Source organism: Coffea arabica, chromosome 7e (assembly GCF_036785885.1).
Source record: "Coffea arabica cultivar ET-39 chromosome 7e, Coffea Arabica ET-39 HiFi, whole genome shotgun sequence".
NCBI classification, from domain to species: Eukaryota; Viridiplantae; Streptophyta; class Magnoliopsida; order Gentianales; family Rubiaceae; genus Coffea; species Coffea arabica.
In genome coordinates, this window is record NC_092323.1 from 30,458,926 (window position 1) to 30,512,254 (window position 53,329).

A 53,329-nucleotide genomic window follows, 5' to 3' on the forward strand; every position below is an offset into this window, starting at 1 on the left:
ACGGTTGAAACCCTTCTGCTTTTGCTTTTCTTCAGCAGTCCACAACCCCTCCCCCCTAGCAATCTTCCTTTCTTTTCCTCTCTCAAGCTCAAGGCTTTTCCTAGCTTTTCTCTCCACCACCTTCCCTTAGCCGTTATTCCTTTTCTCTCCAGCCATCCTTCGTATCTTTCTCACGCTGTTCCCTTCTCTCCTTTCTTCCTGGTTTCCTCTCTCAAGCCGCCGCCCAAAGCCTCTCTCCTATTTTTCCTCCCTTTTTATTTTCTTCTCCTCTCCGTCCTCTATTTTTCTTTGTTTCTCCGTAGCTCGCTTCTTATCCCCTCCGAATTCTCTTTTTCCTTTTTCTGTCATCCCCCTTCTCTATCCCTCCCTTCTGTCTCTCTCCTTCGCTTTTCTTTCTTGTCAAACCCTAGCTACCCTTAGCTTTTTCGATCCGCCGTCACACCTGCCCAGCCGTTCCCTATCTGTTTTTCTCTCGTTCAGCCCCAAAAAACCCCCCTTCGGATCCCAGCTTCATGGCTTTATATAAGCATCAGCAATCCCTCAAACCTAGCATCTACGGTGCCTTTATTTTCTGCGTTTTTCTGTGATCCTCCGGGAGCCCTTAGATGGCTTTTGCTTCTCAAAACCTTGAGTTGTCGGATGAAGGCCAGATGGCCTTGTACTATGCCAATCTGATGGAGCAAAATAATGGGCAAAAATGACTGGAAAACAAACTGGAAAAATGGAGCTGCATTTTTGTTTTCTGTAATATCCGAAGCCATGCAAAAAATGAAGAAATGGAGTGAGTCCCTTTTTTTTCTTTTTCTCTCTTTTTTCTTTCAAAGAATTAATTAATACTAAAAATGTCCTAAAGGTAAAATTAATAGACTAAAATGCAAAAATAAATGGATAATAATAAATAGAATAGAATAGTAATAAATAACGTTAAATTTAAAAAAAATTACTATCTAAAATGCCAAAAATGAAAAAAAATAAAATCATGAGATTAATAAAATAAAAATAGATGATAATTATCAATAAAAATAAAAATGAAATAAATTAAAAATTTGGTGTCTACATCATGCATTCGATACATTCAATCATTCATTTCATTTCAATCAATTCAATCATGAGTTATTCATTTCAAATGAGAACGAGTGTGGTAAAGTAAACCCTCGACTCCATTTTCAAAATCTCCAATCATTAATAACAGTTAAGCATGTACCAAGTTCGCATACACTTGACACTCACCAAATAATTCAAGAAGTAAAGCACACTTGAGGGTTCAGGCGTCCACCGTGGGATCCTCTCGAAGGTCCCCTTGAGTGCCTGAGCAATTAATAATAACTATTACACACTATCGCTTAAAATCCCTAATTATCGAAGAAGATTGTACTAGTGTAAAATCTATGAAGATACCACGAAAATGAGTCTTAATTACTCGCAAATCGAGACTCAAAAGTGGGGTTTTAAAATACAAGAGAAATCTAATTTTCATCTTTGAAATCAAGTGTAAAACGGTCAAGTGGTATCGAAGGAATATGAAGAGTTCTAAAAGCACAATTTCCTTTAAGTTCGGAAATTTCAGATTTGATAAGTAATCTTTGAAAAATCATATCTCACTCTCTGAAGCTCCAAAATTGGAAAACTTGGTACCGTTGGAAACTACTTCCAAAGTACTTAAAGTTCCTAGAAGACACTTTTCCATGATTCAAAATGGATGATATTCAAAATCCGGCTCAAAGTTGCTGTTTTGGAATATCAAGACAGTTTTGAGGTTGGTTTTTGGCCAAATTTGGAAATTTGAAAAAATTCATAGAATGTGAACTAGTCTTTGAAATTTGAAAATAAATTAGAGTTACAATCAAAGTTTAAAACACAACAAGCTGAACAAGAATTGGAGTTTTGAGTACTAAGATATAGCAGCTCAAATTTGCTGAAATTCCTCACTAGACAAGGGTTTTCCAGATTTAAAACATGAACTTTAAGACTTTGGTTGAGCATCGAAATGGACTTGGAATGGCACCAAATTTGGTAGTATTACCCTACCATATAAGGGCTATTCGTCTGTCAAATTTCATATAAAAATTTGTACGGAAAGTCAGTTAACAAAGCCACTAAAGTTTCAAGAATTTCCAAGGTAAATTTGCCTTGTACTTCGTTTTCCCTTTTCTAACTTTTGGGTCAATGAAATCACCTCAAACATGGTTCATTTATGAAGACAAGGTCTAATAAACATCCAAGATACTTTTGGCAGATGGTTCACACCAAGAATTTCAAAATAACTAGTCCAATTCAAATTAAGGCATTCAACTAGCCAAAAGAGGGTTTTCCATTACTGAGACAGTTTCGCAATTCGGCCACAACTCACTCAATTCAACTTGGAATTGAGAGTGGTTGGTGGCGTTGGAAACTACATTCATAAAGCTACAATTCACAACTGGAATAAATTTAAAATTCTGTCCATAACTGCTCATTTTCAGGCAAAAAGTTGCAGCTCATAACAGGTTTTCTAACACAGCCGAGAAATGGGGCAGGTGAATTTGAAAGGCTGGTACGGTTCATTCAAGTGGAATCAGGGGATTCATTTTATACCGTTAGAAAATTGGAAGTGTCTAATTTCTAATACCGCAAACGGCACTCGATTTCGGCATCGGAGGAAAGAGTTATGGTCGATTCAAAATCGCTGCCAGAGCAACTCTGGACAGTTTTCCAGCCATGAACTTAATTCGAAATTTCAACTTTTGGACAACCAAATCAAGTAAGTTTTGGTGGAAACTTTCCGCACAACCTATACAACATATCCACATCAAAATTAAGTCAATTGGACGGCAAAAAATTGCACCAAGAGGCGCAGCAATGGACAGGGCAGATCTGGCCCCTTTCTCTATTTTGCTTCCTTTGAGTTTTCTTTCCACTTTTCAACTTATAATCACTAGTTTAACCCCTAAATCAACATAAAAAACACCAAACATCATCACATCAGTTCATCAAGTCCATTTTGGGATTTCATAGACCCACTCACAAGATTTTCAACAATATAGAGGTACCCACATGAACCTACAAGCTTCTAAGTGCAATTTAACCTACAAAAGCTAAGATTTGAAGAGTGGATGATCATATACCTTCTTAGATGGTAAGACCAGAAATTTTAGGCCACAAGAAGCTCAAGAAAACCGTGAGAATGAAGCTCTTCTCCTAGCCCAAGATGATCTCCAAGTTATTTGCAAGTTGTGGTATAATTTTGAAGTGATTTGGTGCAAGTTTGAGAGGTAAAATGATGAAGGTTTTTCTTCTTCTTCTCCTATGGAGTTTCAGCTGGTTGAGAGAGAAAAGAGAGAGTGTTTTGCTGATGGTAAAGCTTCCTTGAGAAGCTTATGAATTTGTGGCCAAAATTTCTCCAAAAAGTCAACTAAGAATAGTGCGCATATGCGCGCGTTTCGTGCTCGTTTCCTCTCGGGTTTGTTTCACTTGTGCACTAAACCTTTAATGCACTTCCATTGATACTATTATTATTCACCCTTGATGGTCTAAAAATAAAGGTCTAAAGTCTCTCGATTAATCGCGCGCGTGAAAACGCGTACTTCCAATTTGTGCCCGACAGAGCGAAATTTCTAAGAAATTCTTGTAACGATAGTATTACTAACTAATACTTGAGTACTTAAACATAAAAATAACTATTTTAAGACTAATATATGAGTCTTCAATCTCCAAGCTCATTGTACCCTCAAATCGATTATTGCCTCTAAACGAGTATTCACTATTCTCACTAAACGGCTTCCAAAAATTAAATTTTTGAAACAAGTCATTTTAAAAATATATGTAAGTCATAGTTCCATGTAATCGGGTCTAAAAGGTTGGAATAAAATATTCGGAGCAAACGGGCAATTAAATATTTAAATAAACTAGTAATAGGAATTTAAAATAAGTAAATTTGCGAGTCTTCACACCCAAGCTCTCCACCATTAGCAAACTTGCTACATTGGTGCAACTTCCACCATCGATGATGAGACTGCACATTTTGTCGCTTACTTTACACCGAATGTAAAACAAGTTTTCCCTTTGTAACTGTTCATCCTCCTTAATCGGGCGGTTAATGCTCTTCTTGCAACCAAACAACCAATCTCACCTTGAGTTGGTGAACATTCTTCCTCGGTCGAGTCAATTTCCAAGCTTTCTTCCTTGGTCAAGATCGGCATCTCCTCACAATCATCATTATCAGATACAACTTCTCCATTATGAGTTATAAGCATGACCCTTTGATTCGGACATTGAGATTGGATATGTCCGAATCCTTGACACTTGAAGCACTTAATGCCCCTACTCCTAGGCTTAGGAGTCTCTTGAGTATGTTTCGAAGTGGACCTAGATGGATAAACAACCTTGTTAGGGGTAGAATGAAAATTGTGATTAGGGAAGTTACCTTGGTTTCGGCTAGAAGTGGGTGGTGTAGCCGAATTTCCAGCTTCGTGGAGTGACCTTCTTGGCTGACCTCCTTTCCAAGGTTGCAAGTTCATGGTAGTATTGGATCGTCCACCACTCCGCAGTCTCTTTCCCCTCTAGGCCTTGATGGCTAACTGAAGTAGGTCGCTCATATCCAAGTAGTGTTGAATTTCTAAGGCCTCTTGAAGTTTAGAGTTTAAACCTCTAAGAAACTTTGTCATTGTGGCTTCACTATCTTCTTGGATATTAGCTCTCATCATAGCCATTTCTATCTCTTTGTAATAATCCTCCATACTCATGTTGCCTTGAGTGAGAGTTTGCAGCTTTGAGTGGAGATCTTAGTTGTAGTAGCTAGGAACAAACCTCTTGCGCATCATTGCCTTGAGTTCTTGCCAAGTTCGGACTTGCGGTTCACCATTTCTTCTTTGACCAGTCCTTACTTGATCCCACCAAATGAGTGCATATTCGGTGAACTCAACAGTGGCAACCTTGACCTTTTGTTCCTCCCTATAATCATAGCAATCGAAGACCATTTCGATTCGGCCTTCCCATTCCAAGTAAGTCTCAGGGTCACTTTTTCCTTAGAAAGTAGGAACTTTGATTTTAAGTCCCCGAAGCACCTCCTTAGAAGTGTCCCTCTTAAGCCTCTCGGCTCTCTCTTCATCCTCACTTGCGGAGTAGTCCTCAAAATTTGACCCTTTAGAGCCACCTTGATGTCGGTTATGGGACCTGGATTGAGAGCCTTTAGTGAAGCTCTTGGAAACCTCATCTTTCAAGAGCCTTTAGGCAGATTTCATAGCATTGAACATCATGGCATAGTCGGCAGTTGGATTAGCTTGCTCCATGTCTTTCGTTTTGCCCTGCCAAGCATTAGCAAACAAGAAAATGATACAAGAATATCCTCACTTCACTCCCTAAGTGTTTTACTTGCGCTCGTGTTTCACTCTAATGGTCTTACCACGATTCTTACCTTGCCGGTTTGACTAGTTTGAGAAATGCCGCACAAAACCCTCAAATTGTTCACCCAACTTTAGCGCTAGAGTAACCAAGAACAAAGACACAATTTGGACACGGTGGTGGATGGTTTTGACCATTTCCTAAGGCGGCCAGATTTGGAAGTTGTGAGAATGGAAAAAGGAAATAAGCAAAAGCAAGATTTGGAAGTTTTCTAATTTGAATGGACTTAGTCAAGTGGAAATAGGAGAGTTATCCAAGCTGTCCACTAGTTTCCTAATTGAATTTGGAAACAAGTTAGTTTTTGAAAACCTTTTGGAAAAACCTTTTCTTCTTGAAACAACTTTTAGAAAGTTCCAAATTCTACTCCAAGAAGGAGTGCGGATCAGATTTTGTTTCTTCCAACACAATTCGGTTGCTTCCTTTTTTTTTCTCTTTGTTTTGCTTTTGCCAACCGATTCTTCCTCCTTTTTTTTCTCTTTTGTTTTCTGTTTTGTTTCTTTTTTTTTTTTACTTATAACGAACAAAGACAACACAATGCTTGACCGATTGGAATATTTTCTAGATTTGTTTTGGCCAAATCACACGAACAAGAAACTTTCAAGAACTTCAAGATTCTTCAAGAATTTTCAAGAAGGTTGTCAAGAACTTCAAGAATTCCAAGTTTGTGGTCAAGAAATTTAAGAAACTCAAGATTCTTGTGGGTTATCTCAAGATTCACCAATTACCAACTAGTTTTCACAAAATCTAGATTTGAAAACAAGTCAACAAGTTGGATAACACCAGGACAATGAGACCAGAAATTTCAACAACAAGCGATACGCAACTTCAGGCAGCAAGACTAACGATGGAACACTAAAACAGAATTTTCAAGGCACTATGGACAGAAAATTGAAGACGCCAATGACGAAACAAACTTCGGACAGATTTGAACACTTACGGACAGAATTCAACAATGCAACAAGGCTACGGTCAGATTTTCAAGACGCAACAATTGAACACAATTTCAGATAGATTTCAACAAAGCAATAAATAGCAAGGTAGCGGAAACTATAAACCCTAGAACAAACTAGATGAAACAAGAAAAACGGATATAACGAATTGATACCTCAACTAGCTCTGAAGCCAACTCATACGCTCCTCGGTAAACTTGTTCCGAGACACGTAGCACGATTGCCCAAGGATCTAGATAGATGATCAATCATTTGGATTGCCGAACCTAAAATCAAGATGGACGACTCAACTCGATTAAAGGTGGTAGAACAGCGACTCTAATTGAGGTGGTTACTCAAGTAGATAGGCTGGATGAACAACCAAGGACGTCACGTGAGATTGCTCAAAGAACCTTTCATTGTAGAAACTACAGTACCGGTCACCAGGTCACTGTGCATAACTAAATTGGTGACCGGCTTACCAGGTCACCTGTCCTTGATTTACTGTTAGGCACTGTATATCATGTGTCTTCCACGTGACCCGGTTGATGTAGTGGATGATGGGTCCCATGTGTAATGAGAAAATCGCATGGTATTTTTGGCGGTATCTTTAATTTGAACGATTACACTATTCATTGATTTGTTGTATGATGTGATTTGGACATAATTATTGCAATTTTGAACGGATAGTTTGTTTTTAAAACTTTGTGAAGTTGTTATTGTTTCCCGCTTAATTGTTTAGCACGATTTATTGACAATTGCTGAATACGTTTGGTCTGGCTTGCTGAGAACGATTTATTAGAATTGCTGAGGACAATTTTGGTATTAGTGTATGTAAACCTTAAAATTGGTGAATTTTAATTGTTATGTTATATTATATGATAAATCGTGGATTATTAGCGGATTTGATATGTAATTGGTATTGTTTTAACATTTTTTAATAAATTTATATGTTGAATTATAAATTAATGTTTTTCATAATGGTATTTATTATGGACTTTATAATTGTAGTTGTTATTAGTTTTGGTGGTCGTACATTGTTAATTATATAGTGCATATTATTAAATTGTATATTGACACGTGTCGTATTCATTTTTATCGATGAATGGTAATTTTATTAATAACAATCATAAATAGGGCTTCGAACCCTATTATTACATTCCATTCGGATATTACATCGTCTATTGCTATATTAAATAATTTGACTAAAAAATATGGACTGAAATTATTCAATTTTCGAAAAATCATAATGTATAGCCTCCGGATAATACTTGGAAAATTGACTACACTGCTCTGTATCCAGATATGCTCTATACGCTTGTACGATGTGATGTGGAGAAGCCTCCTTGGTGTGTGATTTATCCGAAACATGACTATTAATGTGTTCCACGGTCTCAAAAAGGGTCTTATATGACCCTGACCCTGCAATTGGATGTGAAATTGTGTTGGTGTTGGAAGTAGGGGTATTGCATTTCTGTTGATGATCATATCCATCTTCCTCGGCGAGCAACTCGTGGAAAAGTGTCTTCGGAGTTGTTCGAGCTCGCTTGAGGTGTCTCCTGTGTCTGACTTTGACTTCCCTGATTTTCTGCTTCAGAGCTGGAGGCTCTGTTGTTTTCCTGATACAGTGGCTTGGAGATGAATACGAATTTTGCATTGTTTTCTGTCCAGTCCCTTAATGCTTGCTTATTGGCTCTGTCCAAATAATCCCTATATGATGAATCTGGACCTAGATTGCACACTATGATAGCTGGAATTCCTCCTCTAATCAGGACTGGTTTGCCGTATTTGTAGTTTGATACCCAGTCTGTTTTCCTAATCTGGATAGGCCTTCGACAATAATAGACATTGGTCTGTTGGGCCTCGATTCAATGGGCTTTATATTTGAATTAGCCCATTCCAATAATTCATATGGCACATTATCGGTAGAGCTGTTAATCGAACCGGGTAACTCGTGAGTCGAGCTCGACCCGGCTCGATAAGAGCTCGGCTCGGCTCATTTACAGAGAGAAACGATCTGAGCTCGAGCTCTAATCAGTACTCGTTTTATAAACGAGCCCAGCATAGCTCGGCTCGTTGAAGCTCGGGAGGCTCAAAGAGCAGGGTCATTAGTTTCATTTCATTGTGTATGTGGTATTGTAACCTAAGTGATTCTCCCATAGCCCTAAATTTTCTTTCCTCTTTTGGTCTTACCTTTCCAGTTCCACAGCCGTAGCCGCAGCCGCACGCCCGCACCCTCCATTCTCACCACCGTCACCGACTCACCATTCTCCAATTCATCCATCATCTCACCTCCATCAGGACCATCACCTATCCATCTCACCGCTAGGCGCCATCCCTAATTTTTTCTTTCATTTTTTGGTCTTTCCTTTCCACCTTCCACAGCCGTAGCCGCACCCTCCATTCCCACCACCGTCACCGGCTCACCAATCCATTCATCTCACCTCCATCTCCATTATCTTCTTGTTCACATCAGGGTTGAGTCCCCCAACAGAAACCAACTCACCGTAGGCAGTTGGCAGCTCAATCCCAATAGAAACCATCTCACCGCCATCATTGAATCCCCTTCTCGTGAATCCGTGAGCAGCGCCATACGGAGCCACCTCGGTAGAGCTAGGGGCCTCTACCATATCCCGATTCGCTACATTCTGGTAACCATTTCTTCTCAATTTTTGCAATTTATTTTGATTTTTAGAGGTTGTGTGGGTTTCCTTAGAATATTCTTTTGGTTTTTGCAATTTTTGCAATTCATTAGTAGATACTGCATTTGTTGGCCATTTGGGTAATTTCCTTAGAATCTTTTTACGCGACTTTTCTTCTAGAGCTTCATCCAACATATGAAAGCCCACCATGTGCGTTTTTGATGCTGAAGATGTACAAATTAAGCTGTTTTAAATCTCTTCAAGTTTAATTTAGGCCCTAATCTTTCTTTCTTTCCTTTTTTGTGCTAATTCCTTTTTTCTTTCTTGTGTTGTGTCACATTATGCTGAATATTGCAATGTAGATTTGAATGAGTATTGGGTGGAAAGAGATTATTTAAGCCGTAGAAACTAGGAAGTCATAGCAAGCATATATAGCTTCTTGTATTTTTTGGACATTCATGTGCGCATTGAAATTTATTCAAGGGTCTTGATGCAAATGCCAAAAATGGTCATCATGCGTTTAATGAAGTTGCAAATTACTACTAGTTGCTAGTCCTTTTGTTTTGTAACTAAAAAACTGACATGGGAAAAGCAAAAGCTTGATTAACCAATTTAATCTTAGCTTAGTGGGCTAAATGGAAACTATCAACTTTTGATGGACTGGGTCGAAACTGTGTATTGTTGTTTCCCAGCTTGGCTTTATAAAAAGAGCAAATCAAGAGTCGTTTAAATGCTGGAAGTTGGAAGTGCATATTTTGTTTCTTTCTTATAGCACTTATTTACATTTTTGGTCCTATTCCTATAGCACTTAACTTAGGATATAACATTTTAATCATAGGTTAGGTTCTGATATTCTAGCAATACTAGTTATACTTTTGGGTTCTATGCTAAAATAATGGTCACTTATGGTGTCGGTTGGGAATATAGTTAGCCTGCTACATCCATTTACTGAAACCAGCCAATGTAAAATAGAATTTTGATACTCAATGACAATAATTATTTGGAGATGCTGATCAGTCAGCTAAGTCCCACCCAAACAAAATCTGTGAGAACCCGTGGGTTTTCTTATTTTCTAGACTTTATTTTATTTAATTGCATGCCTTTTCTATATTTTGTTTCATAGAAAAATTTTTCTAGATAATTTTTATGAGTAAATATAGTTCTAAAATTATTTTTCTAGTTTTAATTAATTTTTCAGAAATTAAGAGCGTATACCGGTTGTGGGACCCACTAGTGTGGTAAGTTTGATAAAATGCGGCCAATTAGGTTATGTTATATAGACAGAGATTATATTACATGGTATTATGAGCCAATTAGAGGATGCATAGAGGGATTAACCTTGGAAGACAAAAGGATAAGCTCAAACAAAAAGGGGTGACAAGTGTCACCTTGTGACTTGAGGATGGTTTGACCAACTTTCTTACTTTACCATTTAACCAAAAAAAAAAAATTGACTAAAAACATCTTCATTTTTTCCTCCCTTTGGCTGAACTTCTTGAGCAAAGAAAGAGAAAAATCTCCAACTTCCTTCTTCTTAATCTTGCCCAATCTCACAACTTAACCGTTTATACTCCAAAACTCTCCATAAAATCCCTTTGCTAAGTGGTATTGAAATAGTTGGTGGAGTGATTTGGCAAGAGGAAGTGATTTGGCAAGAGGAAGTGCCAAGTTGCTATCTTTCTTAAGTTGTAAGGTGAGTTGTGAAGAAATCCTCTCTTTGTTCTTAATAGTGGTAAATTAGTAGCATTGGTGGCTAAATAAGATGATTTATGGTGTGTTTATGGTTGGAAGTGAATCTTTGATGAATTTTATATTTATTCTTGATTTTTCTATTTTTATATGTTTTATATTGTGTGGCCATGGATGATGGATTGGAATAATCTAGAATGAAGCTATAGTGCGTAAATTGTAGCTAAATGCGGAAAATTTTCATGTTATGCGGAAAATTCCAGATTAGGGTTTCAATTTTCCCTATTCTTCCCGGTACTATTACCCCTAGTTAGAGGCCAAATTGGCCTTAGTATAAAACATGAAAGTTGTATAGAATGATGTTTTATAGTTTTCTGCAAAATTTCAGCTCAATTGGAGCAACGTAGCATATGAAAAGACCGAAATACCCCTGCTGCCCTGTTTCTGTCCGAAACTGATAATCAGCTTCTGTAATTGGTTAGTTTCACCAGGAATACTACTGATTTGGTTGTCTATGTTTTCTTAAGAATTATAGCCTTGTATCTTAGCTTTCAAATGGATTTGGAATTACCTGAATCGAAGTTGTGTATGCTGAGATATGATTGAATGAATCAGGACTGCTAGTTCAATTTCACAGTGAGTTTCAAACTGGAAAATCTGGTATTGTTTTAGTAACTTTGACAGGTCACATTTGCTGTCTTCCAACTAGAGGGAGCAGCCCGTTCTTGGTGGAATATCATAACACTGAAATGGGAAAGAGAACAAACCCCAAGGACGTAGGTGAATTTCATGAGAGAGTTCAACACGAAGTATTTTCCACCTCTGATCCAGGAAAAGAAAGAAGATGAGTTCATTAGGCTCCGCCAGGGAACTCAAACCGTCGCCGAATATGAGAGCCAGTTCACCAGGTTGTCCAAGTTCGCTCCCAAGTTAATTGTGACTGAGCAAAGGAGGATAGGGCGTTTTGTCCAAGGATTAAACGTTGAGATTCAGAAGGATCTGGCCGTAGCCCAACTCAATACCTTTAGTGATGCGGTGGAGAAAGCTCAACGAGTTGAAAGCGCGAGATTTCAAGTTAGAAACTTTCAAGCTAAGAAAAGGGGATTTCCTGGAAGTAGCTCAGAGCAAGGGGATAAGGGTACGCCTCCTAAGATTGGAAGGGGAAACGGGGGAGTACAATTACCGAGGATGTCAAGTGGTGCCTCACAGAGAGGCTCAGTCTCGGCTTCCCGTGGTCCCTGCGGGTACTGTGGGAAGCCGAATCACACGGAGGATGTTTGCTAAAAGAAAGGAATAAAGTGTCTACATTGTGGGAGCGCAGATCATCAAATCGCAAGTTGCCCAACCCAATCTCGAGAAGGGAGTAGGAGCCAACAGCCAACCACGACCAACCCTGACAAGTCGAAGGGGGACAAGAATGGATCGAAAATGTCAACTCAGGTGTACTCCTTAGAACAACATCAAGTCTCTGACCCATTAGAGGACGTGGAAGGTAAGGTTCTGGTATTCCACCGTTTGCCCATTAGAATGGTGTATCAGAATTACAATTTGGGAAAGAAGAAGAAACTATACCAAAGAATTCCATGAGCCTGGCCAGTGAATGGGTACAGATTGGTTAGCTAAGTATGATGCTCAATTTGACTGTGAAAAGGAAGTATTCAAATTTTTGTATCCCGGAGAAGGCGATGATAAGGAATTTCGAGGACGAAATTCTTTTAAGGGAGAGAGAGTGTGAGAACCCGTGGATTTTCTTATTTTCTAGACTTTATTTTATTTAATTGCATGCCTTTTCTATATTTTCTTTCTTAGGAAAATTTTCTAAATAATTTTTATGAGTAAATATAGTTCTAAAATTATTTTTTTAGTATTAATTAGTTTTTGAGAAATTAAGAGCGTATACCGGTTGTGAGACCCACTAGTGCGGTAAGTTTGATAAAATGCGGCCAATTAGGTTATGTTATATAGACAGAGATTATATTACATGGTATTATGAGCCAATTAGAGGATGCATAGAGGGATTAACCTTGGAAGACAAACGGATAAGCTCAAACAAAAAGGGGTGACAAGTGTCACCTTGTGACTTGAGGATGGTTTGACCAACTTTCTTACTTTACCATTTAACCAAAAAAAAAAATTGACTAAAAACATCTTCATTTTTTCCTCCCTTTGGCTGAACTTCTTGAGCAAAGAAAGAGAAAAATCTCCAACTTCCTTCTTCTTAATCTTGCCCAATCTCACAACTTAACCGTTTATACTCCAAAACTCTCCATAAAATCCCTTTGCTAAGTGGTATTGAAATAGTTGGTGGAGTGATTTGGCAAGAGGAAGTGATTTGGCAAGAGAAAGTGCCAAGTTGCTATCTTTCTTAAGTTGTAAGGTGAGTTGTGAAGAAATCCTCTCTTTGTTCTTAATAGTGGTAAATTAGTAGCATTGGTGGCTAAATAAGATGATTTATGGTGTGTTTATGGTTGGAAGTGAATCTTTGATGAATTTTATATTTATTCTTGATTTTTCTATTTTTATATGTTTTATATTGTGTGGCCATGGATGATGGATTGGAATAATCTAGAATGAAGCTATAGTGCGTAAATTGTAGCTAAATGCGGAAAATTTTCATGTTATGCGGAAAATTCCAGATTAGGGTTTCAATTTTCCCTATTCTTCCCGGTACTATTACCCCTAGTTAGAGGCCAAATTGGCCTTAGTATAAAACATGAAAGTTGTATAGAATGATATTTTATAGTTTCCTGCAAAATTTCAGCTCAATTGGAGCAACGTAGCATATGAAAAGACCGAAATACCCCTGCTGCCCTGTTTTTGTCCGAAACAGATAATCAGCTTCTGTAATTGGTTAGTTTCACCAGGAATACTACTGATTTGGTTGTCTATGTTTTCTTAAGAATTATAGCCTTGTATCTTAGCTTTCAAATGGATTTGGAATTACCTGAATCGAAGTTGTGTATGCTGAGATATGATTGAATGAATCAGGACTGCTAGTTCAATTTCACAGTGAGTTTCAAACTAGAAAATCTGGTATTGTTTTAGTAACTTTGACAGCTCACATTTGCTGTCTTCCAACTAGAGGGAGCAGCCCGTCTTGGTGGAATATCATAAGACTGAAATGGGAAAGAGAACAAACCCCAAGGACGTAGGTGAATTTCATGAGAGAGTTCAACACGAAGTATTTTCCACCTCTGATCCAGGAAAAGAAAGAAGATGAGTTCATTAGGCTCCGCCAGGGAACTCAAACCGTCGCCGAATATGAGAGCCAGTTCACCAGGTTGTCCAAGTTCGCTCCCAAGTTAATTGTGACTGAGCAAAGGAGGATAAGGCGTTTTGTCCAAGGATTAAACGTTGAGATTCAGAAGGACCTGGCCGTAGCCCAACTCAATACCTTTAGTGATGCGGTGGAGAAAGCTCAACTAGTTGAAAGCGCGAGATTTCAAGTTAGAAACTTTCAAGCTAAGAAAAGGGGATTTCCTGGAAGTAGCTCAGAGCAAGGGGATAAGGGTACGCCTCCTAAGATTGGAAGGGAAAACGGGGGAGTACAATTACCGAGGATGTCAAGTGGTGCCTCACAGAGAGGCTCAGTCTCGGCTTCCCGTGGTCCCTGCGGGTACTGTGGGAAGCCGAATCACACGGAGGATGTTTGCTAAAAGAAAGGAAGAAAGTGTCTACATTGTGGGAGCGCAGATCATCAAATCGCAAGTTGCCCAAGCCAATCTCGAGAAGGGAGTAGGAGCCAACAGCCAACCACGACCAACCCTGACAAGTCGAAGGGGGACAAGAATGGATCGAAAATGTCAACTCAGGTGTACTCCTTAGAACAACATCAAGTCTCTGACCCATTAGAGGACGTGGAAGGTAAGGTTCTGGTATTCCACCGTTTGCCCATTAGAATGGTGTATCAGAATTACAATTTGGGAAAGAAGAAGAAACTATACCAAAGAATTCCATGAGCCTGGCCAGTGAATGGGTACAGATTGGTTAGCTAAGTATGATGCTCAATTTGACTGTGAGAAGAAAGTATTCAAATTTTTGTATCCCGGAGAAGGCGATGATAAGGAATTTCGAGGACGAAATTCTTTTAAGGGAGAGAGAGTGTGAGAACCCGTGGATTTTCTTATTTTCTAGACTTTATTTTATTTAATTGCATGCCTTTTCTATATTTTCTTTCTTAGGAAAATTTTCTAGATAATTTTTATGAGTAAATATAGTTCTAAAATTATTTTTTTAGTATTAATTAGTTTTTGAGAAATTAAGAGCGTATACCGGTTGTGAGACCCACTAGTGCGGTAAGTTTGATAAAATGCGGCCAATTAGGTTAAGTTATATAGACAGAGATTATATTACATGGTATTATGAGCCAATTAGAGGATGCATAGAGGGATTAACCTTGGAAGACAAAAGGATAAGCTCAAACAAAAAGGGGTGACAAGTGTCACCTTGTGACTTGAGGATGGTTTGACCAACTTTCTTACTTTACCATTTAACCAAAAAAAAATTGACTAAAAACATCTTCATGTTTTCCTCCCCTTGGCCGAACTTCTTGAGCAAAGAAAGAGAAAAAAAAATCTCCAACTTCCTTCTTCTTAATCTTGCCCAATCTCACAATTTAACCCTTTATACTCCAAAACTCTCAATAAAATCCCTTTGCTAAGTGGTATTGAAGTAGTTGGTGGAGTGATTTGGCAAGAGGAAGTGCTAAGTTGCTATCTTTCTTAAGTTGGAAGGTGAGTTGTGAAGAAATCCTCTCTTTGTTCTTAATAGTGGTAAATTAGTGGCATTGGTGGCTAAATAAGATGATTTATGGTGTGTTTATGGTTGGAAGTGAAGCTTTGATGAATTTTATATTTATTCTTGATTTTTCTATTTTTATATGTTTTATATTGTGTGGCCATGGATGATGGATTGGGATAGTCTAGAATGAAGCTATAGTGCGTAAATTGTAGCTAAATGCGGAAAATTTCCATGTTGTGCGGAAAATAACTGTTGATAATGCTTCATACATTGATGTATGTATTAGGAGACTTAGAGAGGATTTTGCTCTAACAAAGAGATTAAGTATTGGAGGAAAAATTTTTCATATTAGATGTTGTGCACATATACTTAATCTCTTAGTGCAAGATGGTCTTGGTCAACTTGGTGATGTAATTGATGTTGTAAGAGAAGGGATAAAGTACTTGAACAATTTTGAATCTAGGCTTCTTGAATTTGCCAAAATTAAAAAACAGCTTCAGTTGCCCTCTAGAAAGCTAATTCCAACAAGGTGGAATAGCACCTATTTGATGTTAGTTTCGGATTTAGAGTTCAAGGATGTCTTTCCAAGATATGCAGACATTGACTCCGGATTTCACTATGTTCCTACTGATTTTTGAGTGGATGAAAGTGGAAGAAGTGTGCAAATTTTTAGGAATATTTCATGAAATCACTGATATGATTTCCGGGTTCGAGTATCCAACCGCTAACATTTTTCTTGTGGAGCTCTATAGGATTAAAGAGCTTTTAAATGAAAAAGCTCTTAACCCTTTTGAGCATATTCGGGCTATGGTTGGAAGTATGTCTGCTAAATTTGATAAGTATTGGGGGGAAAGTAATGTGCTACTATCTTTGGGTGCAATTTTGGATTCGAGATACAAAATGTTTCTTATTAATCATGCTTTTCCGGTGATTTATGGTGAGGATGCAGCTCCTAGATTCGTAACTAAGATTAGAGACATTTTTTATGAGCTTTACAATGAACATGTTGATTGTCACATTGTTTCCCATTCTGAACAACAACAGAGGCAGGTTGTAAAAAAGAGACAAAATAAAGGTTCTAGTTGTTCTAGTAAGAAACAGAAAATGACTAGACCTGCTGTTTTAACTGGTAAAGAAAAGTTTCACATGCATGTGAGTGAAATTGACAGGGCTCTACCAAAAAAATCAGATTTAGATGTTTATTTAGAGGAAAGTAGGTATGCTTGTGATGCAAATGCAAATCTGGATGTTTTGGGTTGGTGGAAAGGGGAAAGATTGAGATTTCCTATCTTGTCGAGGATGGTTGCCGATATACTCTCCGTTCCTGTTACAATTGTGGCTTCAGAATCTACCTTCAGCACCGGAGGTAGAGTAATTGCTGATCGACGAGCTTCTATGTCAGTTGAGACGGTGCAAATGTTGCTTTGCGGCAACGATTGGATCCGCAATTTTCATGGCCTAAAGAATAAGTCTCGCGTAAGTTATTAATTGGATGTTTTTGTTGTTGTTACAGTTTCTTTATATCTGATTTTGAAGAATTTTATAACTTTCATACTTTTGTTTTGTAGGAATCACTTGATGCGGCCGAATCAATCTCATTTGAGGAAGTTGAACTTCTTGAATCATTCACAACCTGATTTGGTGGCTGTTGATGTTGCTTGGTGGCTGTTTATGTAATTTTTCATGTTGTAATCTGATCTGGTTTGGACATTTTGGTTTGGACATGTTGTAATCTGATCTAGTTTGGACATTTTGGTTTGGACATGTTGTTATTTGATCTGCTTTGGACATTTTGGTTTGGACATGTTGTAATCTGATCTGGTTTGGACATTGTAATCCAAGTTTGGATATTTTGTTCCTCCATTTGATGGTTTTTGCTGCAGTTTTAACTTCTTTTTAACTCCATAATTATTAGGTTCTAGCTTTTTATATTCGAGCTTGCTGTAGTATTAGACCCTGCCTTGTATTGTTATTTGGCATGACTTGTCAAATTGAAGATGATATATCAGGGAATGTGTATCTTCTTTGTTTAGGCTAAATATGAGTGTAACAAAAGCTGATATGCTGTCTCCCGTAAACGAGCTTGAGCTGGAGTTTCTATAACGCTTGTGTAGGTATCTCATGTGTAGGTATCTCTTCACTCGAATCATTTTCGTCCTCCTCTAGAGGTGGCATCCCAATGTACTCCTTTTCCTCATCTGATACAACCTCCCCATTCGGCAACAGTAACATAGTCCTTTGGTTGGCGCATTGAGATGCGATATGACCAAAGCCTTGACACTTAAAGCAGTTAGTGTCTCGGCCTCGCGGTTTGGAAGCTCCACTATTAGCCTTAAATTCAGGCTTGGCCATTGCTTTGGATGGAAAAGCAGTCGGCCTTGGAGGTTGAGAAGGAGCCGTGGGCTTCTCCTCCCTTTTCGATTGAGGGGTGCGCCAATTTCCAGCTTGGTACGTGGTGCTAGACCGTGTACTTCCCCTCCTCTTGAGGCGCCGTTCAACTGTAACCGTCTTCTCCAACATTTCATTCATGTCGAAGTAGTCGGCAATCTCGGGCCTCAAACCATGCAAAAATCGAGTCATAGTGGCTTCTCCATCCTCATGCAAGTCCGCCTTCATAATGGCCATCTTTATCTCTTTATAATAATCCTCAACGGACATAGATCCTTGGGTGAGAGCTTGTAGTCGACGGTGGAGGTCTCGGCTATAATAGCTCGGGACGAATCGTTTCCTCATTAGGCTCCTCATTTCTTCCCAAGTCTCCACGGGCCTCTCGCGGTTTCTCTTTCAGCTTAGTTTAAGTTGGTCTCACCAAATGGAGGCATAGTCTATGAACTCCACGGCTGCTTGCTTTACCTTTGGCTCCTCGGTATAAGTGTGGCATTCATAGACTAACTCAATTTTCCGTTCCCATTCCAAGTAAGCCTCGGGGTCCGACTTGCTTTGGAGGGAGGGAATCTTGAGTTTGACACCCTTAATGGTGTCATCTCCTCGCCTTGGAGCCCGTTGGTCAGATTGATACCGCCCCTCAAAGGGGTCCTCTTCGTCATTGGAGTATGCCAATTCTTTGCCCTTACTCGAGCTAGGTGGTTGTCTCGAGTTCTCCAACTGATCAATCCTGTCATGCAAAGGTTCAATGGAGTTCTTAAGCATTCGCTTGAACTTTCCCATCATGGCCTCCAAGTGTAGTTTAATGTCCATTGTTTGGTCACCAACTCCACTAGACATGTTTAGGTACACTTGCAAAAGAAAATTAAACAAAAATGACTTCCTCTTTTTTTTTATACAATGTATAGGTCACTCACTCTCGTGTTTCACTCAAATGTATCACTCTCTAATAATCTCACCAAGCAATTCCTTGGCTTGCTAGTTGCTCAGGTTGAACAAACTAGGAGTCACCGCAAGATTCGTCCTTGACTATTCAACAAGTGACACAAGATAGTAGCAATGAATGGAGGTGAATGAGGACCTAGATGCGACCTAAAACTCAAATTAGGACTAATGACTCAAAAAAAAAAGAAAGCAAGACAAATGACTTCAAGGCTGAATTTTTGAAAACCCTAGAAGTACTCTACCCGACAACCCAAAATTCTGGAATTTGCGGAGCTTGCTGGTCCTCAGCCTTTTGGTCAGGGTTTCGGTGGTATTTTGGTGCTGTTTTGGTGTATAGGGCAACCCTCAAATTGCAGCCCAATTGGATCACAAAGTGATGCTCAACATATTCAAAGTGCGGGCTGGTTTGGCGTGTTAAGGTGTAGCGGTTGGTGTTTGGCTTTTGGAAACTGGATTGGGTAGTGGATGGGCTGTTTTGGGTCGGTTAAGGTGGTTAAAGGATTTGAAGGGTGATTTGGCTTTGGCCGAAAAGGTTTCTAGGCAGCCGCTAATCCAAAGTGAGTTAGGATTAGTTGTAGTTTAAGGTAGGACTTTGATCACAATTAGAAAACTAGAGCCAAGGTCTTTCTTTCCTTTTTTTTCATTTCTTTCTTTCTCTTGTTTCTTTGTTTTTTTTTTTTTGGCTCAATCAGATTCCTTCAAGATGTAATTCCAATCCCAAGACTCCTTGAATTCGGATCCAACTTCAAGATTTGCAAAACAAGATGAAAGGCTCTTTCAAGTATCAAGAAACCCTTGGTTTTGTAATCAAGAACTACCAAATCATATTTGGTAGATCTAAGAACTTCAAGATTTCTGATCAAGAAGCTCAAGAACTTCCCAAATTATGTTTTGGTATCCAAGATTTGCAAGATACAACACAGAAAACCCAAGGTTCAATAGCAAACAGGTTCGGCCAACACCCAATAACAAATTCCAGCAGCGATACAAGGAGCAACAAGGTATACGGCACCTTTGAACCCCTTTTTTTTGCTGGGTTGTTGTGCAACCCCAACGACACAATATCCCACTAGAATAGACCACAATCAAGACAAACTAACAGCAAATAAAGGAGAAACAACCCTGGATAGATTACTACACACGACAATCCAACACAAGATGTGACAAGAAGGGAAGAAACCCTAGACGCCGCAAAAAATTTTTTTTTTTTTTGTTTTCCTTGATGGACAAGACACGGACAAGCAACACCCAAAACACGATGCACAAAGACAAATCTAGATAGAGAAGATACGGACAGCAACTAAACAACAAACACAACAACGAAGTCAAACAAAGAAAACAGTTTCGGACTTGACAAGAAACCAACGACCCAACACAAACCCTAATACGTAGCTACGACTATGGAAGATAAAAGACAGACTCGAAGACAATAAAAGGGATATACGTGATACCTCTAACCTTGCTCTGATACCAGATGGTGTGAGCGCAGAAGCAAACGTAGGATCTTAGAGGACACGTTGTGGAATTGACGGAGTTGAACCCAAACTTGGACTACTCAAGAACGAATTCAACGGTAGAGGACGCCACAATCAAGTGTGTTTGCTTGATTGATAAGTCAAGAAACAACCTAGGATCAACTCTAGAATGCTCAAACTAGTTTTCACAAGGTAAAGGAATTTTGCCTTAATGAAAGACAAAAATTCAAGAAATTTTATTATAATTCACCAAAAAACTGAATGTAACAATGACTTGGGGCTATTTATAGCCTTGACTAACCCTAATAAAGCTTGGAAAATATTAAGTGAATTTCGGCCAGCCCAACAAAACTTTGGGGGTGTTGCCCCTGAACCCCCACCGGGGGCATCGCTGCCCCCTGAGCCCCCCCAGCGAGGGCGCGTCGCCTCCTGGACCCCCGACTCGCTGACCGGGCAGCAAGACCCCTGAACAGCTCAGCGGAGGTCGAAGACCTGATTGACTAACTAATTAACTAACTAAAGTACTATTAGACCTAAGGCCCACATGGCCGATACTAGGCTCAACATGAGCGCCTTAATTGCGGCCCAATCCGCCGTTTGGAGCTTGAACACTTACATCTTCAGTTGTAAGCAAACACTTTAGTAGTCTTGCAAGGATCTTCTAGCCCAATCCCTTCAATGGGCGGTTTCTCTTGGGCTTGGATGGCATGAACCATGGCTTGAAACGACTCCTTAAATCTCTTAACTCGTGCTCGTGTCACTAGGCCTTGGGGCACCTTAACAGAGTCTACTTGAGCACCATGGGCCTCGTGCTCAACCGCATCAGAGATTTTCTTGCCAACCTTTCTAGCATTTAATCAATAAAGGGTATGGAAAATGGTCCTTTCAAGTTAATGCATTTTATTTTCTAAAATTTGTTCAAACTTACCACCCATTTTGAATGCGGGTGGGCATCAACTCACCATTTGGATTTTCAATAACCGTTATTTCTGTCTTTTTAGGAACTACTTGTATAGAACTTACCCACTTACTATCTGAAATTGGATAAATTATACCTGCATTATGAAGTTTTAGAACTTCTTTCTTTACTACCTCTACATTGGTGGGTTTAGTCTATGTTGAGCCTCTCTTGAAGGTTTAGCACCTTCTTCCAATAAGATTATGTGTATGCATGTGGCTGGGTTTAGTCCTTTGATGTCAGCTAAAGTCCATCCTATTGCCTCTTTCTGATCCTTCAGCACCCGAATTAGCTTTTCCTCTTCTAAAGTAGTCAGCTTGCAAGAAATAATCACTGGAAGTGTGTCTCCTTCTCCAAGAAATATGTACATCAGATGACTTGGTAATTGCTTCAATTCCAACTTTGAGACTTGCACAGTAGATGGTAAAAGCTTTGAATGAGACATAGGCAATTCAACATAGGACACATCATATATTATAGGTTTAAGAGAATCTAATTCAAAAATAGTTTCTTGTAATTCAAGGGAAAAATCTGTGACGACCCCACCTCTTTCTAGGGCGAACCCAAGGGTTTGGCGGACCGCTTGCCCAACTCTCGATGAGAGTCACTCACTAGCATTCTTCAAAATGGTAAGGTTCTCAAATCAACCATAATTCAACTTCATTTACAAGCCAAAAGTGAAACGTAGCTTTACATTGTCAAATATCTCAAATACATTCAATCCATAAAAGTACAAGTACAAGAAACTTATACACACTAGTTCACGCTTACTTACTCCAGCCTCCACTCCTGTAAGAAAAACAAACTAATGGAATGAGCTAAAAGCCCAGTGAGATTCCCAAACAAGCAATCAAGCAGGCAAAACCCAGAAACATTTACATTTAGCACTTTTGCACACTTGGCACAGTAATAAGCAGTCATTCAAGAATCAATCATTCATTCATTGAAAGGATACGTGCTCATTTGGAGCCATTCATTCAAGTCATTCATTCATTCATTTGTCAACCATTTTCCTTATCCCTCCAATATTAGAAAATATTTACAAGTGAAAACTCTCTCAGTGTTCTTGTCATTCATTCATTGATTTCATTGCAGTGAACTCGCTGGCCTGTTCTCCACCGGATTTCGTGGTAATATTCGAGTATACCAAACATTGTCCTAAGGTCACCAGCCGTCCGACCGAGTCCGCTTCTGACTCGAGTCAACTGGCAACGAAGAGCAAGGGTCCAATTTAGCCAAAAGGCTTACATTCATGTACAAGTAGCATTTAATCATTGAAAATTCACTTTTGCTTGGGTCGAGTGCGATAAAGTACATACTCACCTATCGAAAATCCATTTAGAAATCATTGGAAAGCATTTAACATTCCGGCAACATTCACAACATTTCACATAGTCATTTAAAGCACACATGTGCAAGGTACACTCACCGATATCAGTAGAGTAAATGTCAAAAGTTCGTCCCCGAGGTTATGCTCGTGCTCACCAACAAATCCTAAAAACAACCAACATAAAGACATTATGGTGCTACCATCCAAAGTTTAAGTGAACAAAATTAACATATTATGCTCAACTATGAGCCACAAGTCTATACAAGATGGCCTCTCAAACATGCAGGGTTCAAGGGCAAATTTGAAGGTGCAAATCAAAAAAAAATCTAAATGTATTCTAAAAGTGAGGAGAGCAATTTAAGCATCCAAAAATCTCACCAAAATAAGGTTTAAAATCCAGAAAATGTTTTCCAAAGTTTTCCAAGTACCACTCAATCCATTTGATAAAATTTCTAGCTTTGGTGATATTCTTTGAAAAAGTATAACTTGAGTTCCGTGAGTCAGAAAATCATAAATCTTATACCGTTAGAAAATAGATTCAAAAGTCTGCAACTCTCTAGAAGACACCTTCATAAAATTCAGCCCATAAATTAGTTAAATCTCAGCCTCAATTCACTGCTCAATTAAGTGCAAAAACAAGATAGTTTTGAATTTTCAGTCCACTTTGAAATTTTGCTAGTATTTATAAACAGTGAACCAAACCATGAGTTTTACACGATTAAAAGAGCTATGAGTCTAGTTTCAAACGCAAGAAACAGAACTCAATTCTGTGATGCAAACTCGATTCTCCAAGGACCACTCGAGAAGAAATCGAATCGATCAGACAGTGGAAGGATCTATCTTGATTAGATTATGGATAAATTGGATGGATTCTAGACAATCAAGGACCGCTCGAGATTGAATAGAAGGGTAGAATGACGCCACAATTCAACATGGTCCTGAATTGATAAGTCAAAACTTGAACAAAGGAGACATGACTCACTTTGTATCAAGGAACAAGAAAGAGAAAACTCTCAAATTTTATTTATAATTGCCTTCCTCTTGAAAATATTATAAGCTTGGCTATTTATAGCCTTACAACACTCAAAACCCTAATCTAAATTGGAAATAATACAAGTTTCCTTATTTGACTTGACTTCTAAACTTGACACAACTTCCTAAATAATTTTGGAAGCAATTAACTACTTTCCTAAAACTCTAATTCAACTAGAATAGGAAACTAACTCAAATAGGCTTAACTATGGTCAACATGACTTTAGCCTTTATTACTCTTATTAAGGACTCAAAAATAACTCAAGACTAACTCTAATTAACTAACAATATTTGCTGAAAACTTAATTAAATAAATAACAAGAAATAAGCATGACAAATCTTCAATGATTCTTGAGCCCGATTGCACCATCAACCCACAAGAATGAGACTATAATCTAGACAAAAACGAACAGCAAACAACGAAGGGAAATCTGGATAGATTGCAACACAAAAACCAACCAACTTAAGATGCGACAAAGAAACCGTAGTTGCCGCAATTGTCTCTTTTTTTTCGTTTTTCTTGCTGCTCAAGCGATGGCCAACTAACGAGACAGATTTGGGAACTCAAACCAGAATTTGGACACCACAAAGGCACACAACCCATGGACAGATTTGATGAACAACTAATGACTCAATAACAAGAACAAGTTGCGGACAGATTTGATGGACAACAACCACGCGCGATGGAAACACAAACGGCCAGCAACTTTGATGCAACCAAAAGATGACTAAACAGATAGAATATATTAGACAACAAGACACAACAACTACGGATAGATTGAGGGCACAACTATGACCAGAAATTGGACGCAACAAAGGACACAAAGGTGCAGGACAGAATTTTCAACAAGAAAGTAACACGACTTTGGACAGAATTATATATTTTTTTGTTAAACAATGCAGCGGAAAACACAAAACCCTAGACGACACAACAACGAAAACCACGGATATAACGAAAGATACCTCAACCTATGATCTGAAGCCAACTGATACGCTCCTCGATCAACATGTTTCGAGACATGTAGCACGTTTGCCCAAGGATCTAGCGAGGTTGTCCAATGTTTGGTTTGCGGAACCCAAAACCAAGACGGACGACACGACTTGATTGAAGGAGGTAGAACGACGACTCCAATCGAGATGAATACTCAAGTGGATAGGCCGGTAGAACAATCAAGGACAATCGCGAGATTGCTCAAGAACCCTTGCCAAGCAAGTAATGAAATTGTAACCCTTGAATGCAAGAGAAAACAATGCTGAATTTTATTATCAAAGTGTCTAACCTCAATCGTACATGAAGGAGCCTTTTTTATAGGCTAGAAACCTAGGAGCCTAATCCATTTGAGACAAGGATTTGCGTCCCATCTTCCTAACACTAGCAAGAGTAATTCAGTCAACACTTACATGAGTTGGGCCGACTTATTTAACTATACTAATTAACAAGACTAACGAATTAAAACATGACATCATAATAACCAATCCAACTAACAAAACCAGTGGCTAACATTACTAGTGCTCGGCCCAAGTAGCGAAGGCCAGATTAGCAACTTCCAAGCCTTCAATGTTCCTACAGACCCCTTGTTCATCATTTGGCCTCAAATCCGTGCACACATCATCCTGACTTTTCTATAGGAAGTTATAGCAAATTTTTCAAAGCTACGCAGGGCTTCCTGCAAAATTTTTCCAGCAAGCAACGACTTTGGAAAACTAGGTTTTTTTCCTTTCTTAAACCTCTTTGTTTTGGCTCAAAACTAACACACATGCAAAGAAATAGATTGTAACAAGTGTTTTGGGGCAAATCGTATGCAAGAGGAAAACAAAATTACTCTAAATTCACACCTCAACCATCATTCATATCATAAGAAAAAGAGAAACAAAATTTCAGCGGCATTTCCTCTTATTTTTCCCTAATTTCCAGCCATTTTCAAGGCTTCATTCTCACCACAAGACAGTCTCAAATCAAGCATATACATACCAGGCCACCAACCCACTAAATCAAGCATATACATAACATATAACCATCACATACTCAAGTTGGAAAAGTTAAACCTTAGGTTGGAAATTCACAACTAAAGCTGGAAAATTCTATTTTTAAGCTAAAATTTCAAACCAAAGCTAGAAATCTTCGTATCCAAACTTTCATATCCAAATCAAAGCCAGTGTCACACCCTAAACCCGCACGCTCCCATCACGTGACATTCGCCGTATTCTCAAGTCCCGCTCAAGAATACAACGCAACATTTAACCAGACTAAAGTTTAAAAGTACTAATTAATATAACTAAATAAAGTGCGGTACAAATATCATATAAAAGGTAGTCCACGATTATCCAATGAATTCGTACATTTATTCCCTGGTTGAAACAACGGAAACAAAGTAAATAAAATTAACAACTAGAAGTAGCTAGCCTGCTAACTTCTGTTGACTTAAAAACTAATAAAAGTCATCCTCAGGGTCTTCTACATAAATCAACTCATACTCTTCAGAATCTGCAAAGATGTTAAAAAGTGGGTTGAGCGACAAATCGCTCAGTAGGTAATATCTACCCCTCTGTTGGACCATGCACTCGTAACTTTATAGACACATATATAGATATAAATCAAATCATTTGCACATCGTTCACATCCATAATCTTGAAAGTGACGTTGTTTATAAAACAATCAGTAGTAACGAGTGATGAGCAATTTAAAAGCATCTTATTGACAACTATACATGAAAAATCATAAAGTGATAAATCATTTCATATCCATTCATATGTCTCTTCATATCAGTTCATAAATCATTTCATATCAGCTCATAACAAGTACATGTAATGACTGGCTACTGAGGACTCAGTCTAGAGATTAAACCCCTTCTAGGTGGGTGACTAATAGATTTAATGACTACCGATTGGTCTTATTACATATATGGATCAATCGTCCGGACTCTATACCAGGCTACCATGACCTTGTCAATCGGCCGGATTCTATACCGGGCTACCATGACCATTAGACAGGACTATAGCCCCTACCATCTATTCCACGACTGTTTTGAGCTTTACTTGTCATAAATTCATTTCACACATCACATACATAGTTCTTTGATTTCATAAAAGATACAGCTCGTTTGGTATATAATAACATATCAAAATATTTCAAATAAGTCACATGATCCATTTTCGTATAGTAAAAATATAACTTTCATAAATATCCAAGTAAAGCATTTAATCAAATACATTTCGAGTCAACACAACAAAATATGATTGACAACAAAAATTTCATTTTTGCACCTTTGAAATCTCAGAAGGGTAAGTACCACCTACCTTTGTCTGGCTGCTCGAGTGGGGCTACCTTAGGTCTTTTAGACTTGTGTCGTACCTATCAAATGCATAGGTTTTCTAATTAGTTGATATTTCTTATAGATGCATAAATATACAAACTCTAAGTGAGTCAAAAATTCATGTCTAAACCATTATATGAACCCTAGCAACATTTTCCTAAATTGGACAATTTCTATTTTTAGAAAGTTTCCTAAATTGGAAAGTTTCTATTTTTAGAAAGTTTCTTAATTTGGAAAGTTCTCCTTTTTGTAAATTTTTCTAATTTAAAAGAAAAAAATTATTCATAATCATATTTATTATCTTGATTATTATCTTACTATACATATTTATAATTTATTATTATTCATTATTATTATCATCATCCTCGTCGTTGCTACTTTATTTTATTACCATTTATCTATATATAATATATATATATTTGTTAATTAGTTACTATTATCTTGCGCTTTACTTCCACTTTTTGTGCATGTGTGGTGTTATTATTATTTATGTATACATGTGTGTATATATATATATTCACTTACTATTATAATTATTGTCTTTGTTTATTCTACTTGTGTTTATATTCATATTTTTATCTTCGTTTATATCCTTAGCTTATTTCCTCCATGTCTACATTGTTAGTATTATTACTATCATTGTTTTATTAATTAATTAATTAATTAATTAATTAATTATTATTATTATTATTATTATTATTATTATTATTATTATTATTAGTGTTATTGTTAGCATTACTATTATTATTACTATTATTATTAGTATGATTTTAAACATTTCGTTTAACAATCTAGAACTTATCTTACATTGTCTAAATTTACCTAATAAGGTTAGATTAAGATGTTTTAAATTTCTATTTAAATATCTTAGACTTAATCAATTAAATATAATTTTACATGACTAACCCTTTAATTTTTTCGATGAACGCCTTCGAAGCCCTAGGGAAGCCCTAAATTCTCTCTAGGCCGCTTCCCTCCTTGTCTAATTATCAGCCATGGCTGCCCTTCATCCCATGGGTGAAGGGCACCCCCCACACCCCACGCCTTCGAAGCGCTCCTTTGCTGATATACTCTCTTCCTCTGCTGCTGTTGCTCCAATTTCCTGCCTCAAGCCCCGTGAAAACTACCGTGGTGAACCAGCTGTTTCCTTCTCTGCGGAGGACGTTCGCCTTTTATCATCTCCTCTAAAATTTGCTTTGATTGGGAAATTCTCCCGTGGTAGGCCGTCAATGGAGGGTCTACGGAAAGACTTCATGTCCGTTGGCTTTAAGGGTTCTTTCTCGTTGGGACTGCTTGACCCCAGGCATGTCCTAATCAGATTCGACCTCGAAGACGATTTTCATAGATGTTGGCTGCGTGGTTTCTAGACGTTCCAAGGCTTTGCAATGCGTGTGTTCAAGTGGTCTCCCACATTCTCTGCAACTATCGAATCCTCTATAGTACCGGTCTGGATCCGGCTCCCGTTTCTCCCTGTCCACCTCTTTGGAAAAGAGCCTTTGTTCTCCATTGCTCGATTGGTTGGTGAACCCCTGCGCCTAGACGCATCCACAGCGACATTGTCGCGGCCTAGTGTGGCTCGCATCTGCGTTGAAGTTGATCTGTTACAGTCCCTCCCCCAACGGGTGTGGATTTGGAACGGGTCGACTGGTTTCTGGCAAAAGGTAGAATATGAAAGCCTACCAGATTATTGCGAAAATTGCAGGAAACTTGGCCACTCCGCCAGTTCCTGTCGATCGAAAGATCATGTTGTTAATCACCGGGATATCCTGGCTACGCAACAACAAGTCGGGCCTGCAAAGGATTCAATCCCGCTGGAGGCGACAGATCAACCTAAAGAACCAGAGCTGACTATGGCTAGGGTTTCAGCCGAAGTAGTACATCCTGACACTGGGGATCAGGGATCCGCCCAACAACACGTCTCTAATGCGGATACCCAGGGACGACACAACTTAGCGACCCAACCGCAGCGCTCTACAGATGCAATCGCAGAAGCAGCGGCTGCCTGCTCTGCCCATTTGGTTTCGGCAACGGTAGTGAGTAATCCCAAGGGGACCGAGGTTCTGCCCTGTCCGGTCCCCTCAGAGTCTCCAAAGCCTTCGGCCTTTTCGCCGATACAGAACAAGCCTCTTCCTTGCGACATAAGGGATGATCAATGCCTTTGGCGACGCAGACGGGAAACCCTTGACTCACTTTCGGATGCTGAAGGACAACAAAGGCCTGCTCGTCCACGTGCAGTTTTGACGGAGGACTTGGCAGCCTTCAAAAAGAGGATCGACCACCTCTTTCCGGTTACTCACAAAGAGACACAATTAGCCAAAAGGGGTCGGCGCAGATGATTCTGGAACTTGCCCAAAACAATTGTCACCCGGCAGTCTTCGAAGGTAGGCACTGATTTCCCCTCATCCTTTACTTAATGATTAATATGCTAGTATGGAATATCCGGGGAATTGCTGGCCGTGCCTCAATTCGCCGTTTGAAGAAGCTGTTACGTTTACATTCAGTAACTTTTCTAGTCGTCATCGAGCCGATGGTTGATGCTGGTCAGCTAGATGATTTTACATCCCGTTTTGGCTTTCACCTTGGGGTATGTAACTCCTCCAATAAAATATGGGTAATGTGGCGGTCTGGCTTTGCTGTAAATGTTTTAGTAAATAATGACCAACTTATTCACATGTAAGTTTGCCATGATTCTTGGAACTTTGTTGCTCACGGGTCCTTTGTTTATGGAAAATGCTCGCGAGTTGAACGTCGCGCCTTATGGTCAGTCCTGAGATTAATATCGGAGGAAATGGGGACTAAGCCGTGGCTTGTAAGAGGCGATTTCAATGTTGTAGCTGCTGCTGATGAATATGCCGGACAGGCTGTACAAGACTTGACCGCAATGGCTGAGTTTGCTGAATGTATATCTGCATGTGGTCTCAAAGAGATTCCCTTCTCGGGCAGTCGTTACACTTGGACTGGTATCCGCCAAGGCAGGAGAATCTGGAAGCGTTTAGATAGACTCCTGATGAATCTGGAATGGCAACGTCGTTTCTCTGGCAGCGTAGTGAAACATCTTAATCGTGCTACCTCAGACCATAGCCCACAGTTATTGCAACTCTCCCCAGGGCTCCCCACTGGGCCGAAGTCGTTTCGCTTCCAAGACATGTGGTTAAATCACCACGGTTTCCTCATGGTGGTTCGCCAGTGCTGGGATCAACCGACAGATGGATATGGAATGTTTCATTTTTTCCTCAAATTGAAACGTTTAAAGCAAGCCTTGCGTACTTGGAACCAAGATGTATTTGGTAATATTTTTGAGAAAGTCTCCAAAGCTGAGGAGGAAGTAAGGCTAAAGGAGTTGCAACTTGAGGTGACAGATTCGGATGAGGCTCGAGTGCAATGGAGTCAGGCCCAGGCTGCACTGCTAAAACACCTAACTGATGAGGAAACTTTCTGGAAACAGAAAGCCAGAGTGAAGTGGCTGAGGGAGGGCGACGCAAATACTCGGTATTTTCACTCCCACCTGTTGGATAAGCGGGCACGGCTCTCGATCACCAGGATCTGCAATTTAGAGGGTGAGGTTGTTGAAAGTGCAGATGACATTGGGACAAGCGGCAGTGGTTTTCTTTCAATCGCTGTTAGCGGAGGTTCCACCAATAAACAACACTGGTATTTGTAGGCTGCTAGAGGCCATCCCACCTCTTGTTACCCTAGATCAGAATGCACAACTCATCCAGGAAATTATGCTAGAGGAAGTGCGGCAAGCTGTCTTTGAACTCGATGGCCAAAGTGCAGCAGGTTGTGATGGATTTTCGGGTAATTTTTACAAGCGCTGCTGGGATATAATTGCACAGGATGTCCTCCAAGCTGCTCGGGAGTTCATGTGTGGTGTTCCAATCCCGAAGGGAATAGCGAGCACTCTGATCCTCCTATTGCCTAAAAAGGAGGCTCCGCATTCTTTTGCGGACTTCCGACCCATAAGCCTGTGCAACTTTATCAACAAGGTATTCACCAAAATCCTGAGCAACCATTTAAAAGTTGTTCTCCCAACAATTATCTCTCTTGAGCAATCGGGCTTCGTCAGTGGCAGGGATATCGCTGATAATATCTTGCTTGCCCAGGAGCTGGTGAATTCCATAGACAAGAAGGCCCGGGGTCACAACGTCATTTTCAAGTTAGAGATGATGAAAGCTTTTGATCGAGTTTCGTGGGATTTCCTCTCCCGATTATTGCTTCAATTTGGCTTTCACTCCCACTTTGTCTCTTTAATTATGAACAACCTCACATCTGCATGGTTTTCAATATTGGTCAACGGTCGACCTCATGGTTTCTTTCAAGCTAAGCAGGGATTGAAGTAAGGCGACCCGTTATCCCCCTTCCTCTTCATCTTGGTGTCTGAAGCTTTAAGCCGAGGGGTTAATAACTTGGCTCTGCAGCGGAAGTTACAGCCTTTTGCTTTGGGCCGCCACTGCCCGACGGTATCGCATCTGGCTTTTGCAGACGATATAGTCATTTTTACTCGGGGGGACAAGCGCTCGGTGCAGTCTCTCATGGGCTTCTTGGAGTTGTATCAACACGGCTCCGGTCAGCGAGTGAGCAAGGATAAAAGTTTCTACATTGTCTCTCCGAAGTGTCCTCTGGCGGCTAAAAGGCTTCTAGCTAGGAGAACCGGCTTTCAATATAGGGGACTTCCTTTTGTCTACTTGGGATGCAAGCTGGTGAAAGGAAAAATGAGGATGGAGCATTTTCAGCCTTTGATTGATAGGATACAGGCTAAGTTGGCTGGATGGAAAAACCGGCTCCTGTCGCCAGAGGGACGGTTAATTCTCATTAAGCATGTGCTATCTTCTATACCCATCTACACTCTGGCCGTCTCGGAGCTCTCGCGAGGTGTGATTAAGAGGATTGAAAAACTAATGTCCACTTTCCTTTGGGGAGAGGTTGAGGGACGTGACAAGCGTCATTGGAGGAAATGGCAAGCATTGTGTAAGCCTACCCAAGAAAATGGCCTAGGCCTCCGTCGTTTACAGGATGTCCAGGATGCTTTTAGGTGCAAGCTATGGTGGAAAATGCGCACTTCAGATACCTTGTGGACCAGATTTATGCGTGCGAAACATGTCGCAGTCACGGAGCATCTAACCACTGCTCCTGCCAGCCAGACAAGCTCAGCTGTTTGGAAGAGAATGTTGCGAGTTAGGGACTTCGTTGAGGAACATTCGCAAACCTTGATTAAGAATGGGAGTGCTTCCTTCTGGTATGACAATTGGATCGGCTCCGGTCCATTGGGCAAGCATCGCTTGCACGTCCCCTCCCCGAACCTCTGCCTTCGGGATGTATTGCACGAAAACATTTGGCACGTGGACCAGATGAGCCTTTCCAGCGAGGAGATGTCGCGTATTCACCATTCACAGGTGCGGCTCAGTCCGGGAGCTGCTCCTGACTGCCTAATCTGGTGTCCTACTTCACATGGGGGCTTCTAAATATCTTCTGCGTTGGAGAGCCTTCGTGATCACTCTCTCCCAATGCCTTCCCGCGTGTTGCTCTAGAATAAACGCATACCGCTGAAAGTTTCGGTATTCATGTGGAGACTGCTTAATTGCATTCTGCCTTTCCCTGACATTTTGCAGCGGTTGGGCTTTAATTTACCCTCCAAGTGCCCTTACTGCGAAAGTATCGACACACTAGCCCATTGGTTTGTGGAATGTTCTTTGGCAACCCAAGTGTGGGGAAAGCTAGAACAATTGCTAGACATCCGGGCACCTTCTCATCATGATATCATACTGAAACTTCAAGCCTGGTGGAGCAACATTTCAGGTAAATCTACCATGGCAAAGCTGTCACACATTGTCCCCTTATTTGTCTGCTAGGAACTTTGGAAGGCACGTAATAGGGCCATTTTCGATGCTACTACGCCGTCGGCAACTCATGTTGTGCGCCAGATCCTGCGTTTGATACATTTGGTGGCCCTTGCTCACACTCTCTCCTTGGCATGCATGGACGATGACCGGCTTCTGAAACGGGGAGTTGTTCCTTTTCTTAAAAAGGCAAAATCTATGCAAGTCCTATCTCTTGCATGGGCTCCGCCTCCTGCATCTTACGTCAAGCTCAATATTGATGGCTCTTCAAGCGGTAATCCTGGAAACTCTAGCGGGGAGGGCATTATACGCGATCAGCATGGCCACGTCCTTAGTGCTTTCTCCTCCTTTTACGGGTTTCGGACAAATATACAAGCAGAGGCCATGGCTCTTCTTGAGGGTTTACATTTATGTATCTCTTTAGGTATGCAGTACATAAAGGTGGAACTGGATTCTCTTGTTCTACTAAATGTCATTAATGGGGAACGCAGGTGCCCCTGGCGCATTGATGAGGTGATAGCTAGGGCTCGGGTAGCCCTTCGTCAAGCTTCCTTTGAATTAACACATTGCTACAGAGAAACCAATGCTGCAGCTGATAGCCTTGCAAAACGGGCGGCTTCATCTGGCGACTCGAAGGTTTTTGATGCCCTCTCTCTTCCTACACTCACAACAGGTCTCTGTAAGCTAGACTCTAGGTAGTACCCCTACATTCGCTATGTAAGAGTGTGATCGCTCCAAACTTGTAAGGATTTATTTCTAAAAAAAAAAAAAAGATAAAATTATGAAAGAAGAGAAATGGAAAGGATTAAGGCAAAAAAAAAAAAAACCCTTCAATTCTAACAACTACTTTAAATTGGGTCCTGAATTTTAATACCCATGATAAACTATAAAGATGGACTAGTTATATTTAAAATTTATTTATTAAACATTTACTAAATTTTATATTATATTTTGGTCCATGTCTAATTTACCTTTTTTTTCTTCCTCGGCCAACCCATGAAGTCAAGCCATGGTCGTCAACAATTGCTGACGACCTTCCACTTCCATTTTCTTTTCGTTTTTTGTTCTTTCTTTGGTCTTGGGTTGGCCGAAAGGCCAACCGTTGACAATTCCTCTCTGCCGCCAGTAATGGCGGCCCCCCCCTTGCTTTTTTTTTTTTTTTTTTGTCTTCGGTTGCCCTTTCGGCCAACCTTTTCCCATGTCGCCAGCCGTGCACTGGTTGCGTTTCCTTTCCTTTTTTTTTTTTCCTCTGTTGCGTTGCTTCAGCAATGCTTAGCAAAACAGAGCAGCGGCAACCACTTCCCTTCTCTCCTCTTTTTTTTCCAACAGATTTGGGTAACCCTATTCATCCCATAATTAAAATCTAATACCCTATTCCTACAAATCCAAATATGAATCCTCCTAAATCTCTTATAGAAACATATATATCTATATATATATAACATAATACATATCCGTAAAATCTCTAGGACAATTAATGCAACTAATAGAACTTAAAAGAAAAGTTTCACGTGGATTTGGGACTTACAGGTTTGGGTGCCTAGTTGTCTGATTGATTGGCAGCGACGCCTTCTTCTCCTTCTCTACTCTCTGACGACTCTTGTTCTAAGGGGAGACAGACAATGAAAGGGGGGAATGATGTTATTATTATTTTTTTTGTTGTTTGATAATTGTGCTAAACCCTAATAACCACCCACTGGTAGGTGGTTTAGATAGGAATTTTAACTGTTGTAAATTTTTACCCTATCTTATCTCATCCTATCCTTCAATTAACCTTTTAACCTAACTTGTAATTATTTTTGCTTTTACCCATGGTAAATTACCATTTAATTTAATTGGACAAAGATTAAAAAAAATGAGCCCAAAACCGTGGGTTTTACAGCTAGAAACTCCCAATTCATGGCTGAAAAATATAAATAAAAGCTGAAAAATTCCAACAACATCACAAATCCATGAAACCAGCCACAAAACTTTCATATTCAAGTCATATACCCAATAAATTGCAAGAATTGAAAGAGAAGCAAGTTCCTTAGCTTCATACCTTCAAATCTCCAAGGAAAAATACAAAACAAGGGCTTTCTTCCTCAAGTAATTCCACCAAAAGCTTCCTTCCAAGCGTAACTCAAGGTTTTATGGAGTGGATTAAGGTTGGTGCTTGGTTTCTTAACAAATCAAGCAAGGAGATCAAGATGAAAGTTGAAAGTTTTCTCTCTTTTCTTGCTCCCTAATTTCGGCCAAGATGACAAACAAATGAAGGATTTTTTGGTCAATTGTAAGATAAAAAGGAAAGAAAAGTCTTGGTCAAATCTTGCTTAGATGAGTGACACTTGTCAAGACTTGGTTTTGTGGCTATCCCTTTGTCTCTCTTGTGTCTTTCTAATAACCAATTTATCTTGTGCTCCTCTAATACACTCTTAACACTTCTAATCACATAATCCTACTAATACCAAACTTGTTCTCGTCAACCAAATATAACGTACACATCTCACTCGTCAGTGGATCTACCTTAATGTACTATGAAACTTAGCATGCACTAAGACATGAAAAGGGAATGATAAAAATCTTAACTTAACCTATAAAATCACTATCAAATTAAGGCAAACAAATAAGCAAGTAAAGTAAAATTAAAAGAAAATATAAATTAGTTTTTCCAAAACAAGAGAAAATTTAATATAATTTTCGGGTCCTCATGTGACGGCCCCACCTTCTCTTGGGCGTACCCTAGGGTTTAGCGAACCGCCTGCCCAACTCTCGTCAGGACTCAATCACTCACATCAAATAAAATAAGATGCAATCTCAATAATAAACGAAATAATAGTTCCCAAGTTTGAAACATACGAATACATTCATTTCTATCTCAACCATCCATACAGTCCCAAATACATCAAAAGATTTAAGTTCTCAGTACATTCAACCCTAATCGAGCGACTAGTACGACTACAATTACAAAAGTCAAAACAACTAGACTACGCTAGTCTGTACACGTCTCACGCCTCGCTCGTACCCCTGTAAGAAAAATAAATGATGTGGAATGAGCTAAAAGCCCAGTGAGGTTCCAAAAAGTAAATTGACTATTATTTATAAGTACAAGATTCCAATATAGCAAAGTAACGAGAATGAAGAGTTCATAAAAGTAAGCAATAACACTTCAAGTAGCAATCTCAAAATGAGCGAGTGTAGAGTTTTAAAAGAAACAATAACACTGCACGTAACGATCATCTCAAGGTATAAGGATACAGATGGCTCTCAGGAGCCAAATTGCCATTGCATCATCAGGAGCTTGATCACAAAATAGTTGACACTCCGTCAACTTTCAAGTAAAGAAACCAATCCAATAGAGCACCACTTACACTACTCTCCGTCTACCATTCGAACTTTCTACTGGGCCCAAAATCCTCAATAAACACTGGTGGTAGTACTCGAGTATACCGATTAGTCGAGAAGATATCACTCCACTCGACAAAACAAGAGACCCAGGGTTCGTTACCCAATCGACCAAGCCCTTGTCGGCTCGACTCAAGTAACTCGCCACAGGGTTTCTGGAATTCTAGAAAGTGCGCACATCATAAACAAGTATATCAAATCCAGTGTAACAATAGACAAGTATATGTCACATAAGGGCAAGTGCGATAAAGTACACTCTTACCCGATCAAACCAATCATATATCATTTAATCATATTGATCACGTATTAGAAACAAGTATCCAGTTCAATCAGGTATTTGGAAGCACTCACCAAAATGAAGTGTCCCTAGTGATCACGTCTGGGTTATACTCCGGGTTTGGAGTCCAAATCTGCGATAAAACTCTTGTTTAAGAACTTTGAAAATAATTAAGGTTCGAAAAGTAAACGTTTCGTTCAAGAAGAATCAAGTAATTGACATTCGTTTGGAGAATATTCGTGAAACACTTGCTCGCTTTTCAAATTGTGAAAGTTTGCAGTAAGTATACTGGGAAATACTATTTGAGTCGAAAGTGTAAGGAAAACGCATTTCTAGAAGTCGTTACCCAAGGGTACAAGTTTGGCTAAGTTCTAACTTATATACCTCGATAAATGAAGATGCAAGCATCCTAGATGATTCAAGTGATAATCACTCTCAAGCCTTACACAAGTCGCAAGTATATTTCTCTAGTCCTCGGGCATAAATTTGGGCAGCACGCCCTTTGTGTTTACCTCTTTTCCAGCCATTTATGGCTTCATTATTTTTCTCAATCAGTTCCAAAGTTAGACAAAATAATCTCAGTTCAATAGCCATTCAATAGGCTCAAAGTCGTACAAGTATAAAATCAAACTAGGACAATGTTTGGAAAGGAAGTTCAAGGCATAAAACAAAAGACAGATTTGCCGTCACTTAGCGTAACGGGCACAACCGAAGCTACGCCTATTGGATTGGGGTGCAATTTATACCGTTTTGAAGCTAAGACAAAGGCCTACAACTTTGATGAAGACCACCCAGTCCAGTTCGTAGTGTATCGAAGTCAAAATTTCAAATTACAGAACCAGAATCTCAGGCTACCGAAGTCCGATTAAGGCGTTTTCAGGGCCATTGGAAAGATAAGACATAGCACTACAACTTCTATGTTTTTACCAAAGGCTAATTCAGTACGGACCAGAGTGAACAGATGCGGTCAGATTGGTGAAAGGTCAACCCTGTCCACAGGGCTCTACCTATGGCAGTCAGGGGTATTTTTATCTTTTCACAAGCTACAGTGCTCCTGATTGAGTTGAAATTTTGTAGGCTACTATAAAACATCATTCTATACAACTTTCATATTTTGTGCCAAACCTGATTCGGCCTCTATCATGGTGAACTAGAACCGGACAGAACAGGGTATGCAAAAAAATTAAATTCTGGAAATTTAGGAAGTCAAAGTACAATTCACATTTCTAGCTGAAAACCACCACTACCACCTCATATACAAGCTTATATACATCATACACCATCCATAAAAGAAGTATGATAAGTAAATCATTCAAACCCTAACTCAAATTCATCACCCCAATCATCCAAAATCACTTGAGTTAAGCATCACAAGCACAAATACAAGTTACTAAACAACCCCAACATGATTAAGGGAAAAAGAAAAGAGTGGTCAGCCATGTTACCTCAAAACAAGAGCTTGTAATGGTTATACTTCACCTCTCCTTGAAAAATTTGGCTCCCTAAGCTTCCCAAACTCACAACTTACAAGTTAATCGGTGTAGTTTTCTTGTTTTCTCTCTTAATCAAGCAAAACTTAAGAATTATGGAAGCTATTCTTCTCTTGCTTTTCTCTCAAGAAGCACGGCTAAGATGGAGGAAAATGAAGAGCATTTGAGTAGTTTTTTAGTGATAAAGATGGTGGAAATTAGTTGGTCAATCAAGTCATGGATGACCGCCACTTGTCACAACCAATTTGCATCTCAATTTTTTTTCTTTTCTCTTGTTTTCCAAGTCAAAAATTTCGGCCCTCAAGATCAGATTTTGAGCTGATAATTAAGCTCTAATATCAAGGAGATTGACTTGATAAAAATGGTGGTCAAATGGTGTGTTCAATCGGTAGTTATCGGTACCCGTCGGTTCGCACCGTTTTTCCGTAAATCACACGTACTAGGGTTTTTACTTACCATTCACTAACTTTTTATTATCACTTCTAATCACATATTATTTTCTCATCTAAAAGTCACTCTTACTCACCAAATTTAGCACACACTCAGTACCGGTTACTCACATTACGAAAAGACGTAAAAACCCTAAGTTATTGTAACAATGAAAATAAACAGGAAACCCTTGTTTTAATGATTATTTGTAACTATTGGGGAAGTGAATGTATATTAAAGTTATTGTAAAGTAATAAATTCTAATAAGTTCCAAATTAAAGAAAATTTTAAGAAAAATATATAGAATTTTACGGGTCCTCACACTCTCTCCCCCTTAAAAGAATTTCGTTCTCGAAATTCATACATGCACTCCGAAATTGCGTAGGGTATTTTCCTTGTTTATCCGTTTCTAGCTCTCAGGTCTCACCATAGCCAAAACTTAACTAAACAATAGAAATCACGAATCGTACCTTCTACTATCTTCGATGGTTCAGGTAATGCCTGTTGGTCCAAGGCGTACACTCTAGCGGGCACTCTTGGCTTAGTCCCTCCTACATTTGCTTGTTCAGGGTTTAGGTGTGACGTACGGGGACAAGTTGCAAGCTGGTGCTCGGCACTACCACACCATAAACATTTTCCTGCCTTTCGCCAACAATCATTCTCCGTATGATTGGCCTTCCCATAGTACCCACAAGATGCTCGAGGGGCTGAGGTTTGACCTCCTTGTGAGGCACCTCTTGCTGGCTCCCTTCCACGCGAGGCTCCTCTTGGAGTAATTTCCTTAGGTGTCCCTGAAATTTTCTCACCACCATCTCCTCGACCCATCTTAGAGGGTGGCATATCTAAATCGCCTTGTCCTTGCCTTTGACTTCCACCAGGCGCACCTCTCCTTTTTGCATGAAAAGCTATCACTTGTGCCCTAACAATTTCTATTCTTTGAGCCTTCTCCAAAACTTCCGTAAAAGTGTTAATCTGGGCCGCTGCCAAGACCTCCTGTATTTCTACATTGAGCCCCTATACAAACCTCCTAACCCTCCGTTGCACGGTAGCTATCAATTCGGGAGCAAACTTGGACAGTTTAGTGAATTGAGTCTCGTACTCAGATACACTTAGAGTTCCTTGACGGAACTTAATAAAATCATCTTCCATCTTCTCTTGGACTATCGATGGAAGGTATTTCTCATTAAACTCTCGCACAAAGTTCACCCAAGTCCATGCAGTCCCTTCTCTTTGCCATTTAGCCCTAATTACATTCCACCAGGCCCTAACTGGTCCTTCAAACTGAAATACAGTGAATTGTACCTGCCTATCCTCCGTATAGTTTAAGGCAGAGAAAATATTAATCATCGACTCTAGCCATCTCTCAACTGCCTCAGGGTCCGGCCCTCCCAGGAACTTAGGAGGAGAGAATTTTTAGAATCTCTCGAGGGCCCTATCTTGCCCCATATCATCCCTAGATTGATTCATAGGGACTTGACCCTGTTGCTCCACCAATCGAGTAAGGATATTAGTCATCTGTTGAATCGCAGTTGCCACCTGATCCCCCCTATAACTTGGGGTCCAGGTTGCGGTCCACTCGTTTCACCCCTTTCCCCTCTGGATTCTTGTGTGGGTCCCTGCATCTGTCTACCCCCACGTCCACGATTAGAGCCACACCCGCGAGTAGCTCCCTGATCCTGGCTTCTTCTACCTTCCATGCTTCGCGACTAATCAACTATAGCAAAGCAATAAAGCCAACTAATCAATGATAGAATATAGCCACTAAGTAACTATATAGATATAAACAGAATAAAATAGGGCTCAAATAAACCTTTCCAAATCATAAAACAGGGGTAATGTGACACATTCAATCAAAACAAGTCACATAACCTATGGGACATTAAACCTAGGTATTGCTCAGGCACTACACTTAATCTAAATTTGAAGCACGTGAATAATAAGGGTCCCAAATCCCACGAATATCTTTAATATATTTCAAGTCCAGACTATTCGCATCCCCCGTGCCTTTGCTTTTGCCATCCAAACTTATCCTAATATTACTTGAGATCTCAACTTATCGTAAAGGTATCACTCTTTGGTACTCGAGTACAAGAATCCGAAAATATGATAATTCACCACTCAAGCTGGCCAGACTTAAGAGCAAATCACCCGTATTAGAGATTCCTACCCAACATACATATCTAAGGCCCCAACAATAGACAATTGTTCCACACATAACAACTCAATCCCCACAGTCCGAGAACCCTCTCCCGGCACGAGCTCAATAGGAGCTCTGATACCATCAGTGACGGCCCCACCTTCCCTTGGGCGTATCCTAGGATTTAGCGGACCACCTGCATAACTCTAGCCAGGACTCACTCACTCACATCAAATAAAATAAGATGCAATCTCAATAATAAACGAAATAATAGTTCCCAAGTTTGGAACATACGAATACATTCATTTCTATCTCAACCATCCATACATTCCCAAATACATCAAAAGATTTAAGTTCTCAGTACATTCAACCCTAATCGAACGACTAGTGCGAGTACAATTACAAAAGTCAAAACAACTAGACTATGCTAGTCTATACACGTCTCACGCCTCGCTCGTACTCCTGTAAGGAAAACAAATGGCGTGGAATGAGCTAAAAGTCCAGTGAGGTTCCAAATAGCAAATTGACTATTATTTATAAGTACAAGATTCCAATGTAGCAAAGGAACGAGCATGAAGAGTTCATAAAAGTAAGCAATAACACTTCAAGTAGCAATCTCAAAATGAGCGTGTGTAAAGTTTTAAAAGAAACAATAACACTACACATAATGATCATCTCAAGGTATAAGGATACGGATGGCTCTCAGGAGCCAAATTGCCATTGCATCACCAGGAGCTTGATCACATAATAGTTGACACTCCATCAACTTTCAAGTAAAGAAACCAATCCAGTAGAGCACCACTTACACTACTCTCCGTCCACCATTCAAACTCCCTACTGAGCCCAAAATCCTCAATAAACACTGGTGGTAGTACTCGAGTATACCGATTAGTCGAGAAGATATCACTCCAGTCGACAAAGCAAGAGACCCAGGGTTCGTTACCCAATTGACCAAACCCTTGCCGGCTCGACTCAAGTAACTCGCCACAGGATTTCTGGAATTCCAGGAAGTGCGCACATCATAAACAAGTATATCAAATCCAATGCAACAATAAATAAGTATATGTCACATAAGGGCAAGTGCGATAAAGTACACTCTTACCCGATCAAACCAATCATATATCATTTAATTATATTGATCACGTATTAGAAACAAGTGTCCTGTTCAATCAGATATTTGGAAGCACTCACCAAAATGAAGTGTCCCTAGTGATCACGTCTGGGTTATACTCCGGGTTTTGAATCTAAATCTGCGATAAAACTCTTGTTTAAGAACTTTGAAAATGATTAAGGTTCGAAACGTAAACGTTTCGTTCAATAAGAATCAAGTAATTGACATTCATTCGGAGAATATTCGTGAAACACTTGCTCGCTTTTGAAATTGCGAAAGTTTGCAATAAGTATACTAGGAAATACTATTTGAATCGAAATTGTAAGGAAAACGCATTTCTAGAAGTCGTTACGCAAGGGTACAAGTTCGGCTAAGTTCTAACTTATATACCTCGATAAATGAAGATGCAAGCATCCTAGATGATTCAAGTGATAATCACTCTCAAGCCTTACACAAGTCGCAAGTATATTTCTCTAGTCCTCGGGCGTAAATTTGTTTACCTATTTTCCGGCCATTTATGGCTTCATTGTTTTTCTCAATCAGTCCCAAAGTCACACACAAAATAATCTCAGTTCAATAGCTATTCAATAGACTCAAAGTCGTACAAGTATAAAATCAAGTTAGGACAATGTTCGGAAAGGAAGTTCAAGGCATAAAACAAAAGACAGATTTGCCGTCACTTAGCGTTACGGGCACAACCGAAGCTACACTTATTGGATTGGGGTATAATTTATACCATTTTGAACCTAAGACAAAGGCCTACAACTTTGATGAAGACCACTCAGTCCAGTTCGTAGTGTATCTAGGTCAAAATTTCAAATTACAGAACCAGAATCTCACATTCGGGCTAGTTAACCGCACTATACGTAAATGACAATAACTCAGGCTACCGAAGTCTGATTAAGGCGTTTTCAGGGCCGTTGAAAAGATAAGACATAGCACTACAACTTCTATGTTTTTACCAAATGCTAATTCAGTATGGACCAGGGTGAACAGATGCGGTCAGATTGGTGAAAGGTCAACCCTATCCACAGGGCTCTACCTATGGCAGTCAGGGATATTTTTATCTTTTCACAAGCTAAAGTGCTCCCGATTGAGCTGAAATTTTGTAAACTACTATAAAACATTATTCCCTACAACTTTCATGTTTTGTGCCAAGCCTGATTCGGCCTCTATCATGGTGAACTAGAACCGCGCAGAACAGGGTATGCAAAAAAATTAAATTCTGGAAATTTAGGAAGTCAAAGTACAATTCACATTTCTAGCTGAAAACCACCACTACCACCTCATATACAAGCTTATATACATCATATACCATCCACACAACAAGTATGATAAGTAAATCATTCAAACCCTAACTCAAATTCATCACCCCAATCATCCAAAATCACTTGAGTTAAGCAACACAAGCACAAATACAAGTTACTAAACAACCCCAACATGATTAAGGGAAAAAGAAAAGAGTGGTCAGCCATATTACCTCAAAACAAGAGCTTGTAATGGTTATACTTCACCTCTCCTTGAAAAATTTGGCTCCCTAAGCTTCCCAATCTCACAACTTACAAGTTAATCGGTGTAGTTTTCTTGTTTTCTCTCTTAATCAAGCAAAACCTAAGAATTATGGAAGCTATTCTTCTCTTGCTTTTCTCTCAAGAAGCACGGCTAAGATGGAGGAAAATGAAGAGCATTTGAGTAGTTTTTTAGTGATAAAGATGGTGGAAATTAGTTGGTCAATCAAGCCATGGATGACCGCCACTTGTCACAACCAATTTGCATCTCAATTTTTTTCTTTTCTCTTGTTTTCCAAGTCAAAAATTTCGGCCCTCAAGATCAGATTTTGAGCTGATATTTAAGCTCTAATATCAAGGAGATTAACTTGATAAAAATGGTGGTCAAATGATGTGTTCAATCGGTAGTGATCGGTACCCGTCGGTTCGCACCATTTTTCCGTAAATCACACGTACTAGGGTTTTTACTTACCATTCACTAACTTTTTATTATTACTTCTAACCACATATTATTTTCTCATCTAAAAGTCACTCTTACTCACCAAATTTAGCACACACTCCGTACCGATTACTCACATTACGAAAAGACGTAAAAACCCTAAGTTATTGTAACGATGAAAATAAACAGGAAACCCTTGTTTTAATGATTATTTGTAGCTATTGGGGAAGTGAATGTATATTAAAGTTATTGTAAAGTAATAAATTCTAATAAGTTCCAAATTAAAGGGAATTTTAAAAAAAAAATATAAAGAATTTTACGGGTCCTCACACCTCACAAAATCAAACTTCCCTTTAATCTTCTGAATATACTTTCGATCAAGGCCACTAGTAATAGGAACTTTCAATGCATTATCATCATTTAGTTCAAAATTTTGTTGCGTCAAAGAGTCGATTACATCTATAACAAAGACTGAATGATTCATTAGGATATTTCATGGCATCATAAATATTGAATTTTATAATATCGCCATCAAATTCCATATTCAGTGTTCTGGAATAAACATCAAATTTTGTTCTAGATGTTCTCAGAAATGGTCTTCCTAACAAAGTTGGAGGTGAATTAGAAGAATTATCTTCCTCTATATCAAGCACATAAAAGTCTATAGGAAAAACCAATTTATCTACTTGAACTAATATGTCCTCCAAAACCCCATTAGGATAAGCATTTGACATATCAGCAAGTTGAATTATTATACCTGTCTCTTTTAAAGGACCAAGATACAACATATTATAAATGGAACGAGGCATAACATTTATGGAAGCACCCAAATCCAACATTGCTTTCTTAATCATAATATTTCCAATGTTGCAAGGAGCAGTAAATATACCCGAGTCCTTATATTTTGGAGGCAACTTTTTCTGAAGCACTGCTGAGACATTCTCCCCCATATGCACTTTTTCATTTCCTTTCAATTTTTTCTTAGCAGTGCATAATTCTTTAAGAAACTTTACATATCTAGGAATTTGCTTAATTGCATCTAAAAGGGAAATATTTAACTCGACCTTGTGAAAAGTTTCCAAAATCTCTTGCTCTTGCTCCTCTTTTTCTGATTTTGCAAATTGACTGGGAAATGGAGGAGAAAGTGTTACCACTACTGGAGGTTCATCTTTGGATTTTCACTATGGCATAGGTTTACATTGGGGTGCCACTTTTTCTTTCTCAATAGCTTGCTCAGAAATTCTCTTACTAGGTTCTGGCAACTCTTGGCCACTCCTCAATGTGATGGCACTAGCATTCTGTTTTGGATTGATAACAGTCTATGAAGGCAACTTTCCTAAAACTTGAGACTCCGATTGATTAACTGTAGTTGCCAACTGGCTCATTTGATTCTCCAGATTTTGAATACTCATTCTTGTCTCTTGTTGAAATTGTTGTGTATTAAAAGCTAAAAATTTAACAATTTCTTCAAGAGATAGACCTGATTTAGAAACTAGTTGTTGTTGTGAAATTGGAGGCCTAGGATGATATTGTTATTGGTGAAATCCCGGTGGCCTTGTAGTATAACTAAAATTCGGATGATCCTTCCACCCTGGGTTGTAGGTGTTTGAATAAGGATCATAGCGCCTTTGAGATGGGTCAGGAAATCTACCAACTGCATTTGTGTGTTCATTCGGATCATCTTGTAGTGTAGGACACATATTAGTCGGATGACCTGAAACATAGCAGATTCCACATGTTTTAGCTTGCTGTACCTGTCCTATAACAAACTTCTCCACTAAAGAGGTTAGAGAATCTAATCATTGTTCAATAGAGGAATTACTTACCTCATTGACCTTTTTAGGACATATTCCTATTTATCACCAAATTGTTGACCATTGGCTGCCATACTTGAAATTATTCTCCTTGCTTCATTGGCATTTTATTTGCCAATGTTCCTCCACTAGCTGCATCAATGATTTTCCTATTTGTTGCTGAGAAAATTCGAGGCCTCCCTATCTGAAGATTTTTTTTGACAATCTGATTTACATTCTGATTAGATATGACTAAATGTCTTTCATGAAATAAGTAAATTTTTACAGTCAATGGGCAAGAACATCAATAGCTATGATTTAGTTCTACTTTCCTATTAGTATTTCTAATTTATATGCTTATTACAATATTGTATCATCTTTTACTTATAATTTTATTCTCTTTTTTATTTATTTACACTATTTGAAAATTTAAGGCAAACTGTATAGCGTAAAAATTTGATATGTGCCTGTCATAATCAAAAAGTATATCTCACTAGGAATTTGAATATTTAGAAAGATAGTAGCAAACTAGAACTTTATATTATTTAATATTTAAAGCTATATCACAAAAAATAAAGTAATTAATAATTTTGTTTACTATTTTTATGTATAGTTGAGTAATTGCTGCTATTTTTATTAAAAATTAATTTGTTCTAAACTCTAGACATATTGATTTAAGTAATGTATGAAATAGTTTATGTGCATAGATAATATATGCTTTGTTATAACATGGACTTTGTGGTCATTATTTTTTCAATAACAGAAGTAAATAAGCTAGAAATAAATAAATAATAAGTTTAAGAAGATCAAAATTAATACATAGATAACAATAGTAAAGAGAAGAAAATTACATAGATAACAATAGTAAAGAAAAGAAAGTTACATAGATAACAATAGTAAAGAGAAGAGAATGCTTGATCATACGAGAGAAGGGAGAAAATTAAAAATTATAAAGAAAATTGACAAGTGGAAAAGGGCAAAAAAGGAAAGAAATGAAATAAAATAATAATTAATATGAAAAGGATAATTTTTTCCTAAAACATAAAACAGGGGAGTAAAGTACCTATTTATTAAGTGGAGAGGGGTAAATTACAGCTAGGGATAAAGTTTAGGGGTTTAGGCTAATTCCTTAGATTATTGATGAAAAAAATTGGTAAAATACAACTAGGGATAAATTTCAGGGGTTTAGACTAATTTCTTAGAATATCGATGAAAAAAAAATTGGTCAATTGTTGGTCTGACAGAGAGGTTTCTAAAACTATGCATGTCGTGCTTAGTCAATATGACAAGGAGAAGTATTTTTTTTTTAAATTAAATGCTGCAAAAAAAAAGACTAACAACCCCCTTTTTTTCAAATGTTGTCCCCTATCAGGCTACATCAGTTTTAAGAAATTTGTCTCCAATCGGGTTAATATTACCGGCAGGGGTGATTTTTTTTTTAAAAAAAAAAGTGCAAGCCGCACTTGTTTTTTTGCGCGGAATATTGTCCTTTTCTACCCAACAATTTGAGTTTTTCCTTTTCTACCTCCTTTTAATATCCAAAGACATAGTTTGTGAGGTATTCTCAATACATTGTTAAGAAACTATGATCTCTAAAACGTAGACACATAGGATTATTCTCCTTTATCATATTTAGAACTTTCAACTAAATTTCCGTGCAAACTATCCAATTTGGCAGCCATGAAGAATCTCAATCCATCCATATTTCTAGAAAACAAAACAAAAAGAAATGATGTGCACAAAACTTTCTTACAAATGAATCGCATCAAGTGAACATACTAAAAATCAAATTCATAATCCTGATGACTGACATTACACATATTCCTGTATTTCTTGAAAAGGCTGGATAACCCGCACTTCAATAAAAGGCACTATTACTTGAGTAGGCCAAGCGAGATCTCTCAATAGATCAATCTTATAGTTATCTCATGGTTCACCAAGCTCCTCGACCAAGCACTTACTGGCTCGAGTTGCAAGATCGGCCAATTGAGATTTGGGCGTCCCCACAGTTCAGTTTAGTTCAGTTATGGGTCGAGGAGATCCACTCCAACGACATTCAGTCAATCAATTACAGTTCAGTCATGAACAATTCAGTATTTCACTCAGTTAAAAGAGTACGAGTGCGATAAAGTACACACTCGACTCAACAATTATCAATCATTCAATCCATAAGATGCAATTCAAATTATTGCAACAAGTCATGTACTTGACACTCACCAATCAAAAAATAAGGGAGTAGTGCTCAATCAAGTGTTTAGGCGTCCGTTGTGAGATCCTCTTGAAGGTCCCCTTGAGCGCTTGAGCAAATAATAATTTACTATCACACACTATCACTTATAAATCCCTTGTTAACAAGGAAGACTGTATACTTGTACAATACTAAGAAAATATCATGAAAAGAGCTTTAATTACTCATAAATCGAGACTCAAAAGTGGGATTTAATAACACAAGAAAAAACTGATTTCCTTCATGAAATCAAGTTTAAAACGATCAATCAATATCAAAGGATAAGGAAGAGTTTCCAAAAACTCATTTCCCATCGAATCGGAAAATTTCAGTTTTGCATGCCAAACTTAGAAAAATCATAACTTGCACTCAATAGGTCCAAAATTGGAAAACTTTAACCGTTAGAATCTTGGTTCAAAGTACTAACAGTTCCCAGAAGATACCTTTCCAAGATTCTAAACGGAAGATATTCAAATTGCAACTCAAAGTGGCTGACTTGAGCATATAAGACAGTTTCGATCATGTTTTTCAGTAAATTTTGGAAATTTAGTAAAATTCATAGAAAGTGACCTAGCCTCTAAAATTCGTACTAAAATAAGATTTCTAAACAAAGTTTCAAACACAACAAACGGAACTAAATTCGGAGTTTTGAGTGCCAAAATATAGCAGCTCAAAATTGGCCAAAATCAAAGACAGTTCAGTAAATTTTCCAGGTTTGAAGAACAAATTTGGCACATCATTTGTATATCAAAATGGTCTTAGAATGACACCAAATTTAGTAAAATTCGAATTCCATAGGAGGACTACTCCTCTATCAAATTTCACGTAAAAACTCGTACGCGAAGGTAGTTAACAAAACTACCTAAGTCCAAGAAATTCCCAAAGCAAATCTGTCTTCTTGCTTTCTTTTCCTTTTCAAACACTTTGCACCATGAAATCAGTCCCATTTTGGTTCATTTGTGAAATCAAGGTCCAAGAAACATTTCATAAGCAATTGATAGTTGGTTGACATCAAATTTTCAAAATAAAACATTTCACAAACAACTAAACTAGTCGCCCAACAAAAGGAAGGATTTTCCAGCTTTGGTACAGTTGGGAATTGGACTATATTTCACTCAATACAACTTGAAATTGAGAATGGCCGGTGGCATTTGAAACTAGATTCAAAAGGATACATTTCATCAGAACAAATCATTCTGAAATTCAGTTTGCAAATGAGAGAAAATAGAACCACAATTTGCAGCTTCTACTCTTCTCTAGGTTGAACAGTCATACAGGACAGCCGACTTTGATCAGTCACTGTAGATGACTCGGTTCGAATTAAGGTGAATTTTATACCGTTAGAAAACTACGGATGTCTAGTTTTGAATGCCACTGACGGCACTCAATTCTGACTTCCGGACAGAGAGATATGTTCATTCAAAGAACACTGCCAGTGGACCACTGCTACACGAATTTTTCAGATTTGTTCTTGCCAAAATTCAATTTTTATCCAACCAATTCAAATGTTTTTTGGTAGAAACTTTCTATACACCATACACAACATATATACATCAGTTTCAAAGTCATTTGAGTATCAAAAATTCAAACTAAATGCACGGCAATAACAGGATAGATTTCGATCAGCAACCATGCGAAATTTTCCTTCAACTTTCCTTCGATTCTCTATCCATAATCATCTTAAACAACACTTAAACAACTCAAATCAAGCATTATATCATCATATCTGCCCATATAACAAGGTGAAAATTCGTAGAGCCCACATCAACCATTCCAACCCAAGTAACAACAACAATAATGAAGCTACAAGTTTTAAAGCTAAGAATAAAACCCATTAAAGCCAAGAGTGAAAGATTGGATGGTGTTGGATGGTTACCTCCTAGCTTTGAGAGAAACCAGAATTCTTTTATCACTAAACCTCCAAGAAAACCGCCAAGATGAAGTCTTTCTTCTAGCTTAAGTGAATTCCCAAGTGATTTTGAGGTCGGATGGTGATTTATGAAGGATTTGGAGCAAGAATTGAAGCGGAATGGTGAAGAGCTTTTCTTCTTCTTCTCCTTGAAGAGTTTCGGCCAAACTTGGTGAGAGGAGAGAGAGAGTGTGCTGATGAATGAAGCTTCTTGGAGAAGCTTGAATGATTTGTGGTTAAAATTTGCACAAAAGTTAACGATGAATAGTACTCGCGCGCGCGCGTTTCGTGTCCGTTTTCTCTCGGGGTTGTTTCACTTGTGCACTAAACCTCTAATGTACTTTCTTTAACAATATAATTATTCACTCTTATTAGTCTAGAATAAATTTCTTAAATCTCCATCGGGTCTATTTGAAGCGAAAAAGCGAACTTCCGATTCACGCGCAATAAAGCGAAATTCAAAAGAAATTCTTGTAACGATAATATAACTCACTAATACTAGGGTAAATAATTCTAAAAATAACTATTTTTAAAATAAAAACATGAGTCCTCACAAGTATTAATTTCTCAAATCTCCAATTAGTTTGTATAGGCGCAACTTTTGGGAAACTTTCGACGCACTTACGGTATAAACTTAAATTTTTAACTCACTCACCTCCAATCCATCAATTAACTTTTTTTAGTCTACTATTACTGATTCTTAATTCGCTAGGATTATTGCACTCTCGATTCAAATATTATCTCGAAAAACATATATTCACTATTTCTTATTAAACGAGCCTCCAAAAAATTAAATTTGCTAATGGGATGTTTTAAAATATAAGTAGGACAGTATTCCATGTAAATGGTTTTAAAATGGTTGAAATAAATTATTCGGAGAAAACAGGTGAATAAATAATTAAATAAGCCAATAAAATAGAATTAAAAGTAAGAAAAAATTCGGGTCCTCACAAAAAAAATCTACCAATAATTTACAGATCCTTTGGAGTTTGGAGAGAGTAAATCAAAAAACAGAGGTGCTGAACCAACGGCTACATCTACAACTATGAAGATAGGACCCTATCAATTGCAACCACATAGAACTCCTTGGGCATGGTATCGATAACGTACACATTCACGTTTCTCACCATTCTTGAACAACAAGACCACTGGTACAGCCTTAGTCTCATAGTACTCAGCAATTTCCAAGTCATCATCCGCACAAAGCATTTCAATGTGCCGGTATAACTTTACGCCACTGTTTTAAGATCAGTTTGTCCCATGACTTACCAGTGACCACCGTAGCTGCAGGTTACAAAAGAAAAGAGTATGTTTAACTCTAAGCACCCATTTCTATATTTTCATGACAACCATCCAACACTCTTAGAATGCGAATTGAAGGTCAACGATAAATCAACCATGGAATTGCATTCTTAAAGGTAAAGGTCATGAACAACCAACTATTTCTTGGACCATGTATAAAATTTTTTGTAGTTAATTTATTTAATATTGCAAGTTTATTATAGTCAATAATTTTGCAAAACATCTTATTAACGAGTGTGTTTTTATGAGATCTAGATATTATGAGAAAAATAAAGCATATCATATTTTTTTACAATTTAAATTTTGAGACTAATGTTTTTCTACACTAATCTAGCTTTGAATATATTGGGTGGTTGAACATATTGGACCACTGCAAATGAATCGAGTCAACTTACAAGTGTAGTTAACACTCGAATAGAGCTTGAATAGCCTGAGTAAACCTTTGAGTCGAATTAGATTCCAAAGATAGTCAATTCAAAGGCTCGCAAGACTAATAGTCTTAACTTATTTTATTTTTTATGTTCATGATATTAGCTAGAGGTGGCAATTTGTCTCAAGTCCCAATGGGTTACCCATGCCCATGGGGACTTTGGGCGGGATAGGTACTGGAATTTGATATTGGATTTAAAATGGGACAAATCTCAATTGTACCCATTAATTGATGGAAAATTTTGGGAAATACTTGGGTACCCATTGGGCTCAAATAGCAAGATTTAAAAATTATCTTTAACAATTTTTATAGTCATACCAGCGAATATAATCTAGCAGTCTTCCTAGTCATTATCCACAAGAATTTCCAGCATTTCAATCAGTTTAGACTTGTCATCCTTGAACAATGATAAGCATAAATATTCAACACCCTAAATGCCTTGGCCATCTTGATATATGTTGGAATATGGCTGTTTATCTATCTTTTCCTTTATTTGTTAATCCAATTTTTGGTGGGAATCCTGAGTATAAAGCACTTGCATGTTTATTTAATAAAACTAAAAGAAATTTAATAAATAAAAAATATTAAAGTTATATAAAAAATTAAAAATGAATTAAAGGAAAAAAATATGTAGAAAATAGATTTGGGTATTGGGCGGGATCAATCTAAACCCATCCCAAAGTGATCCCGTCCAAATTAATTTCAAAACACATATGGGTAAGGTTGAGTCCAAACCCATATGACTCGATTCCATCTCAAGTCCAAGTAAATCCCGCCCATCCCGCCCGTTTTGCCGCCTCTAATATTAGCATAGTGTCTATTTTATTCATTTTAAAATATTAAAATTATTTTATTCATTGCGCCTCTAATTTATATTCAATAATTTGATTCTAATCTAAGAGGCTAAAGGTAGAAGAGATGCTGCAACTACACAACACTTAGAAGATCAAGGGGAAGAATCTTTTAATAAATGCACAAACAAGAAGTTACTAGTCCTGGATGACAAGAGAACAAAGAAAGACATAGGCCATGTTTGATAATCTAATTCAACACTTAATTTAATGGATTTAGATGGTAATATATTCAAATCATTTGATAACCAAAAATTGAACACTTGAATTAATTAAATGGCATTGAATTTTCTGGGCAAAACTTGCTCTCAAAATTAAGTGATAAATAACTTATCACTGAATGTGATATACACTTAAATGTGTTAGATTTAATACTTAATAATTCAATAATTTAATATATTCAGATTTCAGATTTTAGTTTTGAGACTTTAGTTTTATCAAATAGATCCTTAGTTTAGTTTTTTTTTTAAAAAAAAAATATTCCCAAGGGCTTTCCATGCATACAGGCTTTTACTTTTGGCAAATGGGATACCGAGTTGCGTCAGCTTGGCAGTCTACAATTTTAAAAAAAAATTCCCAAGGGTCAGTCGTGCTTAATAAGTACTACACGCATTATTATCATCAAATCAACGTTTGTGCGATTTTTTTTCCATTGATATTCTAAGAAATTAGTCAGGGTTTAATAATTTTAACCCATTTTAATATGAGATAATTTCAAAAACTTCCCTTGAAATTTCTGACTATTTAACAAGCCTCCCTTTAGATTTTAAAAATTATACTAACCTCCCGGTTAATTATCTTGTAACATTTAGAACTAATCGATAATTAAAAGGTAATAATCGAAGAGAAAAGATAATAATATGATTATAGCATTACCCTAATCTACAACATTATTTAATTAATTTAATACCAAAGCACACATTAAAAAAACTAAAATTTACAATTTATCATTAGGGATCAAACCACATATAGTATCAAAAAATAGTATATTATGTTATACTTTTCACTTAATATAAGATACAAATTATTTTTGTCAGTTATATACCCATTGTCAAATATCATCAACAACAAATAATAAAAAATTTGTAACCAGGAGAACAAACTTTAACATCATAAATATTCTTGTTAATATATTAAGGTTAGTTGCTGAAATTTTATGGTATTAAAGTTCACATTTTGTAATATTTTTGTTACAGATTTTTTTGATTATTTATTGTTGATGTTTGACGATGAGTTTGTAACTGAAAAGAGCAATTTAGATCTTATATTAAATAAAATATATAGAGTGATATACTTTTTTTATGCTATATGTGATTAAATCCATGATTATAACAAATTCTAGTATTTTTTTAATATTTAGGCGGGTATTAAATTAATTAAACAATTT

The 53,329-nt window shown here is 38.2% G+C and overlaps 2 protein-coding genes and 1 long non-coding RNA gene across 3 annotated transcripts; 2 read left to right on the forward strand and 1 right to left on the reverse strand.

The window, feature by feature from the left end:
• The first annotated feature begins 15,955 nt into the window (after window positions 1-15,955).
• Window positions 15,956-17,016, forward strand: LOC113700791 (zinc finger BED domain-containing protein RICESLEEPER 2-like). The gene is made up of 2 exons (XM_027221236.1): window positions 15,956-16,855; window positions 16,948-17,016. The coding sequence occupies exons 1-2, from the start codon at window positions 15,956-15,958 to the stop codon at window positions 17,014-17,016; spliced, it is 969 nt and encodes a 322-aa protein (XP_027077037.1).
• Window positions 17,017-29,606: 12,590 nt separating this feature from the next.
• LOC113700790 (uncharacterized) lies at window positions 29,607-30,479 on the forward strand. Its single transcript, XM_027221235.1, has one exon. It carries the CDS (start codon window positions 29,607-29,609, stop codon window positions 30,477-30,479), a length of 873 nt encoding a protein of 290 aa, XP_027077036.1.
• A 10,152-nt stretch (window positions 30,480-40,631) lies between these two features.
• LOC140011511 (uncharacterized) lies at window positions 40,632-49,548 on the reverse strand. Its single transcript, XR_011818698.1, has 2 exons — window positions 49,327-49,548; window positions 40,632-41,367 (listed from the first exon to the last, which is right to left on the reverse strand). It is a non-coding gene; the product is annotated as an uncharacterized lncRNA (long non-coding RNA).
• Between the last annotated feature and the right edge of the window lie 3,781 nt (window positions 49,549-53,329).

Coding starts and splice junctions, on each gene's coding strand:
- LOC113700791 (XM_027221236.1), top strand. CDS start 15,956: ATGTCTTTCCAAGATATGCAGACATTGACTCCGGATTTCACTATGTTC. Junction 16,856..16,947: donor GCCTAAAGAATAAGTCTCGC/GTAAGTTATTAA, acceptor TTTGTTTTGTAG/GAATCACTTGATGCGGCCGA.
- LOC113700790 (XM_027221235.1), top strand. CDS start 29,607: ATGGGGACTAAGCCGTGGCTTGTAAGAGGCGATTTCAATGTTGTAGCT.